The 60,948-nt window shown below is 35.9% G+C and overlaps 7 protein-coding genes across 21 annotated transcripts in view; all 7 read right to left on the bottom strand.

Annotated features, from left to right (window-relative positions):
• The window catches only part of LOC141643886 (E3 ubiquitin protein ligase RIE1-like), a 5,777-nt gene extending 575 nt beyond the window's left edge, over positions 1–5,202 (bottom strand). Inside the window, exons 1-4 of one of the 3 annotated variants that reach the window (XM_074453248.1) lie at positions 4,582–5,202; positions 3,162–3,281; positions 2,184–2,298; positions 1,935–2,099 (exon numbers count right to left, since the gene is read on the bottom strand). In XM_074453248.1, coding sequence (XP_074309349.1) covers positions 1,935–2,099; positions 2,184–2,298; positions 3,162–3,281; positions 4,582–4,973 — 792 coding nt within the window. In that variant the 5' untranslated portion in view covers positions 4,974–5,202. Of the gene's footprint in view, positions 1–1,934; positions 2,106–2,183; positions 2,299–3,161; positions 3,282–4,581 lie in introns of all 3 variants that reach the window. The other 2 variants (XM_074453247.1, XM_074453246.1) reach the window with 2 other exon arrangements.
• Positions 5,203–6,512: 1,310 nt separating this feature from the next.
• Positions 6,513–9,297, bottom strand: LOC141643885 (E3 ubiquitin protein ligase RIE1-like). 6 transcript variants are annotated; one of them, XM_074453245.1, is made up of 5 exons: positions 8,740–9,297; positions 8,073–8,186; positions 7,685–7,802; positions 7,449–7,592; positions 6,513–6,891 (listed from the first exon to the last, which is right to left on the bottom strand). In XM_074453245.1, the coding sequence occupies exons 1-5, from the start codon at positions 9,177–9,179 to the stop codon at positions 6,874–6,876; spliced, it is 834 nt and encodes a 277-aa protein (XP_074309346.1). In that variant the 5' UTR covers positions 9,180–9,297; the 3' UTR covers positions 6,513–6,873. The 6 variants fall into 6 exon arrangements, with proteins under 6 accessions (XP_074309346.1, XP_074309344.1, XP_074309343.1 ...); XM_074453243.1 differs by having other exon boundaries at positions 6,513–6,871; positions 7,685–7,727; positions 8,740–9,279; XM_074453242.1 differs by having other exon boundaries at positions 6,513–6,871; positions 7,449–7,598; positions 7,685–7,727; positions 8,740–9,279.
• An 856-nt stretch (positions 9,298–10,153) lies between these two features.
• Positions 10,154–15,446, bottom strand: LOC141641801 (E3 ubiquitin protein ligase RIE1-like). The gene is made up of 2 exons (XM_074450448.1): positions 14,855–15,446; positions 10,154–10,340 (listed from the first exon to the last, which is right to left on the bottom strand). The coding sequence occupies exons 1-2, from the start codon at positions 15,265–15,267 to the stop codon at positions 10,154–10,156; spliced, it is 600 nt and encodes a 199-aa protein (XP_074306549.1). The 5' UTR covers positions 15,268–15,446.
• A 10,869-nt stretch (positions 15,447–26,315) lies between these two features.
• On the bottom strand, positions 26,316–30,833 carry LOC141643887 (E3 ubiquitin protein ligase RIE1-like). Of its 4 annotated transcripts, none has more exons than XM_074453249.1 (5): positions 30,199–30,833; positions 29,008–29,130; positions 28,341–28,470; positions 28,098–28,262; positions 26,316–26,676 (listed from the first exon to the last, which is right to left on the bottom strand). In XM_074453249.1, exons 1-5 carry the CDS (start codon positions 30,555–30,557, stop codon positions 26,515–26,517), a joined length of 939 nt encoding a protein of 312 aa, XP_074309350.1. In that variant the 5' UTR covers positions 30,558–30,833; the 3' UTR covers positions 26,316–26,514. The 4 variants fall into 4 exon arrangements, with proteins under 4 accessions (XP_074309350.1, XP_074309352.1, XP_074309353.1 ...); XM_074453251.1 differs by having other exon boundaries at positions 28,098–28,256; positions 30,199–30,796; XM_074453252.1 differs by having other exon boundaries at positions 30,211–30,746.
• Positions 30,834–31,815: 982 nt separating this feature from the next.
• On the bottom strand, positions 31,816–36,561 carry LOC141643888 (E3 ubiquitin protein ligase RIE1-like). Of its 2 annotated transcripts, none has more exons than XM_074453254.1 (5): positions 36,070–36,561; positions 34,496–34,618; positions 33,805–33,931; positions 33,567–33,721; positions 31,816–32,351 (listed from the first exon to the last, which is right to left on the bottom strand). In XM_074453254.1, exons 1-4 carry the CDS (start codon positions 36,423–36,425, stop codon positions 33,632–33,634), a joined length of 696 nt encoding a protein of 231 aa, XP_074309355.1. In that variant the 5' UTR covers positions 36,426–36,561; the 3' UTR covers positions 31,816–32,351; positions 33,567–33,631. The 2 variants fall into 2 exon arrangements, with proteins under 2 accessions (XP_074309355.1, XP_074309354.1); XM_074453253.1 differs by having other exon boundaries at positions 33,567–33,724; positions 36,070–36,557.
• Positions 36,562–37,738: 1,177 nt separating this feature from the next.
• Positions 37,739–43,373, bottom strand: LOC141643891 (E3 ubiquitin protein ligase RIE1-like). Of its 4 annotated transcripts, none has more exons than XM_074453261.1 (5): positions 42,859–43,373; positions 40,826–40,951; positions 40,167–40,281; positions 39,903–40,061; positions 37,739–38,235 (listed from the first exon to the last, which is right to left on the bottom strand). In XM_074453261.1, exons 1-5 carry the CDS (start codon positions 43,215–43,217, stop codon positions 38,224–38,226), a joined length of 771 nt encoding a protein of 256 aa, XP_074309362.1. In that variant the 5' UTR covers positions 43,218–43,373; the 3' UTR covers positions 37,739–38,223. The 4 variants fall into 4 exon arrangements, with proteins under 4 accessions (XP_074309362.1, XP_074309360.1, XP_074309359.1 ...); XM_074453259.1 differs by having other exon boundaries at positions 37,739–38,222; positions 42,859–43,357; XM_074453258.1 differs by having other exon boundaries at positions 37,739–38,222; positions 39,903–40,064; positions 42,859–43,351.
• Positions 43,374–54,458: 11,085 nt separating this feature from the next.
• LOC141643892 (E3 ubiquitin-protein ligase At4g11680-like) lies at positions 54,459–59,766 on the bottom strand. The gene is made up of 5 exons (XM_074453262.1): positions 59,257–59,766; positions 57,494–57,610; positions 56,752–56,881; positions 56,522–56,668; positions 54,459–54,828 (listed from the first exon to the last, which is right to left on the bottom strand). Exons 1-5 carry the CDS (start codon positions 59,622–59,624, stop codon positions 54,673–54,675), a joined length of 918 nt encoding a protein of 305 aa, XP_074309363.1. The 5' UTR covers positions 59,625–59,766; the 3' UTR covers positions 54,459–54,672.
• Positions 59,767–60,948: the final 1,182 nt, after the last annotated feature.

Genomic DNA, 60,948 nt, shown 5'->3' on the forward strand with positions numbered 1-60,948 from the left:
GAATTAGACCTATAATTCGATGAACGGGATTGGCTAACCAAGACCTATTGGTTCCAATCGAGCGATAGATAGGAAACGCGTCCTAAATAACCACTATTTTTGAGTTATCGCAACAACCCGATGAAATTTGTTTAACACAAACAAAAGTCGATTTTCTTTATAAAATTCTTGTCTGTCTAAAATACAAATAATCCATGGCTATAAATAGCCTAGCAACACAGTCGTTTAAGCCTCTTCACATCTCCCTAATTATGATAATAAACTAGCTAATTAAGGCTTCTAATTATAGCAATTAAATCCTACATAAAATACCATAAAGCTAGTGAACTAAATAGAATAATCAATCCCTTTATTAGCTTCCAATGAAGCTCACTCGTTTAACGAAAGCTCGAAATACATTTAATCATTCTCGAGAATAATTAAACTGATTTCCGACTTTCAACGAACTCGTTCCTTCATTGGCCCGTAGCCAACTCGTATCAATAGATTGGCAATCGTAATGCACACAAAAACACAAAGTCGAAAGGTTTTGCATTAATGTAGCCTGTCAAACGGGGTCAACTGTAGTCTGTAAACATGAAAATTGGAAGTTACGAGTAAAGCAGATTTAGACATTCAATGAACTATACAACATGAAAACTAAAAGTAAAAAAATCAACTGATAATCTTCAGTTTCTTCAATTGTTCGAAACGTTTTCAAACCCAATATCGTTCCTAAAGGCTTTATGTTTACTTTATCCAAATAAAGACATTCAATGCTATATTGTCAAACAAGCCAACAGCAGCCAAGATCAAACATTGTAGAGGACAGCCAAGATCAACGCCCAGTCCTGGGTTTCACGAAATCAATCAATCTAGCACAAAAAAGGGTTTATATGTTGTACATCTTTACTCACCATCTAGCAGTATGTGGTCCAATATTCGTTTGCACAACGATATTTAATAACGGTTTCAGACAGTCTTGGCCAGAATGTGGCACATACAAACTCAAAATGTGCTCGTTGTAACCTTCAAAGCTACTACAAATTTACAAGTTGGTATTGTGGCAGGAATAAAAACCTAGGACAACTTAATTTTTACGCATAAAATTTTTTTTCCTCACTAAAAACTGCTATCAGACTATTAGCAGGGGAAAACGACCTATCATCACTATTGGGTTAAATTTGATTACCAAAAATTCCATTCAAATTGCCAATCAATAAAGTCGACCAATGCACCTTCAGTGAATCTTCCCAAATACCCCAAGTGGATCATTGTTGAGGCATGGGACCAATTGATCAATTGAAATTATGAACGCAAATGAATTTACATGCATTAAGTTGAATCCTGACCCTTTACCAGTTACAGAGAGGGCAAATACTTGAACTCTTGAACATCATACTAGTGTGCTAAACCAGACAGAGACATGCTACCTGACCTTCAGACCCATTGACTTCATGCTGCTGCTAATTCTAAAATTAGAAGTTCACACTAAAAGTGTGCCACTGTGCTCCATCATAGATGGCGAGGTTGAATGCACCTTTGCATGTGTGGCCTCATGTGCACCTAAAGGTGTGGTCTGTCAAATGAGTGTCTAACCATACGATTTTATGCAATGTATTTCTAACTGTAACCCCCTAAAATATGTGATAATGAAAAATGTCTCATATCAAGAAACTAAGCCCTAGTCTGAAGAGTAAGATGAGATATTACTTACTCCCATGGTCCAAATAAAACCGTTTTAGTTTTGAACAAGGCTCACTAGGGTACTTACTATGTAATTGGGATGTATAACAACAATTGCAAGTCGATCTGTTACATCAACCCTATAAAACCTGAGTTGAGAACTCATCTCTAATAGTACTTGTTCAAAAAAGCAGACTCTTGTTTCCCCAACAGTATTTTCACAAGGAAAAGTTACAACTTCGAAAAAAGAATATCAAGAAAGCACTTACAGCATCCTCAGGTAAAAGATCACGTTCAGTTGCCAAGTCTCCCCTATTGGTATCCATAGGCACCAATACCATCACTCGAGTGCCATCACTTGGCTTTTCCGCATTACTTGACATATGAAATGTGTATTTTGGGAGCACACTGAGGTCTGCTTCTGAGGCACCCTCCTGCTTCTAGCATCAAAAAATATAACCAGTATGTAAAGAGTTTATCACAAGCTACACATTTAGTTCAAGAATATAGGCTCGTACTTGTCTAGCAACAGGCCGAAGTCCAAAGATGCATGATAAACTGCAACATACGACGACCCCTGCTACAAAGAACATGACAAAGATAACATCATATGTCTGATAGACCACAGTCAACCTGCACAAATTCACATTAAAATCTGTTATAGCTGACTAATAAAGGTACTACAATCATAGCTTAAATAACAAAAATGTAAGCTAAAGCACAAGTATTTTCTAGTTAGCTGCTGCAAAATTTCTGACTGTCAAGTAACACTACACATATGAAGAAGCAATGAAGCATGTATGGTGAGGTGGCCCTAACTTAGAACCATCACCAAGCTAGTAAGAAAACAAAAGAGAAGGTGTATCTAAAAATTCATATAACAGATGCTGACGTTCTCCTGAAAGAAGTGATTGGAAGTACAAAGCAATAGTAGAGTCCTCCATAGTAACAATGTGAGAGTCCAGTAGAAACATTGGAAAATTGGAAGCACGTTTTGTATGATCCCATAAAGATGCTATATAAGCAATGCAATCCTTAATGTACTTCAATGAATAATAGATTATGCACCAGAATGAAACCAGCACCCCTCAGTCCCTCACAATCCAAGAAAATTTCATGGTAATGCTCCTACACTTTTACCACGTCCCATAAACACCGCGAAACATTCATGAACACGGACACAACCACATGTCTCTCTGACTACAATCAACGTGTACTTAAGCTGCTCCGCTCAATAAACCTCCAACTAACCAATCTGGCATTGCAAGAAAAAGGCAACACGGTGCTGGGTTATGCTATGTGAACAGCATGGTAGGTTGGCACATAGGGAATGCATGGAATATGATGATAAAGATTTGTATGGAGTATTCCGTACTTCTGACAGATGAGAGATAATATTCATAAAGGAAAACCAAAGGGTAACACACATTACAAATAAGACAGTATAATGATAAAAGATTTTAAGGAATAAGAGAGGTAAACTAAGTAGAGCATACCTATACAGCCGAGGAGCATTTTGCAAAAGTAGCTTGCCACCAGACTGTATCCAATAGAGGCCAACATTCCCCCAAACAAACGACGCCATCATGTTCAAGGTATCATATCTATAAGCAAAGCTGATTCATGAACGCGCAAGTAAAACACAGTATTAATAAAGTATCAACTGTATCAAGGAAAAAAAAATGTAACAGACCAAAAAACAAACAAAGTATTATGACAACCAAATCATCCCCATTTACCCACAAAACGCATCTGTTCCACAATAATACCATGCACAGTTCTTAAATCTTCAACTTGTTCGAACCAATTTGGAGCTCCAACCAAGATCAGGTAACATTCAATGAAAATGACATTGACTGCAATAACTTAGTGTCTAATTGTTGTGTCGTACAAGCTGAAGTTAGAGGCTACAAGCAAAATTATCAATTGGCCAATGAAGTGAATGAAGCTATGGATTGTCAACTTGACTATGATTGGAGTAAGGAAACTCAATTACTACATGAACCCCTAGTGCTTGACACATTTCCTCAACCATACTATTTACAGTACGTCTGCAGACGTTTAGGAAATTAGGTGGACCAGAATGCATTTTGCACTTGGTTGACAATATTTCTTTGCTTAATTCCACAATCACACATGATATTCATATGAGGGGCAACAATTTAAGTAGGTCAAGTCTCAATGGATTGGCAGTGGCTTGCTGCCCCATTAAACTTAGCAAAGATCCTCTCCATTTCCTTCTCTCCATTACAATATAATATTACACCTCTCTTTTCATTTTATTTTTCCTTTATTTATCGATTGAAAACATAGACTGTTCGATCGCCGTGAGATGAAATCTTGACCCTTGATAGGAAATGGACCCGAATCCTAATTGATTAAACTTGAACTTATGTGTAGTGATTTAACATACTCCCTCTGTTCCGCTCATTTGTTGTCCTATTTCATTTTTGAGTGTCTCAGTCATTTGTTGTCCTTTCTATTTTAAGAATGAATTTGAAGAGCAATTTGATCATTCACACTCAATTTGGTCCACTTGTCATTTAGTAATTGGCCCCCTCCTCTTTCCTTGGTCTTTGTGCCAAGACAAAAAGACAACAATTGACCGGGACAGGGGAGTACTACCTATTTGTGTATGAATTTGAAGGTCATGTCTGAATATCGCCGTCTGGCAATTGTAAACTATTGACCGGGGCATAGGGAGCGCACAACAATTAAATCACACACATACATAACAATTAACAACAAACACAAAAACCCTAAAATCGAAACCAAATCAAATCAAGTTGATTAACAATGAAAACAGCAGTAATATCATCATCACCAACACTACCATTACTGGCAAACAACAACAAACGCAAAAACCCTAAAATCGAAACGAAACGAAATCAAATCAAGTTAATTAACAATCCTCACCTCGCTCGAGTCCAGAAGAAAACAACAACAGCATTACCATCATCATCGTGAACATTACCATCACCAGCCGCTTCCAAATCAACCTCTCGCCTCCTCGCCAGGCGGCGATACTCAGACCAAACCAAAACAACATGAATCAAACACTGAACCAAGTACCCGCTCAACCAAACCCTAACCGGAACATTCGGTTTTTCCGCCGCTGTACAAACCAAAACCACCGCCGAGACCGCAGCGATTACCAAATTGACGAGAATGTCGAGAGTGACCCAGTTCTTCGAGTAAACCCGGTTCTCCACATCATGGACCATCCTTGCCCTAGCCGGCACTAATCGACCCACACTGCATAGCATATTGGTCAATATGATCGATGGTATCGTATACATCATCACCATTGTTGCTGTTAATGTATAAGCTTCAATGTGAAATAATGGTAGTATAGTCGAAGTACAGTACTATTTATGCTAATTTTGGCGGGAGTTGCGTATTTGTATTGGAGTCTAATTGATCGTTTAGTTAGCTCAAAATTGAAATGTGGATTGTGTGAAAATTATCGGTTTTAAACTTGAGACGGATAAAGTATTGCTGAAGAAGTAAAAAAGAGAGGTCAAGGGGGTAGGGACAATGAAATATCTTTTCTACTCTATAGTAGAGCACTCGAGCAAATTTAATTGATAATTTAGACGGATATTTATCTGTCTTAACTTTTAAGAGAGAAAATTGGTTGAAATAAGGTTGAAAACAAAGTTTAGAGTTGGAATAGAAAAAGAATTTGACCAGACAATTTAGTATGGACTAGAGCCATATCGAATTCTTTTAAGTTCGATCCTAGATCTTAATCTTGTAGTTTCGGTCTTTGGATTTGTCTAGTCTGAGGCTAGTGAATTTAGGTCGAGAGTAAATAAATGGAATTTGGCGTTTTTAATGACTCAAATCTTATAATTTTGTGAAGCAATTTAGTAATTTATTTTAGAAGACATTGTAAACTCAATATTACCGTAATATTTAAATTAAATAACAGTTTCATAATTTGATAGATTCGATTTAGCGGAGCTTAAATTTAGTTATTGTGAAGTATAAATTATTGACAATTAATAATTTTCGGTCTATATGGTCTAAGACCGGACCAGACCAAATATTGTTGGTTCGATTTAGTCCAACATCGAAACGCGTGTTCAATTTTTGGTCCACATAATTTACATTTTCGCCGTGGTCTCAAACATTATGTTCACCCTTATATGAGAATCAAGGTTAGTATAAAGTGTTGCTAATTTACATATCTATATTTTAATATCGACTCATTACTAGTTTTGTTTACTAAGCCATTTTAAGGTATCACGTTGATTTGATTACAACAATATCATTTGAAACTACATTGTACATCCTTAACTCTCGAGTCTCAACCCTTGGGATGAAATTATACTTCACCACAAAAACACGTGTGTAAAACCCTCCACGGTAGCGGAATCAGGATTCCGGCGGGGGGGGGGGGGAGGAGGCCTAGCGAGAGCGAACTGATAATGTCGTTAAGTAAATCTCGGAAAAAACCGAAAATCTTAATTAAAAAATTCGAAATTTTAAATGCCCAACGGGAGCGAGCGGCTCTGCTAGCCCCTCTTAAATCCGCCACTGCCTCCACCCCATCCACCCTGCGTCGACACCAACGATTATATTTGAGCTCAACTTCCGCCATCTCAAATTTTCGCCTTCCATGACTTGCCAAACGCCGCCGCCACCTTCTATGTCAATATTTCTACTTCAGTTGACATCGACCGTTATGCCTTGACACGGCCAATAAACCCCATTTCAAATCATCCTAATTCCCAACCACCATCTCGTTCCGATCAACTTTATCTCTGATTATGACCGTAAAACAATTTTTTGCGAGAAATTCTCGACCAGAAAAAAAGAAAAGGAAAAAAGAAGTTTCAAACTTTTAATTACATAGATCAATGTTCAGGATATGCATACAGCATAACTACGATGAAAATTTACTAGGCACGCCAATAGCTATTGTTTTTGTTTCCTTTATTTACCATTTCTACCATGAAATCGAAGACTGATTCCTCCTAACACCGGAAAAGAAGCTAGTCATCAAACAGTAAACAACGCGTTGCTAGCATGTTCAAACTCATACGCCGCTCCCTTTGAGAATGTTGTGGTTGCAAACGGGGCATGTTGCATTGATTTTGAGCCACTTCTCAATGCATGTTGCATGAAAACGATGGTTGCATGATAAAGCACGAAGATCTATTCCGTCATCATTGGAACAAAGGCAGATACAACAGCATTCCTTCAATAAAAAGAAAAATTCTCAGTCAGTATTGGCAATCGAAACCAGCACAAAGTCGGGCATAAACCCGCAACAACAAGCTCAATACACGCCTGAGGCCTGACTCAAGAAAAGATGAAATAATGTATGCCGATGAATTACATGCATTAATTTGAATCCTGATTCCTGAACCTCTACCAGTGACAGAGACTGCAGAACTTGAACACCATACTAGTGTGCTAAACCAGACAGACACATGCTACCTATGCTTCAGAGTTCAGACCCATTGACTTCGTGCAGCTGCCAACTCTAAAATTAGGTTCGCACCTCTAAGTGAGGCACCGTGCTGTATCATTTATGTCGAGGTTGTATGCACCTTTGAATGTGTGGCCTCATGTGAACCATAAAGGTGTGTTCTGTCTACTGAGTGTCTATACATATAATTTTACGTAATTTATTTCTATCCGTAACCCCTTAAGTTATATATATGATAATGAAAATGTCTGATGTAGCAAGAAATTGTACGATCATGTCAGACGGTGTATTTTCACAACGAAAAGTTACATCATCAAAAAAAGAATATAAAGAAAGCACTTACTGCATCAGTTGCGGAGTCACCACTACCAGTATCCAAAGGCACTATTACTCCAGCGTCAACACTGGGCTTTTCCTCTTCCTCGTTACTTGACGTATTAAGTCTGCATTTTGGGAGCACACCGAGGTCTGCTTCTGAGACACCCTCCTGCTTCTAGCATCAAAAAACATAGCCAATATGTAAACAGTTCACAGAAGCTACACATTTAGTTCCAACTATTGAAGCAATAAGTCTCATACTTGTCCAGCAACATTCTGCTTCATTGCAAACTTGCATGACAAACTGAAACATACGACGATCCCTATTAGATAGAGCATGACAATTGTAATATCATACATCTGATAGATTATAATCAACCTGCACAAAATCACATTAAAATCTGTTATAGCTGACTAATAACAAAATGGTAAGCTAAAGTACAACATTTTTTCTGGTTAACTGCTGCAGATTAGACTAAGGTCATCGACAGCGTGAAGACAAAATAATTTGGGGTGAGCTGCTAATAAATAAGAAGGAAGAAAAAAGAGAAAGAGAGAAATAGGGGAGGCAATAGCACAACAAGATAACAATGGCGATGTAACCCTTAACAGTGAGCACAATTCATGTCTGAAATGAAGAAGAGTATACCTAAACAGCCATGGAGGTAGCTTGTCAAGAGATGGAGACGGTACCCAACACAAAACAAAAATCACCCAAACAAGCGACGCCATCAGGTTCCAGTAGTCACATCTATAAGCAAAGCTGATCCACGAACGCACAAGTAAAACACCACAGTATTAATAAAGTATCCAGGAAAAAAAAAAAAGAAGTCTGAAACATTTTAATAAGAGCCACTAGTTATGGGGTTCAAGAAGATTTATGTCCTCTACAGATTAGACTTGAAGAATCGCGCTTAGAACAGTCACAGTCAGTGATTCAGACCCTCTTTCCAATCAAACCTAAAAAAACTTCTCTCTGTAGAAGGGACGGGAACGACTATTTCAATGCAACAGAACGCATCCGTTCCACAATAATAACCACACACACGCGCGTCCTAAGTAAGACCTAACTATCAATGCAATGCAATATTGCACAGCAACAGAACGCATCCGTTTCACAATAATAACCAACCATACACATACACGTTGTCTTAAGTGTGACCTAACAAGTGACTATCAATGCAATGCATATAATACATAGAAGATCAAATTCAATTTCCCTTCCCTGCACAACAATAAAATCACACACATACATACATAAATAAAAAATCACAAAAACCCTAAAAAATGAAATCAAATTGATTAAAAATCATCACCTCCTCTGTCCCCCATAATAAACAGAACAAGCAAAATCAACGTCTCTCGTACTCCTACTCTTCCATCCCCCATTAACAACAAGAACCCTACTACCATTACCATTAGCGTCCGCCTCCAAATCAAGCTTTCTCCTTCTCGACACACGGAGATACTCCAACATAACAAAAACCACATGAATTACACACTGAACCGCAGGCACGCCCACCAAAACCATATCCCAAACCGGAACATTCGGTTTCACCCTCGCAGTACAAGCTAAAAAATACACCGACACCGCAACGACGATCAAGTTAAGAAGAATCTCCAGTGTAACCCACATCTTAGAGTACACCCACTTCTCCAAATTACGGGTCAGCCTTTCCCTAACCGGACCTAATGGATGAACACTGCATAACAACCGGCCCAGTATGACCGCCATTGTCGTATACATCACCGCCATTGCAATGCTAAATTTTGAGTACTTCACTATCGTCTTGGAGTAGTGCTTTATTTTTATTTTTTTTGCTATTTTTGGCGGGAGGGTATTTGTTGAACTAAACTACACCATGTTAGGGAATCCAATGACCCGTATTAATGCCTTTTTTTGGTCTCAAATCAAACGGATCAAATGTCACATTTTTTTTAATTGAATATAACAATGACAAAAGTTGTCACTTTTTACCCTTAAAATGATGTAACATTTTATCAGAAATTGTAATATTACATGTCAACCCGAATTGATATGAAACTGCCCAATATTGATCTGATTAGATCGATGACCAAACAATTATTAAGTTTAATATTGTAAAAACTAAAAACGCTTTGGTGTTTTAGTTTTAAAAGTTTTACTTAATAACTAAGTAACTAAATTGAATAATGGTCGAAAAATAAACTTAACAATATAAAAAATGAAAAAATGCGATAAAATAGATAAATTTGATAACGACGCGCGACCCAAACCCTACCTCACCTAGTATATAAATTGACCCGAAATGACCCAACCATTAACGATTCGACCTAAAAGGGTATTCTGGAGGAGCGATATGACTTAACCCGGTATATCAATTGTCCTAAAATGACCCAACGAGGTAATGACTCGCTCTAAAAGGGTATGTTGGAGGAGCAATATGACCTAATCCGATATATTAAATGACCCAACTTAAATGACCCAAAAATAAAAAGATACTCCCTCCGATCCAGACCAAAGGTAACATGGGAAAAAATGGAGTATTTAAGAAAAGGTGGAAAAAGTAAGGGTAAAGAGGGAAAAAATAGGTGGGCTATGTAATTTTGTGTTTAATTGTATGTTGGTAGGTGGGATATGTAATGGTATTTTGTGTAAATATCAAATGTGTATAAGGATAATTTGGTAATATTGTGGGCCAAATAAGGAACGTTACCTTTGGTGTGGATCGTCCGTTTATAGTAAGTGTTTTAAAGGGAGCACAATTCATGTCTGAAATGAAGGAGAGCATACCTATACAGCCATGGAGCATTTTGCCAAAAAAGCTTGTCAGGTGACGGAAACGGTAACCAACAGAGGCCAACAATCTCCCAAACAAGCGACGCCCACAGGTTCAAGACGTCACAGTTATAAGCATAGCTGATCCCAAGCGAGCCCCTTAAATAGAAATGAAGGTTGCTCAGAATGGATGTCATTTTGAAATATTTGTAGTATTGAGATTAGTTATCTTGCGGTTGTTCAATTGATGATGTTTGGTCTACAAGATTAATCTCAAGTGGTGTTGTAGTGTCATTGACATCCACCGTAGTAATTCGCGCTGCTTAAAATCAAATCTTTGTCCTAAGATATCTCTATCTTGCCTCTACAAATACACAAAAAGAAAACTATCTGGTACTTCTCTGGTATTTCTATTACCCAAGATGAACTTGGAACTTATTCAAACAATACGACTAGACCACAACAATCAGTACAACAACAAAATAACCCATGTGCCTCAATGGCTCCCGCAAATTGCGAGATAAGGGTCGGATGTGCACAGTCCTACACTTGTGATAGCAACACAAAGAGATTGTTTCCAAATAACCATGATGAAAATTGTATTGAAAACTACATTACAACTTCACAATATCATAATAGAAAGAAGCATAGTCACCTTAGTGAGTTATTTTGCTTTATTCCATCATAATCCGAAACCAAGAAGTAAGGGGTCTTTGGCTCCATAAAAAATTTAAAAAACCCCACAAGCAGTTTTTTTTTTGTTTGTGTTAACCAGGAGTATCCCCTACCGACAGCTGAGGCAATCTCCGTCGGAGTACTGAAGGCAATTTAATGGGTTGACACCTCCCAAGTTTGGTTTTTTCATTCGCAAGAATAAGGAATCGAACCCCTGACCACTTGTTTAAGAGATGAGAGACCTTACCACTCACACCAGCCAACTTTGATAAAAAAAAAAAAAAAACCACAAGCAGTGACTACCAATCTACCATAATATTCTCAAGAAAATCGAATTACATACTTTCTTTTAAGAAAGTTACATACACCTGTAAAACGGTTTCATAATAATAACCCACTAGTTTTATCCCGTGCAAAATTGCACGGGTTTATTTTTCAAATATTTGTTCTTACCAAATATTTCACAAAATGAATAGTAGTATTATTAAATTTTGAGATTCACATGCGCATATATAGAATATGAATCCATCATATTAACATTCATGTATCCAATATGAAATTAAGTATAACAAAAAAAAAAAAAAATCAAACATTCTAAATCACTTGTTTTCTTACCATGTTCCAATTCGAGTCACCCGAACTATGTCTGACATGACCAATATTATATACTAACCTTTGATAATTTAACATATATAACTTATTAACCCATGTAATCCGAGAGAATGTGTTAAATTAAATTACTTTAAGAGCAGTTCCAAGACTATACAACTGGATGTACAATGAGCATTGTACATCCAACATTATTTTAGTCTTTTTTCAAATATTTTTGCAAAAAAAAGGGTAACGTAATTCAATTTTCAATCTAATCCCCATTCACTGTTTCCATATTTTTCTAACTTCTCTTCATCTACCTCTTCCTCTTCCTCTTCCTCCATCATCCAGTTAATGAATCATCTTCTCCCTTAAATTATTATAATTAATTGATTATGCGGAACTGAGCATCATCTTGAAAGAATTTTTTTATCCAAAATTTATAATGCATGAAAATAGTTGAAGCTCGTATTATTTTTACATTAGCTCGTATTCTTATCTGAATATCTCGTATTCTTATGTGCTCGTATTTTAAAGCTCATGATCATTTTAAGCTCGTATTCTTTTTACATTAGCTCGTATTCTTATCTTAATAGCTCGTATTCTTATGTGCTCGTATTTTTAAGCTCGTGTTCTTTTTACTTTAGTTCGTATTCTTATCTTAATAGCTCGTATGCTTATGTACTCGTCTTTTTAAGTTCGTGATCCTTTTAAGCTCGTATTCTTTTTACATTAGCTCATATTCTTATCTTAATAGCTCGTATTCTTAGGTGCTCGTATTTTTTAGTTCGTATTCTTTTAATAATACTTCGTATGATTGCTGTAGAAATTTACCTCAAAGTATTGTTAGATGCATTTTTCCTTCTTGATGATGATATAAATTGCTTCTCGTTCGCGAAATATTGTTAGATGCGTTTTTCCTCGATGATGATGTAAATTGCTTCCCTTTCACCTTTTTAGAATCAAAATTATGGAGAAGAGAGATTTGTCGACTGTCGTTTAACAGAAATTTAGAGAAGAGAAGGAAGAGGGTTTGTCGACTGAAGAGAAATCAGAATTAGGGAAAAAGGAGATGCGTAGGATTTATTTTTATTTTTATTGGGCTTAGATAGATATATATATATATAGTATATGGGCCTGTTGTACAATGCTACTGTACAACAGGATGTAGGATCCTATTTGTGCTTTAAGAGAGTGAATATAAAATAAATTGATAGTTTTTCACCAATTAACATTCACTTTATTAAATTGTAATTTATTTTGTTGAATATTTGTTTTAATAAATTTTTGAACGGTTGTGATTATAAATATTACATGATCTAATTTATTCTGTTATTAGTTTTATAAGTATATATTTATATTATTATGAGAATTATTTTCCAATATAGCAAGCATGACTAATCAACACTGATTTACTATTAGATCATCCTTCAATAGAAGGTGAGCATTTTTGGTTATAGGAGATTTAATTTTCTTACTAATTTGGGTAAAAGTGAGGAAAAAAAATATAAGTGAGTTTTTAATGTATACTTGGTGCAAAATCAATAATTCTAAAAAAGTGTATACTAAATTTTCATAGGAATTATTTGTAAAATTGAAAAAAATATATTAATTCATAAATCATTTTATAAATATTATTCATATGTTAAAAGGTGTAATTTAATTAAATGAAGTTAGAAAATTAGGGTGCCCTTGTATACTTGATGAGGTGGCTTCATCAAAATGCTCTAAATGTCTTGCTTTAATAAAAGAAAGATACACGAAACACAGGCCTCAACGGTAACCAAATAATCCCAATTACCAATAATACGTACCCATTTCACAATAATAACTCGTAAAAAGGTCTAAACGTAACTAAATAATCCCAATTGGTAACAAAATGTATCGATTGCACAATAATAAGTCAACGGATCGTAAATACTTCTCCCATTCTTCACTCTACCAATTTCATTTTTGTACACTATTCACGAATGAGTATTCAATTTTTTAATTTTCTCTCGATACGTAAGTGAAAATATATTCATGTGGGATCTTATTTGATTCGTCTTTACGAGTGCATTAAAAATATCTAACTTTTACTCCCTCCATTCAACTCCACACTACACTTATGCTTTTTGCACGGGTATTAAGGAACGGATTAAAAAAATGTGTAAAAGTACATAGGGAAAAGAATGGTGGGGTTAAAAATGTTAAAAAAATATAAATGTGGGGTTTTATGGTGGAATAGAGTGGGCCAACAATGGCATTTGATGTAAATAAGTTGTTGGAATTAGGATAAAATTGTCTTTTTCATTTCCTTTTTAGGAAAGGTGTAGTGTGGAGTTGAATGGATGTAAATGGTATATGTGTAGTGTGGAGTTGAATGGAGGGAGTATAATTTTTGTAAATACGTAGCTAATAATATTTAGCGCATAAAACATGCGTCGCCAAACGTGAAAAAGCAAAATGGTAGAGTGGAGGAAGTAAGACCTAACTAATTAGCTATACCAATGCAAATCACATTTTAAGCTAATTTATTTTTGAGCTATTAATTCATTTCAATGGTTTAGCTAAATTTTAACTAGTTTGACTCATGTTAATTAAATCAACGGAAAATTCACGTGGTAACCTCAAACTTTGCCATTTTTTACATGGTACCCAACTTTTTAAGTTTGTGCACATAATATCCTTGAAATTTGATTTTCAAGCACAACGTGCCTTTTTATCGTTTTTAAAATTTTCAATTGGTCATAAATTATAGACCAGAATTCGGAATTGACTAATTTTTTTTTCAAATTGATTATCTCTTCGAGATCTATAGATTGATAAAACGAAAATGGTCATTCGGAAATTTAAGATCGAAGATATGGTTGATTTGAGATTTTCGTTAAAAAAAACCCTATAAAATGTCAGTCGACAATTTTTTTTTTTCCACAAATCGTAGATTATGACGAGATAATCATTTTAGGAAAAAAAATTGGTCGATTCATAATTCCGGTCTAGGAGTTATGTGCAATTGAGTTTTTTTATAGCGACAAAAAGGGTATGTTGTGCATAAAAATCAAACATGGAGGATATAATGTACACAAACTTAAAAAGTTGGGTACCATGTGCAAAATGAAAAAGTTCGAGGGTATCACATGAATTTTCCGAATAATCAAACTAATTTCTAGTGGTTGTATTTTTGTGGTAGGGTCATTTAAGCTACTAGCTTAATGAAGCTAGTTTCTTGGTTTAAGCTACCCTACATGTACTTGTCCAATGGTTTAGCAACTGCTTTGTAATTTTAAGAAATTGCAAGCAAGTTCCTAAGCAAAACCATTAGACTTGCTCTAACAATAGAAAACAACAATCACAAAAACCCTAAAATCGAAACCAAATCAAATCAATCAATTTAACTTAATCAAACAATTAAGGGTAATCCTCACCTCTTCCATGACCCACTGTAAGCAACAACAATACTGTCACCATCACCACCAACACTACCATTGCCATTACCATTACCATTACCATTACCATTACCGGCCGCATCCGCATCCAAACCAGCCTCTCTTCTCCTCCTCCTCGTCCTCCTCCTCGCCAGACGGCGATACTCAAACCAAACAAAAACGACATTAACCAAACAATGAACCGCATACCAGCCCAACCAAACCCTAATCGGGAAATCAGAATCTGGTTGTTCCGTCACGGTACAAAGTAAAACCACCATTGTTGCCGCAACGATGACCGTATTAACAAGAATGTCCAGTGCAACCGGGTTCTTGGAGTACATCCAGTCCTTCATATTACGCACCTTCCTTCCACGAAGAATGACCGCCATTATCGTACACATCGCCACCATTTCAACCGTCGCCAAGTTTGTACTCCACTATAGTCTACAGAGTAGTAGTAGTTGTTTTTATGCTAATTTTGGCGGGAGGATTTTTGTGGTGGTGTTGGTGACTATTTGTAATAGAACCATGGGGTTACGATTTTCAATAAATCATTTAAGTTTAAGATAATGGTTTAAGACGGGTCAAATATTTATCACTATCAAAGATAATAAAAATAAAATGTCAAGATATTAGAAAAAGACTCATTTTTATCTTTGCACATGACATGTATTTAACCCGTAAGAGGATTATATATCTGAGTTACTACCTCTAATTTTATAATTTATGAGCATTACAATAAAGTTTTGAGTTTTATTTTAAAGTTTTTGAATTTCACCGTGAGTTTCTGAGTATATTCACTTAAACATTAAGCTCTAAAAAATTACAATAAAACTCAAAAATATTACATATAAGTTTAGTTAAATTTGAGTTTTAACGGAAAAAATATTAAAATCTAACTTATAAATTTTAATATGCTCAAAAAAATACACATATACTCAAAAACAAATAAAGTTTGAGGTAATAAGCTCAAAAAAAATACATATATGCTCAAAAAACAAAAAACGTTGGAGGTAGTTTATCTGATGTATGTTCCTTTTTCTCGTATTTAATCCGTTTTAATTTTACAACGGATGTATTTATTGTAAATCAGATGAGAGTTCATTTTTTACCCCCTTAACTCGTACCGAGTATATTAAAACTTAGAGGTCGTTTGAGATAAATCACATAATTTTAGAATTTATGTGAATTAGGAAATGTTATTTGGTTGCATAAATAAAATGCAATTTATGTAGGCATTTTTATTTATCTAGGGAGCCTAGCAGTCTAGATAAAAAACTTCTTCTATTATGGAAGAAAATGGAATTTCAAGGTAATTCTATTTCATGTGAATTAGGGTAACCAAACAAGTTACCCATTTTGCAATTCACATTAATTGGAATTCCTGTGTTAATTAATGTGTAACCAAACAACTCCTTAGTACGTAACTAGGACAGGTAAAATTGACTCGACCTGATACCCGAACTCAACACTCGAATTCGAATTGAGCTGAAAGTATATTATTACACTGTACACACTAACTATTATATTTGGGTAATGATAAATACAGTCCTAAGGAATATACTTAAGGAACCAAAAAGGGAAATAAAACTTTAATAATGCATTAATTATATTAATTTAAGTGTAATTTAGTCTTCAATTCCTAAATTAATATCAAATATAGATAATACTAAACATTTAAATACAATCTAAAGACTGTATTTATCATTACTCATTATTTATATTGATAATAGTTATCCTGAAAATGACTTGACCGGGTTGACCCTAACTTACTCCACCCGAACCCGACTTTGTTAACCCGTTTATCAGTTTTAATTGAAACTCATTGATCCAAGAGGTATGGTTTTATACTTTTATGTACTCCTCTTTCTCGAAACGGATTATTCAACTAATGTTTCCCTTTCTATTTTTAGTAATTTTTACTCTTATTTTATTCATTCTTCTCTCCTATCACCAAACCCCACACAACTCTTTTACTCCTATTTTATTACTTTTCTTTATGTTTTGGCCCCACAATTCTTTATTTAACTACTAATAATTCATCCATCTCTCCTATCACCAACTCCACACAACTCTTTTACTCATATTTTAATACTTTTCCTTAAATATTATGCTCATATCAAATGGGAACAATATAGTGACTGGGAGGAAGTATGTATATACTGTACCATTTTTGAGTAAAACAATTACCATTTTTTGTAACTAAAGATGACGATTTTTATCAAAGTGGTAATTATTTACCACAAAATAATTCCTTACTCCGTATCAAAAAGTTATAACTCTCTGCGATAAATACTAAAAAGACCGTCATAAAAGAAATTGTTTGTTAAAATACTACGGAGTACATATTTAGTGATGGCGTAAGATTTGTTTCCAGAAAATCAGCTTACGAGACAAGACGCTTTTTTTTGTCATGAGAAGAGGATTGTGAAATTGTGATGATGAAGGTTTATGGAAACAATTGGTCTTGGTATAGACGGGTGGGGCGAACAGACGGGTAAAGACATCTAATAAAATGGGTAGGGGAGACAAGGTGGGGCACCCCCATATGCTTCTCACTTTATGGCAAATGAGTATTTTGTGAGATAAAATGGTATCCGTCTATACGTATAGACGGATAATATCCGTCTATAATGAGAATTTGTGTTATGGAAAATATAAGACGCCGTAGACCTACTCAGTACTCCCATTGTCCATAGTCACCCTAGTGAGTGACGGATGACAGATAATTGACAACTCTGACAAGTGGAGTATCTACTCCCTACTCCCTAATTCCTAGTTCCTACTTCTTTACTCGGTTACTCCCCATCATTTGATTCGCAAATTCTCCCTTTAGATCTAGGTTGTACGAATACTTCTCTTAATTAGCCGTCCCGTGTTCGACACTGTATCGGACACTGATATTCTTCGGACATACCTCTAAACGTGTCGGACATCCTATCGGACATCGATATTCTTCGGACATACCTCTAAACGTGTCCATGATATTTCGGCACATGTCCGACGCTTGTCCTTGGTATTTGGTAGACTTGGCAAAAGCTACCCGACCTGAAAAGCCTAACCCGAACTACATCATCTGAATGTGACCCGACAACCCGAATTGACTCGACCGACCCGAACATGACCTGAGCTTTCTTGACCCGAACTAGCCTGACCCGAAAATGACCCGATCCGAAATCACCAAACCCGAAAATGACCCGAATCGAAAAGACTTGAAATGACAATCTCTCTATTATTCATAGACCCGAAAATGATCTGACCCAAAACAACCCGACCCGCTTGATCCGGAACTGACTTGACCAACAAACCCGAAATGACCTGTCCCGACCCGAGTTAACCCGAAATCAATGAGAAATCCGAACGAACCAGACCCGAACCCGACCCGTTGACCCGTATTGCCAGGTCTAGACGTCTAGTATTTGGATATCATTTGGGAGAAACGATGTTCCTTAGACGAACAAAAAAGGTGTCGAAATAGATTAATTAGAATATGGACATGGTTGGGAAATGAAAATGAGTTATAATAAAGGTCAAATTTTACCTTCACTTATTTAAATTTAATGTCAAAATACTTTTATAAAAATAAAATCGAACGTTAATCACTAAAAATATATATTATTTTATTAAATTTAAACGTGTCACATGTCCTAAATTTCATAGGATGTCGTATCACTTGTCTGTGTCATGTCCGTGTCGCTGTTCGTTTTGGTGCTACCTAATTTAGAAGGACACTATCCGTCTAAAGTTTTAGACGGGTCAAATATCACACTACTTTAATAATAAGATAAACAACAAGTGAGATGTCACCACTTTGTTGTGAATATCGACATATTTGACCCGTCTACAATTTAGACAGATATACTCATATACACATCTTAAGTGAAACTAATTGCATTTGATTACTTCTTACCCAAGCCACACAAAATTGAGGATCCAACTGGGACTTGAAACCCAAATTGACCAAAACCTATTATAGCCTACCCAAATGTGTTCTGATTCGTTTTAAGCATTAAGTCATTAAGACACCCTTAATTCTCGTCCCACTCTCCCCAAATGTTTGTTACTACTTGTTTAATCAAATTACTAATTCCTATTTAAATCTGTTAATCTATTAGTCTTTAGTTATTAAGAGTATGCCCTAGTTAAGACGAGTAGACGACTTAGGTAGCACCAAAACGGACACGGACGCGACACGTGACACGATATCCCATGAAATTTAGGACACAGGACACGTTGTTTAAATTTAATAAAATACTAGATTTAATGTCAGGGCGATGCCCGGGCCAATTTGTAATATCGTATGATTATGATGTAATAATACTCTACTATCCTGTTCGTGGGCTTAATTTTGTTGAACTGAACATATAGAAGTTGAACTGAACTTCTTAACTTTTTATGAACTAAACTGAATTTAAGAGCTTAACTTGTAGAAAAATGGGTATGAATTGAGTTTTAACTTTTCTGAACTGAACTTGTAAGAGTTGAACTAACATAAATGAGTCTAATTTTTCTGAACTGAATTTATAAGAGCCTAACTTTTCTCAACCGATCTTATAAGAGCTGAACTAAACTTAAAAAGAATGGCTTTAAATCCAAAAAACATGGTCTAACTACTCAGTTGAATCTAACTCCGATCGCAAGTGATCAAATAGGATAACTTAAATTAACCTAAAACTTGGAGTTCAAACTTATTGGACGATGATAACATTAAAGTAGAGAGTAGAGACCTCTTACTCATAGCGCAAACAACTCAAGTTAAAACACTTGTTATCGTCAATTTGTAACTTAAAAGTTTGGTTGATTGTTTTGGGATAAAGTGGAATGGACTGGGTCCATTCTGTTCTACTATTACTAATTCTCCTATAAAACAGGTCTCTCAATCAGTCTCTTCTTAATCAGGTTAATGCGAGACATCTTACTTATTTTTTTTTATAATAGATTATTAAGTGTCTTTTATAATAGTTTGATAGTGTCATAGACTAATAAAAGTGTAGCACGCGAAAATGTCATTTTGTTTTGTCTCAATAAGTAATTGATAAAACTGGCATATACAATAAAAATGATGAAAAATGAAATTAATTATCTCATGTTACCTATTATTTTTTCGTTCTAGTAAATAGTTTACACTTGTTTTCTTTTCCCCTAACAAAATAAAGTAAATGTAAACTATTCAATTCAGTTGAACAAAGGGAGTATAATTACTGTAATTATTATTGAGAGTCAAATATGAGATTTTTTAGTACGTAATAAAAAATGCATATCCACTTCTTTTATGAATTATGTTCACTATATATATATTGATTGCATGAGTTGTAGGCGGATTAAAATAAAATCACGTGATATACTGTCCGCTCGTTCAACTTTTATTCAAGGGCTCACAAGTTATAATGAACATATATAATCAAATGCTCGCCGTAAAACTACTTTGTCATTGACATTGTAATGCATTTTACTATTACACTGCTACAAATCTACAAAAATTGTCGCACTTATCTTCTTATTTAGCAAATGCGAGAGAGCTTTCATGAGCATGTATATTCATATTCTACCCGCTACTTCGCCTTTTTTATGTATAATAATGTTAATTTTAAGACTCCTTAACGAACAATTTTAATCATAATGGGACTCTAATAACTAATAGCGCATCTTGTAAGAGGATCGTGACAAAGAGAGTATTTGATAAGTCATACGTTTTATCATTGATATGTTAGTCAATGATTGGAATAAGATCTTAAAAACAGTTTGGGAAATTATGAGTGTAAATGTGTAATACTGAAATAATCTCTCTTCTGAAACGTTAATATGTGAGATTTTTCTTTGTCCATTAAAAAGCTACACTTTGTTCTTCCATTCAATGTTTCTAATTTGTATCATCACGTAATAAAAGATTGTAATTGACTTAAAAGTAGCAGAAAATCAATACCATTTTTTTGGTTAATAATACGGTAAGAGATGCATACATAGATAGATTCAAAAATCTCAATGCATACATATACCTTGAATACTGAAAAAATCCCAGTCAATAATTTACACTTGTTTTATTTTCCCGTTACAAAATAAATCAATTGTAAACATTATTCAATGAAACTGAGAGAGTATGAATTAAAAATACTAATACCATATGAAGTTTAAGTAGTACGTTTATACCATGAATTTTGTATCTCTATATATGATCAGCAATTCAGCATACTTAACACAATTTCACTCAAGCTTTGCATACAATATCTGCAAGAAATTAATTAAAGTTAGTGATCATATTATATTAGTACAATAGAAACAAAGAGATTAAAGAATCTTTACTACGAAAATCTAAAGGAAGCAATCCGAACCAATATCATACACAATCAACAACAAAAGTAATAAAAATAATAAACTAAAACATAGAATAGAATAGATATGTATGACAACAAAAAGAGAGAAAGAAATTTTCTTTTATAGACAATTGAGGTGATCAATTTCACCTCAAATCAATACTATATATTAATTCCAGAAACCAAGGGACTTCAATGTAATTAAAGAAAGTTATATAAATTAATTATACTATATAGTTTTAAATCACTAGCACCGTGTGATGGACCCGATTAAGGGATCTCAATGCAAATATTATAAAGTTTGGGTTAAAATTAAACTTTATAGAAGCTTGATAATTTCCTTAAAAAAAAAAATAATTAATTAAGATGGTCAATTTCCTTAAAATAAAATAATTAATTAAGATGGTAAATTTCAAGGCTACTAAAAGAAAGAAGATGCTTGGTAATTTTCCTAAATATTTATAGAAGATGGTCAATTTTCTTAAAATTAATTAGTATAAACATGCATACTTATGGTATTAATTATTAATCATCATAAAATTATATATTAAATTTAAAATCTGTTCAATTTTATTAAACTTTATAGTTTATTAGATGTATAGAGATTTTAATTATTTAACATTTACGGCGAGAGTAGTGAATGTAACAATGATTACCGGCAAGTAGTGAAATGTTATTACTATTGTTTCATTAATAAGAATAAAATATTAATAGCGGGAGTAGTGAATTTGTCTCAAAATTTATTTCATCGTAATTTTAAGATATGTTACAGAAAAATATATTAATGATAAACTTATGGGTTATGTAACTTTAAGTAATTTTATTTAATGAAAAAAAAATTTAATGGTAAGTAGAGGTAGCCCGGGCGAAGCCGGGCACCAATACTAGTACTATATATTAAATCCAGAAACCAAGGGACTTCAATGTAATTAAAGAAAGTTATACAAATTAATTATACTATATAGTTTTAAATCAATAGCACCATGTGATGGACCCGATTAAGGGATCTCAATGCAAATATTATATAATTTGGGTTAAAATTAAATTATATAGAAGCTTGGTAATTTTCCTAAACATTTGTAAGAGACTAAAACATGGTCAATTTCCTTAAAATAAAATAATTAATTAAGATGGTCAATTTCCTTAAAATAAAATAATTAGTTAATTAAGATGGTCAATTTTAAGGAGACTAAAAGAAATAAGATGCTTGGTAATTTTCCTAAATATTTATAGAAGACTAGAAAGTAGTCAATTTCTGTAAAATAAAATAATTAATTAGTATAAACATGAACACTTATGGTATTAATTATTATCATCATAAAATTATATATTAAATTTAAAATCTATGCAATTTTATTAAACTTTATAGTTATTAGATGTATAGAGATGTTAATTATTTAACGTACAAAAATATAATATAAGTAGGTTATAAATAATTCAAGTTAGATTTCATTATCTATAATATTGCATAATTCTTTCGATTTGATTTAATGCATATATGTAATATATTTATATAAATATATAATCCTCTTAAAATTGCATGACTAAGTAGTAAAAGTAATTTTGTCAGTAAAGAAATAATTGTAGTAACATTGGATATAGTTATGTCATAGTAATAACTCATTTGAATAGTAAAAGTAACAATATTATCAGCGAGATTAGTGAAAGTGGTAGAAACAACAACGGAAGTAGTGAATTAATCAATATTAATGCGGCAATAGTGAAAGTAACAATAATTACGGCGGGAGAAGAGAAATTATCAATATTAATGCGCCAGTAGTGACAGTAACAATAATTACGGCGGGAGTAGTGAAAGTAACAATGATTACGGGCAAGTATTGAAATGTTATTACTATTGTTTCATTAATAAGAGTAAATATTAATAACGGGAGTAGTGAATTTGTTACAAAATTTATTTCATCGTAATTTTAGAATATGTCATAGAAAAATATATTAATGATAAATTTATGGTTATGCAACTTTAAGTAATTTTATTTAATAAAAAAAATTAATGGTAAGTAGAGGTAGCCCGGGCGAAGCCGGGCACCAATACTAGTACTATCAACAAAGTTGATCACGTTGAACAGTTGGAATTCTATTACAATTCCTACTCATAAGTTAAGTCAAATTCATATATTAGTGTCCTGTCTTTTATCATTTACCAATATTTAGTTAGCTTAATAATTATCTTTAAGTTATTTTATTAATAAAAATTAAAAAAGTGTTTTGAAAAAATTAGACTCTCTGTAATCGCTCGAAAAAAGCTTCATTTATTAATATAGATAGATACTCCCTCCTATTCATTATATTCCTCCTCTTTACTTTTTACCCAAGAAATAAGGAAGTGAATTTGGACCACACAAAATACACTACCCCACTTGCCATTGAATTTAGACCACACAAATCAACCCAAAAAAGGAAATAGGGAAGAAAACCCCGAATAACCGAATAAGGAAATAGGGAAGAAAACCCTGAATAGGAGGGAGTATATTTTTAGGACACGACATCCCTCCTATTCATAATAACTCTCCCCCCCTCCCTTTCCTTTTTCATCTATTCATATAACTCTCTCCCTTTTTTTTTCTAGTAAAGTTCTATACTTATTTTAATCACCTCATCCCACAACAATACCCCGCAATATTATACTTTATCTTATTTTAATCAACTCGCCCCACAACAATACTTATTTTAATCACCTAGCTCCACGATAATATTCCAACAATACCTTCCTCTCTCCAATTATCTCACTTTACCACACTACTTTAGTTTATTTAATTCAAACACTCTTAATTATCGTCCCACCCTCAAATAGGAAGAGTTATTGTGAATCACAAAATCTCATTGAAGACGGCACGTATCCGTCACTTTGGAGTGACGGATATCATTTCCTCTCACAAATGACCCAAATAGAGGAGATAGGGAAGCACATGGGATGGCCCCACCTTATCCCCCTATCCGTTTTGTGAGTGACATTACCCGTCACTTGCTCCGACCCGTCTTCAGCAAAACTAACTGATTATGAATAAGAGGGAGTATATTTTATATTTATAAACATTCAATTTTAATTTTATAAAAGTATTTGATATTGAATTTAAATAAGTAAAGGTAAAATTTGTCCATGACTATAACTTATTTTCATTTCCCATCAAAACCTATCTTCTAATCAAGCTATTTCAACAACTCATTTCTCGTCTAAAGAACATCATTCACCCCAAATGATGTCCAGATGTTATGGACACACGTCGGCGTCTGACACGGCGGCGCAAATACCATGGACACACGGCTTTATAGGCGTCCGACACGTTTCGGCGTGTGTCCGAGGGGTGTCAGTATCCGACACAATATCGGACACGGGAATACTGATTAAAAAAGTGTCCGTGCTACATTGCTACCCTTATTCGTTAGGATTACTTCCAGAGTTCTAGTTAAGAGGAGTAGTAGACAAACACACGCAAGACCATTAATTATAACGAGTATACTTTTAGAGTTATATATAGACTTCTTGTTTTTTTTTTTTGACAACAATAAACCATATATATTTAAAAGACTAGCAAATTACAACGAGTTTAGCCTGTAGCCAGGCTTACAGACCAGAAAGGATGAAGCACAAACAAAGTACGGATCTTAAAGACAGAGTGCCGACAAGACTGGAAACTGCAACGAGTTTGCGTAACGGTGGATAATTTTCTACTTGTAACCCGGAAAGTAACATGGGTATAGTTCTTCTGTTCAGCATAGCACATAGCTAGAACAAGCAATCGTGCAGTAGCAACAAACAATGATCCTGCCCGTACAGTCCTAGAAATTGAACATTCCAAAGCCGAATCAAAAAGAACACCAGTGAAACATTGTGAGGACGGTAGTCGGTGTGTAGATAGCAAAATGCAAACACCCTGCTCTTGTTGTACTGAAGTAAAGCCTGCATTTTTAATAAAAGGAAGGTGCACAACATGTGTTTGATACGACGACCTACTCAGATGAAGCTGAGAATTAGAACGTACCATATCAGTAATGAGTCGATGAATACCTGCAGGCTCAACAGGACAATCTTTGAAAACAACCCAATTTCGAAAGGTCCAAATTGCACGAAGGACACAACCAAAGTAGATCAAATTGGAATCCGTATCCGTGCCAGAAGATTGACGGTTAAGATAAGATAGGAAATCCGCCATCCAACTGAGAAAGGGAGTAGAAGGGTTCGCCATGGGATTAATACCCAGCCAAGAAGATTTCCATAAATGCTGTACTATCGTACATGATCTAAACAAGTGGCTCATGGTTTCAGGAGAGGAGTGGCAAAGATGACAGTCTTGCGGGACATTCACACCACGTGATAGCAAATTAGCATTCGTTGGTAAAATATTGTGTGCCATACGCCAAATAAGGATTGACAACTTGCGTGGCATCTTTTTTGTCCATATAATTTGCCAAGGAAATTGATCAATCCTAGAGCGAGCAGAAGTAGCAGAAAAAGTTTGTGACCAAAGAAAGAAGTAGCCTGACTTTGCTGAGTAACGACCATCCTCAGTAAATTTCCAATAAATAAAGTCATCAATATCAGGGGCTGGAGGTTCCATAGCAATGATGTCCTTGGTTGTTTTAGGAGAAAAATAACGGAAGAGCATAGACGGATTCCAGTCCCCTGACTCCAAAATAAAAGATGATAAAGATGGTTGTGGCTCCAAAAAAGACGGACTAAAAGATGGTAACTCACCATTCACCCACCGACTAGACCAAATATCAACTAATTTACCACTTCCTAATTTCCAGCAAATAGCATCTTTCACTAAATCCACTGAACGACATACCCCAGTCCATGCATAAGAGACATTAGAGACAGAAGACCTGGAGGTCGGAATAGGTAGATCCTTCTTGTATTTAGCAGTCCAAAACTTTGCAAGTAAGGTATTCAGATGAGTAGTAATGCGCCAGAAGTTCTTAAGAAGCAAGGATTGACTTCTTGTTAAGACATTAAAATTTAAAACATTGTACTCCGTCCCCATCCACTCCGTCCATGCCAATGACTAATATTTCTGCTTCAGTACACTGGCATTTAAGCCTAGACACAACCAACTATTTAACCATGTCTTTGATTTGGTATTCTGGCTGTAAAACGATTTAATGCGAGATTTTCTCGACAAAAGAAATAAAAAATTCGACTTTTCTTTACTTAAAACATTAAACAAGTACGGAGTATATACAATGAAACTACTACTTACTAGGCACACCAATATGCGATTGTTTTTGTTTCTATGTTGATCATCTACAATGAAACCAAGAACTCAGATTTCGTAACACCAAAAAAGAAGCTCGTCGTCAAACAGTAACCAAGGGTCAGTGGCATGTTCAAACTTCTGCGCTCCCACTGAGAATGTTGTACTTGCAAACGGGGCAATATGCATTGATCTTGAGCCATTTCTCACTGCATGTTGCATGAAAATGGTGGTTGCATGGTAAAGCATGGAGCTCTATTCCGTCATCATATGAACAAAGGCAGATGCAACATTCCTTTAATAAGAAGATACAAATACTAAGTCAGCATACAATATAATTGGCAATCGCAATGCACACAACAGCGCAGAGTAGCCGATTGTTGCTTTAATGTCACTTTGTCAAACGGGATAAACACGAACATTAGAAGTTAATGAGCAAAACACATTTAGCAGGTTATTATACGAAATATACAATATTATAACTAAAGTAAAAAAAAAAAAAACCAATTGCAAATCTTCAATTCTCTTCATATGTTCGAAACCTTGTGAAACCCAAAACCATAGAACAGTTGTAAGATTACCCTAGTGCCTCAAGAGGTTCTACAAATAGTAAGGTAGGCGGAAATCTATGATGGCATATATCAAGAACTTGACATGAGACAGATGAAGTGTTAACTCAATAGTTACGGTATCACAGCCGTCATGGCCAAAATATGGCGCATAGAAACTCAAAATCTGGTTGTGTAGTGGAGCGCGGGAGTGCCTCAAAGCGTTGCAAATTGGCAACAAATTGAGAGGTCCCGGGTTTGACTCCCTACACGGGAGTGCCTCAAAGCGTTGCAAATTGGCAACAAATTGAGAGGTCCCGGGTTTGACTCCCTACACGGGAGTGCTCCGGTTACCTGTCATCCTAAGGGATGTCTTACCGGGTACACGTTGTTGGCAGGGTATTGCATGTAGCCGGGGGATTAAACCCCTCGTCATCAAAAAAAAAAAATGGCAAGTATTTAAAACCTTGAACACAGGACACTTAATTTTCACGACTAAGATGATCATTACTGGGTTAAATTTGAATACCAAAAGTTCCATTCAAATTGATCGATTGAAATTACGAATGCAAGTGAATTACATACATTAAGTTGAATCCTGACCCTCTACCAGTTACAGAGACGGCAGATACTTGGAACTGTTGAACAACATACTAGTGTGCACAACCAGTCAGAGACATGCTACCTCAGCTTCAGACCAATCAACTTCAAGTTGCTGCCCAACTCTATATAATTACAAGGTTCACACAATAAATGTGCCACCGTGCTGCATCATAGATGCCGAGGTTGTATGCACCTTTAAATGTGTGGCCTCGTGTGCACCTAAAGGTGTGTTCTGTATAATTAGTGTCTAACCATATGATCTTATGCAATTTATTTCTGTGTAAACCCCTATATTTGTCATCGCATCAAGATATTAAGCCCTTCAAACATGGCTCACTAGGGTACTTCTATGTTATTGGGACGTATTAACAATTGAAAGTGGATCTATTACATCAACCCTAAGAAACACGAGTTGAGGCACTTGTATCAAGCTCACCTCTAATAGTACTTGTTCAAAAAGCCGACACTAGCAGGATCAGAAGTAAGAAATTGCACAATCACGTCAGCAACTGTATTTTCACAAGGAAAAGTTACTTCGGAACCAGAATATAAAGAAAGCACTTACTGAATCCTCAGGTAAAACAACACGTTCAGCGCTCGAGTCTCCACTATTGATATCCATAGGCACCATCACTCCAGCATCAACTCTTGGCTTTTCCAAATTCCTTGACATATGAAATCTGTATTTTGGGAGCACATTGAGGTCTGCTTCTAAGGCACCCACCTGCTTCTAGCATAAAAAATACGTAACCAGTATGTGTAGAGTCCACATAAGCTACACATTTAATTCAAAAATATAATCTCATACTTGTCCAGCAACAGTCCGCACTCTATATCTTCGGATTAGAATGAAGCGAGGCAAACACCAACATACGATGATCCCTGCTAACCAGATCCTGGCAAAGTTAACATCATATGCCAGATAAGCCCTAGTAAACCTGCGCAGAATTACATTAAAAGCTGTTATAGCTGATTAATAAAGGTACTACAAATCGACAATCATATGAAGAAGCAGAGAAGCATGCATGGTGAAGTGCATCCAACTTAGCACCGCCTCCAATCAAGTAAGAAAACAAAGAAAAGGTGTATCTAAAAATTTATATAATAAACGCTGACATTCTCCTGGAATAAAGTGATTGCGGAAGTACAAAGCAATAGCAGAGGCTTCTACAGTAACTACGTGTGAGTCCAGTAGAAATCTTGGAAAATTGAAAGCATGTTTCGTATTATCCCATAAGTAAGCAATGCAACCCCTAATGTACTTCAATGAATACGTTAATGAATAATAGATTATGCACCAGAATGAAACCAGCACCATCCAAAGGATTTTCACAGTTTTGCATTTTATTAACGAACATGGACACACCAATGGAAATCGGAACACATATATAGTTTAAATGAGACAATTTAAATTGTAACCGATTACCCATGTTTCTTTTATTCTGAAACCATGTCTGAAATAAAGGAGAGCATACCACCAATACAGGCATGAAGCATTTTGCTGAAGTAGCTTATCCCCAGACTGTGCCCAGGAGAAACCAACACTCATCCAAACAAGCGACACCAACATGTTGAAGAAGTCACAAATATAGGCAAAGCTGATCCATAAACGCACGGGTAAAACACAGTATTAATAAAGTATCAAAAAAAAGAAACGATGACAGACCAAACAACAATAAAAACCAGATACACAAGCTGATGGAAAAGTAGAAATACACATAGTAATTTCCATCATCAGTAGTTTGAACAGCTTAGAATCAAAATCTTGGAATTCGAACATTTCCTTCCCAAATACATCCATCTGGTACTTAAATTACCTAAGATGAACTTAAACCTTATCCAAACAATACGACTAAGCCTTCCACAATCAGTGGCCCAAATCATCCCATTCACCAAGAGAACGTATCCGTTTCACAATAATAACATTGCCATCCACCATGAGTAGCTTGCACAGGCAGCACAGCTTAGAATCAAAATCTTTGGAATTCGAACATTTCCTTCCTAAGACATATACACATAAAAATCCCATCTACTACTTGTAATTACCCGAGATGAACATAGACCTTATCGAAATAAGACGACTAGACCTTTTACCATCAGTGGCTACCATAATATTCTCAAGAAACACTTTTTCAGCTCGCATTGTCCACTTCTAATCGGGTACACTAGGACGTATCCGTTTCACAACAATAACCCATACACGGGTCTTAACTCTTAGCTCTTATAACTAAGACCTACTCCCCCCATCCCGGTCAATTGTCGTCCTTTGGTTTTGGCAAAAAGACCAAGAAAAGAGGAGGAGGCCAATTATTAGATGACAAGTTGACCAAATTGAATGTGAATGATCAAATTGCTCATCAAGTTCATTCTTAAAATAGAAAAAATAACAATTGACCGAGACGCTTCAAAATGAAACAGGAGTAAATATCAATGCATATACAAAGATCGACTCACACCTTCCCTAACAATGAAATCACACACATTCCAATAATCACAAAACCCTAAAATCGAAGGGAAGGGGAAAGTCTCCTGTAAAACCATAACAACACAAGTATTAGTGTAATTATTCATGTCAATTGTCAAATAATGGATTGTATAAAATCGTCTTCCACAACTATTAGTAAAAATCAAAAAATTGAAAAATCGAAAAATCGAAACGAAATCACCTGGCCTTAGACAAGCTATGGAAATGACTCTCAAAATCTTGAAGCTCTCCCCTCCTCCTCCTGGTCACATGGCGATACACAACCCTAACCAAAATCACATGAACCAGACACTGAACCGCATGCACGGCCACCCAAACCCTAACCGGAACATTAGGATTCTCGGCCGCGGTCCAAACCAACAACAAAACCGAGAGCACAGCGATGACGATATTGAGAATCGTCTCGAATGTGATAGCTTTCTTGGAGTACGCCCATTCCTCCACATCACTCTGCAGTCTATTCCTTTCCGGCATCGATGGGGCCCAAAGGCACACCATACGGAGCAGTATGACCGGTAATGTGGTTAGCATCACCACCATTGTTGCTCAAGTAAAGTAAATTGGAGTATATGCTAATTTTGGCGGGACTGTGTATCTCTACTTGTTTTTGTGTTGGATGTATTCGATTTGACTCGATTCGACTCGACTCGACTCGACTCAGTTTGCTGGTTGTTTGTACTATATTTGTAAGCGAGTCCACTTCGGGTCTTGAGTAAACCTCTTAGACGAGTCGTCCAGGTTGGGTTAAGGATCGACCGATCGAGTGAGAGAATACGAGTGGGTTGAATGCGGGTTGTGTAACTGTGTTATACGGGTCAGACCTGATTTGATTAAACGACCTGGTAAAATGGGTCAGACCCGACTTAAAAAGATTGATCCGAGATTCGAAAATGACCCGAATTTGATTGACCCGAATACGAACCTAAATCCGAATTGATCCAACCCGACCCAGATCAGACCCGAACATTGTCTGACCCAATGTTGGCCCGACCAAAGGTGACCAAATCCGAAAAGACCCGACTCATAATTGACTCAATCCCAAATAACTTGAAGTAACCTAAAATGAGCCAAAACGACTAGTATTAAGTCATATTAATATTAATATTATATATAATCAAAATAAAGTTTTATTGGTTACAACAGTCCCTAATAAATAGTTAAATTTGCAAAATAGTAGTATTTCTTAAGCAAAATATTACTAACTTACGTGCTTAGTCATTAACTCAAAAGCAACCAGACCAAAATGACCCGGCGACAGGTCACCCGAAATTGACCCAAAACCCGAAAGTGACCCGATCCGACCCTATATGTGTGACAGACCCGAATCGACCCGATCCGAGTGACCTGTTTTGCCATCTAATATATTTACGTAAATGGGTCGAGTGGGTTGGGTATGGGTTGAGTCAGTTTGAGTCAGATAATTTTAAGTATGTTATACATTTCGAATCAGGTCGGTCATTTCGGTTTTCAGGTAAATTTCGGGTGACCTGTTCTCGGGTCACTTTCGGGCATGGGTCATTTTGGGCAAGCTCGCTTTCGGGTTAATGATATAACACTTTAGTTCATGAAGTCTCCTGAGAATATCACCCAAATTTAACCCCTAGACTCCATCCTTGCGGACAATAAAGTCTTTTTTTTAACTTGTTATTCCAAGCCGAACACCCGTTAAAGAAAAAAAAAAAAACAACAACCCGTATTTATTGCAAGCTATTCACTGTTGCCAAAAAAAAAAAAATACTCTTTTGCTGTGAGTTGTGACCCTTGGGGATGCACCAATTCCATTATTACACCAACATTAGCAATTATCAACAGAATTATACTTGACCCCAAAAACACCAGTGTTGTGTATGTGAAACCCTTGCCTTACATAGTTACAAGTTACATGCCTTAGCAAACGTCACCGCTGCCATCTAATTCCCGATTCAGTTGACACCGAGAATTTTGCCTCAATACGGCCAATAAACTCTTGATTCAAATCATCCGAATTCCACACCACCAAAAAGAAGCTCGGATTTCGAACTAGTATATATACAATGAAACTATTTACTAGGCACACTAATAGGCTATTGTTTTTGTTTCTCACTGATCATGTACAATGAAACCAAAAACTCGGATTTCGAACACCAAAAAGAAGTTCGTCATCAAACAGTAAACAAAGTGTCCGTGGTATGTTCAGACTTCGATGCTCCATTAAAGAATGCTGTACTTGCAAATGGGGCATTTTGCATTGATCTTGAGCCACTTCTGAATGCATGTTGCATGAAAATGATGACTGCATGGTAAAGCATGGAGCTCTATTCCGTCATCATATGAACAAAGGCAAATACAACATTTCTGAAATAAGAAAAAGATAAAACACATTTAGCAGTGGTTATAACAAGGGCCATAATGAACTATACAATATTAGAAGTAAAAGTAAATTCAATTGATAATCTTCAGTTTTCTTCATTTGATCGAAACCTTCTGAAACCCAAAACCATTTAATCCGATATTCCCAAAACAACAGCCATAAGATTTACCCTAGTGCCTCAAGAGCTTTTACAAATAGTAAGGTAGCGGGAAATATACAGCGGCATATATCAAGAACTAGACATGAGATACATGAAGTGTTGAACTCATTAGTTACGGTTTCAGAGCCGTCATGGCCAAAATGCGGTGCGTAGAAACTCAAAATGTGGTCGTTATAACCCTTCAAATCTATCACAAATTTATAATATGGTATCATGGCAGGTAAAAACCCTGGATACTAATTTTCACACACAAGATTTTTTTTCCAACTAAAAACTGCCAGACTATTAGCAGGGGAAAATGACACATCATCACTACTGGGTTAAATTTGATAACCAAAAGTATCACTAAAATTGCCATTATCAATAAAGTCGGTCCTTGCACCTTCAGTGAATCTTTCCCAAATACCCCGAAGTTGGTCATTGTATTTGTCGGGGCAGATCAATTACATGCATTTTAAGTTGAATCCTGACCCTCTACCAGTTACAGAGACGGCAGATGCTTGAACTCTTGAACAATCATACTAGTGTGCTAAACCAGACACAGACATGCAACCTGAGCTTCAGACCCATTGACTTCGTGCTGCTGCCTAACTCTATATAATTACAAGGTTCACACTATAAATGTGCCACCGTGCTGCATCATTGATGCCGGGGCTGTATGCACCTTTGAATGTGTGGCCTCGTGTGCACCTAAAGGTGTGGTCTGTATAATGAGTGTCTTATGAGTAAGAAAAGATTTCAATTACTCGCTGGGTCAAAATAAAACCCTTCCAGGTTTGGGATTAAGCAACACGGTTCACTAGGGTACTTTTATGTTACTGTCATGTATAACAATTGTAAGTTGATCTATTACATCAACCCTAAGAAACCTGAGTTGAGGGACTTGTATCAAGGTCACCTCTAAAAGTACTTGTTCAAAAAAAGCAGATACTCCCACGAGGCCACGATCAGTTATAAGAAGTTGTATTATCACGTCAGCAACAGTATTTTCACAAGGAAAAGTTACAACTTCGGAAAAGAATATATAGAAAGCACTTACTGAATCCTCAGATAAAACAACACGTTCAGCTGTCAAGTCTCCGCTACTGGTATCCATAGGCACGATCACTCCATCACCAACACTCGGCTTTCCAAATTCCTTGACATATGAAATCTGTATTTTGGGAGCACATTGAGGCCTTCTAAGGCACCCTCCTGCTTCAAGCATCAAAAAACATAAGCAGTATGTAAAGAATCCACATGAGCTACACATTTAGTTCAACAATATAGTCTCATACTTGTTCAGCAACAGTCCGCACTCTCTGTCTTGGGATTAAAATGACGAAAAGCAAACAGCAACATGCGATGATCCCTGCTAACCAGATCGTGGCAAAGGCAGCATCAAATGCCAGATAGGCCCTAAACCTGCACAGAGTTACATTAAAATCTGTTATAGCTGATTAATAAAGGTACTACAATTCTAAAATCAAATGAAGAAGCAGCGAAGCATGTATGGTGGAGTGGCTTCAACTTAGTACCACCACCAAGGTGCTGAAGTTCTCCTGGAAAAAGTGATTGCAGAGGTACAAAATAATACAGTAACTACGCATGAGGCCAGTAGAAACCTTGGAAAGTTGAAAGCACGTTTTGCATGATCCCATAAATATGCCATATAAGCAATGCAAGCCCTAATGTACTTCAATGGTTACTTTAATGAATAGTAGATTATGCACCAGAATGAAACCAGCACCTCGCAATCCAGGAAATTTCAGAGTTTTGCACTTTTGCTCCTACACGTTTACTATTTAAGAAATTTTATCAATGAACATGGGCACAACAATGGCAATGGGAACACATATATAGTTTAAATGAGACTTTTTAAATTGTATTCCGTAACCGATTACCCATGCTTCTTCTATTCTGAATCTTAATAACCTATCCTTTACTCTGGGAGCACTGAAATCATATCTGAAATAAAGGAGAGCATACCACCAATACAGCCATGGAGCATTCTGTCGAAGTAGCTTGTGCTCAGACTTTACCCAATCGACACCAAAATTCACCCAGACAAACGACACCAGCATGTTGAAGAAGTCAAGATTATAACGAAACCTGATCCATGATCGCAACAGGTAAAACACAGTAATACCAGAATAAACCAGAATACCAGATACACAAGCTGATGGAAAAGTAGAAATATGATGGAAACCCGAAAACCCTTCTAAGCAGAACAACTTTATACATGCAATTATAATAAGGAATCAATACACTCATTTTCAGCAAGAATATCCATGAATTGACAACTCTGAAGCATTTTAATAAGAGAACACTAATCTTTTTGCATTTCAGGTGTGCGATCACTCAAATCATTTTGGGATTAAGACTCTAATGTTGCTTTTGTACACTGATTATGGATCCAAGTGTATTTATGTCCTCTACGAATGAGACTGCGAGATCAAGCTTAGAACAGTCACATTCAGACTCTTTTCAATCAAGCCTAAAAATGCTCGTTCTATAAAGAAGGGGCTTTCAGTAGTTAAAAGGGAAAGTTACGGCTATTTCACGTCTGACGCGGTGCTGCACTGACCTTGCCATTCATCATGAGTAGTTTGAGTAGCTTAGAATAAAAATCTTGGAATTCAAACATTTCCTTCCAAAGACATCTCTATCTTGCCTATACAAATACACATAAAAATCCCATCTGCTAGACCTTTTACCATCAGTGGCTACCATAATATTCCCAAGAAACACTTTTTCAGCTCGTATTGTCCACTTCTAATTGGGTACACTAGGACGTATCCGTTTCACAACAATAACCCATACACGGGTCTTAACTCTTAGCTCTTATAAGTAAGACATACTCCCTTTGTCCGGTCAATTGTTGTCCTTTGGTTTTGGCACAAAGACCAAGAAAAGAGGAGGCCAATTATTAGTAACAAGTGGACCAAATTGAGTGTAAATTATCAAATTGCTCATCAAGATCATTCTTAAAATAAAAAGAACAATAATTGACTGAGACGCTCAAAAATGGAATATGACAACAAATGACCGGGACAGAAGGAGTAACTATCAATGCATATACAAAGATCAACTCACACTTTCCCTAACAATGAAATCACAGACATTTCAATAATCACCAAACCCTAAAATCGAAGAGAAGGGGAAAGTCTCCTGTAAAACAGTTTACATGTAGAACCATAACAACACAAGTATTAGTGTAATTATTCATCATGAGTAGTTTGAATAGCTTAGAATCAAAATCTTGGAATACAAACATTTCCTTCCTAAGATATCTCTATCTTGCCTTTACAAATACACATAGAAATTCCAGATTTCCAGCTGCTACTTCTAATTATCCAAGATATTATTTAGCTGTATACAATATTGTCTGAATACAGCAATAAAATCACACAGATAACAACAATCATAAAACCCTAAAATCAAAGGAAGATCCTTAATTAGTTATTAAACTAGTTAATCTAGGGGGTATTCATGTCAATTGTCAATTAAAACCGTGTAAAACCGTCTTGCACAAGTATTACTTCAAATCGAAACCAAATTACCTCGCAGCAGCAGCATCGGCGCGCTCCAAATGAAGCTCTCTCCTCCTCCGTCTCCTCCTGTCTACACGGCGATACTGAGACCAAACCAAAATCACATGAACCAAACACTGAACCGCATGTACGGAAAACCAAACCCTAACCGGAACATTGGGATTCTCGGCCGCGGTACAAACCAACAACACGACCGACAGTAGAACCGTGACGATATTGGCAATTATCTCGACAGTGACGACTTTCTTGGAGTACGCCCAATCCTCCATTTGACGGACCAGCCTCTCCCTAGTCGGCGCTAATGGGCCCCAAATGCACATTATCCGGGTCAAGAAGACCGCCAATGCCGGAAACATTACCAACATTGTTGCTCAAGTAAATGAGTGTTCACCAAAGTTAAAGAACAGTAGTACTCCGTACTATTTATGGTAATTTTGGGCGGGAGTTCATTTGTATTCGAGTTTTCTTTGATTCTTGAATTATGGTTAGTCGGTTAGTCGCGTCTACTTTGGGGGACTTGGTTGTATATTTATAATCGAGTCAGCTTTGGGTCTGATCATTTTGAGTCGGATTAATTTAGCCATCCTTAAGAGTCTAGACAATTGGATATAGGCGTCATTTGGTTATTACGAAAAAATTAAATTGTCATTAATTTAGAAAAAAAGTGTTGATTTTCGCAGTACAAATTTTACTCATTGCAGTATATTATTGACAACTAAAAATTCGTAGAGTATAAACGTTGTGCAATACATACACAATATATATAAAGAGTTAAATTTTGTATTTTAATGAAAATATTCGTCTATAATGAAAAAATAATTGAGTAATGAATAATACTATATCATTAGTTTTCTTATTTAAGTTAAAGCACTTAATTATCATAGATTTTGAGAAAATATTCCGAAATTCCTATTCTTTTGAGTACATAGGGGAATTGTTCGATTGGCAAAACTGCATGTGGGAGTTTCCAATGATTTTGTGGGTTAAGTAATCAAATTTCTCCATTATAAAAAAAAATAAATCAAGATTTTCAATGAACCACATTCATTACTACTTCCTCTATTCTAAAGAATTATATACGTTTGCTTATTATATCTAGGTCCGTTTTCTTTTGTTCATATACGGAGTATATAGTAACATATTACTAAAAATTATAAAAAATTGATATTCATAATATACTCAATAAGATAATTTAAACAGGATCACATGACTCTCTTTTATGTGAGTATATACAAAATGTATAGAATTCATTAAAATGGAGGAAATATAGTCTTCAATCTTTTGGCACATGATTGAGTCAATCCCCCCAACCACAACCAATAGTACCAACCACAATTTAGATCACCACTGTACTTAACCACACCTATAATTGCAGAGAACTATTGATTGACCATTGTGCTTAACCACAATTAGTTAGCATCATACAGTATATTGCAGGAGAACTATGTGTCTTCATTCAAAATGTACCAAAAAACATCAAAAGTATGATGAGTCCGGATAATTGTTCGGGGGAATGTCAACCTCCTCATACAAGGAAAATGTTCCGGAGGAAGCTACATCAGTCCCGTAAAATGACTTATCAGGGACTCGGGAGTGCAGGACGACCACTGGTAGACGATAGAAGGTACCTGTTAATACAAAAGTACATAAACTCAAGTCTATAAACCAATTTCCATGAGCATAACTGAAAGGAATTAGTGGCAATTGTCACTCCACAAAAAGTGTGTAAAACCCTTCTGAAATCCTTGCCTTACATGACTTTGCAACCGTCATCACTGCCTTCTATTTCACGATTTCTACTTCAGTAGACACCGACAATTAAGCCAATGTCCAAGACATACTTACAGGAGTATATACAACGAAACTACTTACTAGGCACACCAATACGCTATTGTTTTTGTTTCCGCCATTGATCATCTACAATGAAACCAAGAACTCGGATTTCTTAACACCAAAAAAGAAGCTCGTCATCAAACAGTAAACAAGAGTCAGTGGCATGTTCAAACTTATACGCTCCTTGTGAGAATGTTGTACTTGCAAACGGGGCAATATGCATTGATCTTGAGCCACTTCTCACTGCATGTTGCATGAAAATGGTGGTTGCATGGTAAAGCATGGAGCTCTACTCCGTCATCATATGAACAAAGGCAGATACAGCATACCTTAAATAACAAGCTAAAAACACTCTGTCAGTATAGAATATAATTGGCAATCGTAATGCACACAACAGTACTCAGTACAGAGCCGGCGGTTGTTGCGTTACAGAACAAAACACATTTAGCAGTGGTTATAACAAGGACCATACGAAAGAGACGATATTAGAACAAAAAGAGAGAACCAATTGATAATCTTCAGTTTCTTCATTGGTCCAAAACCTTCTGAAACCCAAAAACTAAAGACTCCATGTTTATGATAGATGAACCAGCTATTATAATTATTCATATTAGTTTATGGTGTCTAAATAATACAATTCAATGCGATATTCCCGCAACAACAAGCCAACAACAGCCATAAGATTACCCTAGTGCCTCAAGAGTTTCTACAAATAGTAAAGTAGGGGGAAATTTACGTTTCAGAGATGTCATCGCCAAAATGTGGCGCAAAGAGACTCAAAATGTGGTTGGTAACTTGGTATAACTTTCAAACTTTAAAGCTATTACAAATTTACAATATGGTATCATGGCAGGTATTTAAAACCCTGGACACTTAATTTTCAAGCAAAGACTCTTTTTCCCGCTTAACACAGTTTTGAATGCTATCAGGCTATTAGCAGAAGGGAAACAACCTAATCACTATTCACTAATAGGTTTAATTAGAAGGCTAAAAGTTCCATTCAAATTGCCATTATTAATAAAGTTGGTCCTGGCACCTTCCGTGAATCTTTCCCAAATATTCCAAATTGATCATTGATGGGCGATTGGGGAATGGAACTTAACTGATCAAGTTTATGCCCAACATCCAATAAACGCCTGCCTCAAGAAACGATGAAATTATGAATACCGAACCACTTGCATTAAGTTTAGTCAGACTATCCCAAATGATTTTTTTTCGCCACTAAAACCTGCTATCAGACTATTAGCAAGGGAAAACGACCCCTCACCATCTTCTGCTCAAATAAACACGACCTATTCACTATTGGGTTAGTTTGAATACCAAAACTTCCATTCAAATTGGCAGTATCAATAAAATTGGGTAAATCTTTCCCAAATACCCTAAGTGGATCATTGTTGGGGCATGGGACCAATTGATCAATTGTACTAATGAATGTCAATGAATTATATGCATTAAGTTGTGACCCTCTATCTGAGCTACCTGAGCTTCAGACCCATTGACTTCGTGCTGCTGCGCAACCCTAAATTAGAGGGTTCACATTACAAGTGTGCCACCGTCCTGGACTCCTGCATCATTGATGGCGAGGTTGTATGGACTATGCACCTTTGAATGTGTGGCCTCATGTGCACCTAAAGCCGTGTTCTGTACAATGAGTGTCTAAACATATGATTTTAAGTGTAACCCCTTATATATGTGATAATGTCTCGCATCAAGATATTAAGCCCAAGGTCAAAATAAATATTTTCCAGTTTTACGCTTAAGCAACACGCCCCACTAGTGTTCTTTAAGTTATTGGGATGTATTAACAATTGTAAGTTAATCTGTTACATCAACTCTAAGAAACCCGAGTTGAGGCACTTGTATTTGTATCAAGCTCACCTCTAATAGCACTTTTTCAAAAAAGCACACTCCCACGATCAGTAGTAAGAAATTACACCATCACGTCAGCAACAGTATTCTCACAGCGAAAAGTTACAACTTCGAAAAAAGAATATAAAAAAAGCACTTACTGAATCCTGAGGTAAAACAACACGTTCAGCTGTCGGGACTCCACTACTGGTATCCATAGGCACCATCACGCCAGCACCAATACTAGGCTTTTCCAAATTCCTTAACATATAAAATCTGTATTTTGGGAGCACATTGAGGTCTGCTTCTGAGGAACCCTCCTGCTTTTAGCATAAAAAAACATAGCCAGTATGTAAATGTTTGGAATATAGCAAGTAATCTCTTGGAGCCAATGTCATAAGAATGTAAGTTTGGACATAACATACTTGTCCAGCAACAGTTCGCACTATATATTTTAAGATTACTAAGATGCAAGGGAACCAGCAAATTGACCGCATCATGATAAATAAATTATTATACGCCACATAGACCCTAGTAAACCTGCACAAATTTACATTAAAAGCTGTTATAACTGATTAATAAAGGTACTGAATCATATGAAGAAGTAATGAAGCATTGAAGCATGTATGGTGAAGTGGCTCCAACTTAGTACGGCTACCAAGCAAGTAAGAAAACAAAAGAAAAGGTGCATCTAACAATTTATATAATAGACGCTGACATTCTACTGGAAAAAAGTGATTGCGGAAGTACAGAGTAATAACAGAGTCCTCCACAGTAACTACGTGTGAGTCCAGTAGAAACCTTGGAATGTTGGAAGGCACATTTTGTATTAGCCCGTAAAAATGCTATATAAGCAATGCAAACCCTAATGTACTTCAATAAAGACTTTATTAATGAATAATAGATTAACCACCAGAATGAAACCAGCACCTCGCAATCCAAGGAAATTTCACAGTTGCACTTTTGTTCATACACGTTTACTATGTAAGGAATTTTATTAATGAACATGGACACAATAAAGGCAATGGGAACATATCCTTTACTGGAAGCACTGAAATCATGTCTGAAATAAAGGAGAGCATACCACCAATACAGCCATGGCGCATTTTGCGGAAGTAGCTTGTCCTCAGGCTGTACCCAATAGAAACCAACAACAAGCAACCAAACAAACCACGCCAACGTGTTGAAGAAGTCACAAATATAAGCGAGCCTGATCCATGAACGGCACAGGTAAAACACAGTATCAATAAAGTAGCCAAAAAGAAATGATCAGGCCAAACAACAATAAACCAGATACACAAGCTGATGGAAAATTAGACATCTTGTCAAAACCCGAAAACCTTTCAAAGCAAGACAAGTTTATTCACGCAATTATTATAAGGAACCAGTACACTCATTTTCAGTAAAAATATCCATGAATTGACAACTCTGAAGTATTTTAATAAGAGCACACAAATCTTTTTGAATTTTGAGGTGTGCGATCACCCAAATGTTTTTGGGATTAAGGCTCTAAGATTGTTGTTGTTGTTGTTGTCCTCTATGGGATGAGACTTCAGGAATCGAGCTTAAAACAGACATATTCAAACTCTTCAATCAAGCCTAAAAATGTTCTTTCTCTAAAGAAGGGAGTTTCAGGAAAAGGACAAGTTACGGCTATTTCACTTGCACTATGAAGCACACTAGTTCTTCATGAGTAAGATGAAGGGTCTGAAGTGTTCACTATTTCATTTGTTATTTTGCGGTTGTTCAATGGACGATGTTTCCTCTACAAATTTAACGTGACGCGTCGCTGCACTGACATTGCTATGACTATCCATCATGAGTAGTTTGAGCAGCTTAGAATTAAAATCTTGGAATTCAAACATTTCCTTCCTAAGATACCTCTATCTTGCATTCTTGCCTCTACAAATACACATAAAAATTCCATCTGCTACTTGTAATTACCCAAGATGACCTTGGACTTTACCCAAACAATACGACTAGACCTTCCACAATCAGTGGCCCAAATCATCCCATTCACCAAGACAACATATCCGTTTCACAATAATAATCCATACACGGGTCTTAACTCTTACTCACTCCGTCCCGGTCATTTGTTGTCCTATTTCATTTTGGGTGTCTCAGTCGATTGTTGTCCTTTCTATTTTAGGAATGCATTTGATGAACAATTTGGTCATTCATATTCAATTTGGTTCAAATGTCATTTAGTAATTGACCCTCTTCTTTTTCCTTAGGGCTTGTTTGGATAGCAAAATAGGAGGGAAATGGAGGGGAGGGGGATAGAGGGAAAGGAAAGGGAGGGGAGAGAAGGGGAGGGAGAATGGAAAGTGCTTGTTTGAATACATTTTCCCACCAAATCTTTCCTATTGTGGAGGGATTTTGATTTGCCTTGGAAGAGGGAAAATGGATCCCTCCAAATCCCTTCCCCTCCATTTCCCTCCACCCCATTTTGTTATCCAAACAAGGGATTTTGTATCCCTCCCTTCCCCTCCCCTCCCCTCCCTTTCCCTCCCAATCCTCCCATCCAAACAATGCCTTAGGCCTCAAACAATGCCTTAGGCCTTGTTTGGATAGAAAAAAAGGAGGGAAAAGAAGGGGAGGGAGGAGGAGGGAAGAGAAAGGAAGGGAAGGGGAGGGGAGGGAGAATGGAGGAGATGATTTTCCCTTTAAATCTTGTCTATGTTGGTGGAGAAATAATTTGCCTTGTAGGAGGAAAATGGAGAAATCCCTCTACCTTCATTTTGCTAACCAAACAATGGATTTCCCATCCTTCCAATTCCCTCCCCTCACTTTCCCTCCAAATCTCTCAATCCAAACACACCCTTAGTCTTTGTGCCAAAACCAAAGGACAACAGACCGAGACGGAGGGAGTAACTCTTAAGTAAGACCTGACTATCAATGCATCAACTTAGACTTTCCTTCCCTGCACAACAATAAAATCACAAAACCCGAAAATCGAAGGAAGAGGGAAAGGGGAAAGTCTCATGTAAAACCGTTTTACACTTTAACAACACAATCTAGGTAGTTATTAAAGTACTACTCACTTAATCTAGGGGTATTCCTGTCAAATGTAAAACCATCTTACACAAGTATTAGTTCAAATCGAAACCAAATCACCTGGCCTGTGCCGAACTTCGAACAAACCTAGCATAATCTTGAAGCTGTCTCCTCCTCCTTCTGGACACATGGCGATAAACATACCAAACCAAAATCACATGAATCAAACACAGAACCGCATGCACAGCCACCCAAACCCTAACCGGAACATTAGGATTCTCCGCCGCGGTACAAACCAACAAGACGACCGATAGCAGAGCGATGACGATATTGACAATGATCTCGACGGCGATAGGTATGTTGGAGTAAGCCAAGTCCTCCATATTACAAGCATGCATCTCCCTTTCCGGCAGAAATGGGCCCCAAATGTACAACATCCGGAACAATAAGACCGGCAATGTGGTCAACATCACCACCATTGTTGCTCAAATAAGGAGTGTAGTAGGAGTAGTACTATTTTAAGCTAATTTTGTATTTTTGTGCGGGAGGGAACATTTGTAGAATTGTAGTCGACTGACTCGAGTCTACTTTTGGTTCTTGAAAGTTAGGGTTAGATGTAGCCGAGTCTACTTTGGACACTTGGTTCTGTAACGGAAAATGCACCCGGTGTCCTTGAGGTTTGCCATTTTGCACGAAATTCCAAAAAAAATTAAGATACCATAACTTGTGTTTACGAGATCGGAATATGACCGATTTTTTGCAAATCGATCGTCTTTTCGAGAACTACGATTTGGAAAAAAAAATGGTCGTATTCGGATCCCGTAGCTAGGAGTTTTTCTATGTCAAATTTTTTTGACAAAACAAACTTTGAGTTACCATATCTCTTTGTCACGAATTCCAAACTCAATTTTTTTTTTTCAAAATCGTAGTTCTCGAAAAGACGATTTATTTGATAAAAAAATCGTCACATTCGATCTCGTAAACCCGAGTTATGACCTCTTAAAGTTTTCCGGATCAAAATTTTGGTTATTTCGTGTAAAATGACAAACCTCAAGGACACCATGTGCATTTTCCCTATTTGTAATCTAGTCGAGTTAAGGTTTTGTTTGGTTGTCACTTTAAAAAGGATTAATTGATATATTTACCGTTTTGGTTAGCAGTTATTTAGGTGGTCCAGAATCACTTTATCTTCTTTTTTGGTCTCGGTACCAAAAGTAATAGATAACGGATAGAGGGAGTATAGAGTAATTCACATAACGGAAAATGGAGGTTATTTGTTGTTAGATTTTGGGTATGTACGAATAAGGAATTGACAATAAAACCGCACCGAATCGACTCCTGCTTTCCTAATAGAATAATTCGACCCTTAACAGTGCCTGGGTATAATCGAACTTTCTACTGAGATAAGACGGTGCCCTCTGATTTTTGGCACAAAAAACAGAGACGTAATATAGAAGTATTTTGTTGTAGAATGTTATGTCGTTCTATGATGCAGAAGAAGATAATTATTTTTCTGTGACTTTTTCTTCTCATCCCTTTGTCTATTTATAATGACATAACAGGGTATAGGGAGATGTATTTCTGAAGAGTTACAACTCTTGTAAATTCGGATACAATTAATTAAAAATCCGAGTAGTGAGACCCCCTTCATAGTTATTCGAACCGAAAACTATACCGTAATCCCGTAAATAATTAAGCGAGTGTACACTCCGTACTTCCCGAACTCGCATTACATTATTTAGAAATTACCCATCTATGAACCAATCTTAATTACGCCAAATGAACCGGTAATTACTCTTAAATCACCAACATTCCTCCCCCATTTAAGCGTAATACAAGATTAACAGCTAACAAACATACCAATTTATGCATAAATGAAAATGTCACGAAGATTGAATTTCCACTTAGTGAAATTACACATTCCAAATATTCGAGTATCGGGGTGTGACTAAGCATTGAACCCTTTCTACCCATTTTGAATACATGAAGATAACTCACACATAAACTAATTTACTTCTAAAAATTACATAAACCGACACTTATTTAGAAGCCTAGTGTCCCATATCTATTCATGAACATATCGGGAGTCAAACCCATACTCCTTGAAGCAATTTACGTACTTCATGTTCATATAGGTTGATTCTTTTCATCGTATCCTTGCAAACACACTTTTTCAAAAGATCAACCTTACAACATGCAAGTCTAAGCACACACCTCGGGATATAAATTATTGTGTGCTTCAATCTCTTAACAATAGGCCTTCCACATTGAATTGACCTCTAACGTTGTATTAGAGGGGAATTGGGTATCCTATCGCCAAGGATCTTATACGAGTTTTAGACCCATCCCGTCAACCGACTTAATAACCAAGTCCATAATTGACCCTTCATGCAAAGTGATCAACTAAAGCGAGATCTCACAAAAGACAACCAAAATCACTCTTTTTGATAGTTTATATACCACGTTTTAATAACGTTTTGGTGCGGCCGTCACCATAATTCACTTGACTATAAACTTAGTCATAGTAACATCCCTATCAAAATATGGTTGAACTTGGTCTGGTTCATAAATGAAACTCGTAGATCAATTTCTTTAGCCACGTAACCTTTCTGGCCAGGTTGTAACTAACGATCTACGTTGTAATGCAAATTAACTTCTTGGAAACCCATATATTAATGGTGCTTCCCCCAAGCAATAATACACAACCACTTGTAGAAAATAACCATCTACTAAGGTAATACAAATCGCATACAGCCATCCTTCTAAAGCTGAAAGAAAGCGACATTAGATAAAATTATAAATCATGGCTTACTTTTATAGCTTCACACTTGCCTAATGCTTGCCAAACATGAGTATTAGTATCACTAACATTCTTACTCAATTTCCAATTACAAATTTTATACAAGGCCTTGTGAAGCTCGAGTTATGATATCACTTTAATTACTGGATAAAAGCATCATACTCAACCCTTGGGAGGATTAACTGGAGAATAATAATCATACCCTCAAGTCTCACCCTAGATCCTAATATCAAGATTCATATTCCCTCCCCCATGTCATCCTTCTTAGAAGAACATGATGACAAAACCACCTTTTACAAGGTAATTCATCTTGATATACACCAAAGATCGACTTGTCATTAATCTTACAACAAATGACAACTCCATAACCGGACTGGCCAACAGTTGTACATTCAATGTTGTCGTTTTATCTTTTACATGGCTATACCACCATAACTCCATAATCTCCCCATGGTTATCACAAACCATCATTCCCGAGATATATTATATCAGCAAACTTAAAATGTTTTATATATAACATTGACATGTTAAACAATCAGATAAAACAGTTAGCACACTAACAACATTAATAAATAACCGATCAAATATTCATTGATCAAAATACTAGTTTCCATAAACATTCTTCTAGACATGTATGTTCATCTCACATAATATCCAATGTGAGAAAATAACACAATTTGAATATTTATAACTCTACATGGGTGACTTTGAAATTCCTCCTTGAATAAACCAGACTACCCAAGATACAATATGTTGGATCTTAGTACCCTCTACATCAATACACCATGTTTTAATCCATATATATGAATCCATATTTAATGCTTGCTCATATTCTGTGTATTAAATTGAAGAGAGCATTATACTCATTCTCACTTCATAAGGCTAATCTTATCATTATACTACAATCATCAAAAAAACAATAGCATGCTTATAAATATAGAAATTAAACAGAGAATAAATAAACTACATACATTGAAGTCATAAACTAGCTACTGTATTATCATGAATGTAGCAATGCATGGACATTTATCAAGGACATATTGATACTTACTAGTTACTAACATCAAACCGAAAACATTGATCAAGACAATCTACATATATATATGACAATATAATCCATGATAGTAGAAAATATAGAAATCAATCTTCACTATCATGTTCATGATCATTATACAAGTAGATCATCAAACAAATATGTCAACAGCCATACTTAACATGACATATATTAAGGAAAAATCAATAAACAACTATCAAATTTTGATAGTTATACCCATCTCATTAAATTTGCCCCCAAATAAAAACAAAAATACAAAGAACAATGAGATGGAAATTGAAATAAAATATGTCCCATTTCATGGCTGAGTATCCAACTACTCCTTAAACCGATTTAGGGTGTCCCAGGTCACGATACCGGAATTTGACACCACCCAAAACCAATAAACTATGACATTAAACCATACGAGCACTCGTATAAGACCACTCATATCAAGGAGAGCATTAATTATATTTGCACTCACTCCTTACTCATTAACAATCATGTCTCAACATAGAAGTAAGTCATTTAAAGCCACAGACGAAATTTGTCATATCACGAAGCATGTTTCAATAAAAATTGTTAACAATGTTGACAGTTGTAGGCTATATATACAATACGTATACACACGCTTAGAGCATCCGCAAAGGCGGAAATTTGCCTCCCCATATACCCTCTCTCTCATCATATGAGGCACCCCATTATTGCATTACCCTCCCCATCACTTGGGGCTCCTCTATTTTTAGGGGAGGTCCCCAAGAAAATGCAAAGCTTTTTTTGTGTTTTTTTGGGGAGGTTCCCAAAATGTTGTGAGTAATTTATTTTTGTTGGGGAACCTCATTGTTGCGGACATGATATTATAAAATGGGGAGGGTAGATGAAAAAGTTAGTGGAGAATGTGGTGGACGAATAAGAAAAGGAGAGATAAAATATGGGGAACCTCACCATTGCGGATGCTCTTACATAACAAAAAATATTACTCCCTCCGTACCGTCACAATCAAGGCATCATCACATTAAATGAGCACATATGGCAAATTTGATACAGAGCAATATAGGATTCAAAAAATGCAGGTCATTTGATTAAGATCAATCGACCACTATTTCTTAATTAAAAAAAAAGTTCTGTGTGAATGGTTACACCAAAATTACAGTAAACTATTGCAAAACTATATTAAAATGATCATCAATTCATCACCACCATCTTAATATAAATGCGTCACTAATGACCATGAGTCCATGATAAAGATGTTATAACAGTGCATGAAAGTCCACAGTAATGTAAAAAACCCACTTACCCACATGAAGACATTTATGCAAAGAAACAAGTGTTCATGTATTAAATTCCACTGGATAATTAATCACCATACATGATGTATGAAGATCGATAACGAAAACATATTAGTACTCCACAAACCGTTAAGCAAAACAAATTGTGCAATGTCACATTTGCTTTTCTCGCAAATTTAAAAGAAACACGTACCAAAACATCACACATCATACTCGGTGTACGTCCACCAATGGAGGCATGCATCAATAATTTAGTCCTCTCGCATACTTACCACTTACACATTCGACATCACAAATCGGTTGCTTCCGACATCAATTATTGCTCGTCGGCATTTGCCTAATTTGTCCGTTTTAAGATTTAAGACGATATTGTGTAAGCAAATAAATCATTGTGAACACAATAATCAATTCAAGATCATTATTGCAAAATACGAGTATCAATGATGATGCTTAATGAGTTATCGATTACGTGAATATTTAATGGATACTTATCTAAGTTATCAACAAAAGCCAATGTGATAAAATACCATCATGAAACATGGCCAACATACGACTACTACTGTACACAAATCAATATATAAAATAATACACATTTAAAAGTAAGAAGCACTTACCTCATTATCAGTTTCCATGAACGATTTCATTTTTTTTTTTTTTTTTTTTTCAACAACTGGTGACAGACCCCAATTCTTTGATCCGCAGCGATCATAGTTCTCTAAATTCCAATCCTATTGCCTTATTAATCCGGTATCAACCGCTTTGATTCATAATCGTTCTTATAAACCACAACTGCACGCCTATTCTTATAATTAAACACAAATTGCTTTCAAAAAACCAAATTCGGAACCTTTCCATACCACGTGATTCCATCGTCAAACCGTGAATATTCATTGTCATTTCCTTAGCATTCATCATCTTCAAAGATTTCATCATTATTCTATTAGATTGTTAGATTTTGGGTATGTACGAATAAGGAATTGACAATAAAACCGCACCGAATCGACTCCTGCTTTCCTAATAGAATAATTCGACCCTTAACAGTGCCTGGGTATAATCGAACTTTCTACTGAGATAAGACGGTGCCCTCGATTTTTGGCACAAAAACAGAGACGTAATATAGAAGTATTTTGTTGTAGAATGTTATGTCGTTTCAGATGCGAGAAGAAGATAATTATTTTTCGTGTCTTTTTTCTTCTCATCCCTTTGTCTATTTATAATGACATAACAGGGTATAGGGAGATGTATTTACGAAGAGTTACAACTCTTGAAATTCGGATACAATTAATTAAAAATCCGAGTAGTGAGACCCCCTTCATAGTTATTCGAACCGAAAACTATACCGTAATCCCGTAAATAATTAAGCGAGTGTACACTCCGTACTTCCCGAACTCGCATTACATTATTTAGAAATTACCCATCTATGAACCAATCTTAATTACGCCAAATGAACCGGTAATTACTCTTAAATCACCAACATTTGTTTGCCCAAAATCATCCGGGTTGTATTCTCCTAGAGTCCTTCAGTCCTAGACAAATTGTTAATTCCGTCATAATGAAGGAGTGTTTAATTACTTTGGAGACTTGGTTCTATATTTGTAATCAAGTCGAGTGTTAAGGTGTTGTTTGACTAGTAAGGATCTTCTGTACCAGGTTTGTATCTCATTATGTGTGTCACTCCATTCAACTTTTGACACATCACTTGTTGCAAAATAAAATATTGCAATAATTATATTAATTTGTTGATATGTTAAAAGGTGATTGGAGTGGCACATTGAGACACCAAATGGGACAGAGGATCCTCACTCATTGTTTGACTGTCACTTTAGAAAGGAGTAATTAATATTTTTATCGTTTCGATGAGAGGTTATCTAATTTTTTTGGGTGAATTATTCAATAGTGAGTCTTGTGATTTAAGTGGTCCAGGATCACTTTATCTTCTTTTTTTGGTCTTAGTGTCAAATGTAAATATGTAATAGATAATTATTAATCGGAACGGAGTAAGTATAGAGTAATTCACATGAATAGGGAAATGATTGTATTCTCCTAAGAGTCTTAGACAAGTAGACATTGTCAATTACGTCATAATGAAGGAGTTTAACTACGTAGCCTTCTCGGTAATTGAAAAGCATTAATTCAATTCCCGGTTGCCAACCAAACAAGTTTTGATCAATTCACGTGAATTGTCCAATGCATGTTTTATAAAGTTCATCTATGGTAATCAAATGACACCGTAAAATCTCGAGTAAACTTGTCAAACAGGATTGTCCGATAACCAAATGTGACATAATTTTAATTTCCCAGCTACGAGCCTACGACCAAGAATACCAACCACATATTTGAGCGCACCATTCCGGTCGCTGAAGACCGGCTACTCGGATGCTCCTACACCTCCTACCGCATGACCACAAGTCCACAACCATCAATCTAAATGTTTACTACTCATATTAGTTAGCATTATATATTGCAGGAGAACTATATGTCTATATCTTCATTCAAAATGTACCACAAAAACATCAAAAGTAAGCACAGCCACCTCCTTTGAAAGAAAATCGGGATCGAGTTAGCACTGCAATTTCTCAGTTGGCCACCTCCTTTGAAAGAAAATCTTTTGGAAACTAAGGCTCTAATGTTGTACACTAATTATGGGTCCAAGAAGATTTACGTCCTCTACGAATAAGACTCAAGGAATCAAGCTTACAACGGTCACATTCAGACTCTTTTCAGTCAAGCCTAAAAATGTTCTTTCACTTGCATTAAGAAGAACACTAGTTCTTCGTGACTAGGATGAAGTGTCCAAAGTGTTAACGTGATCTCTATTTCATTTGTTATTTCGCGGTTGTTCAATGACCATGTTTGCTCTACTAATTTAACCTGACGCGGTGTGCTGCACTAACAATGCCATCCACCATGAGTAGTTTGCAACTTAGAATCAAAATCTTTGAATAGGAAGATTTCCTTCCTATCAATACATGAACAAATACACGAGGCATAATATTCTCAAGAAACACGAGATGAACTTGGAACTTATCCAAACAATGCGACTAGGCATAATATTCTCAAGATTTCCTTTCTATCTTGCGACTAGGCATAAAGATTCCATCTAAGACTAGGCATAAAGATTTCCTTTCTCAAGATGAACTTGGAACTTATCCAATTCCAAACAATGCAACTAGGCATAATATTCTCAAGAAACACGAGTCTAAATGGTACGTATCCGTTTCACAATAATATACCATACACGATTCTTGATAGTAAACCTAACTATCAATGCATAAACAAAGATCAACTTAGACAATCCTTCTCTGCACAACAACCAGAAAACCCTAAAAATCGACGGGAAGGGGAAAGTTTCATGTAAAACCGTTTTACACTCTAACAACACAATCTTGGTGGTTATACGTAGTTAATTTAGGGGAATTCATGTCAATTGTCAATTAATTTAGGGGAATTCATGTAAAACCGTCTTACACAAGTATTAGTTCAAATCGAAAGAAATTCACCTAGTCAATGCCAAACTGAAAAAACCAGAAGCAGCAGCAGCATTGGCGATAGCTCCCTGCAACTCAAGTTCTCTCCGTCTCGCGACACGGCGATACTCAAACCCTAATACAATCAGATGAATCAAATACCGAACCACATACGTGGCCACCCAAACCCTAATCGAAACCTTGCGATTCTCGGCCCCGAAACAAACCAAAAAGACGGACGACAGCAGAACCGCGAAGATATTGACAATTATTTCGAGGGTGAAATATTCCTTGGAATACGCCTGATCCTCCATTTCATGCACCAGCATCTCCCTACTCGGCACTAATGGGCCCCATATGCACATCAACCGGCATACTATGACCGGCAATGTCGTCATTATAATCACCATTGTTGCTCAACTAAAGTTAATTGGTAACGACTGAATGAGTGTGATCACTATTTATGCTAATTTTGGGCGGGAGTAGTGTTCATTGGTTATGTATTTGGTAATTCACAAATTCTTGTTTGACGGATCGACTTGATTAAAAGACGGGTCAAGTAGTAGGGATGAGACAAAAGTAGAACACATGAGAAAATGCAAAACATTTGTCTTATACTAGTTTAGCTCTCGTGCAATGTATACCGTTGTATATATAAAATTTTACTTTTTTTTAGTATATTATACTTTGAAAAAATAAATTAGCTAATCTTTTTTTTTTTTTTACTTTCTTATCGTTATATTTTGATTTGAAAAATCAAAGTCTAAATCTTATTAATCATGAAATGAGTATATCAATGAAAGTTTTTTCTATTACCGAGAGATTAATGATGTTATTTTATAAAATTCTACAGATAATATATTTTTAGCCGCAACTTTTTTATTATAGAAAATCAATGAATTTTTTCGTATGATTCTTTAAACAAAAAAAAAAGGTTGGAGATAATTTTGTATAGAATGTAAAATACTATATGACATAAATATATAAGTCTGAAAGATTATGTGTATTATAGTGCACCATACTTAGAATATGCTAAAAATAACTAAATTTTATTTTAGGAAATATGTTTAGGCGGGAAAATTTGGAGCTTCGCCTATTCATTTAGTAAATAGGGGATACTCAAATTGTATGACATTTGACCCGTTTGAAGCATATTCATCATAAGGGAGACTAAATGTTGGTAATTTGGGTCTCGAGTAAATCGGTTAAATGGGTCGAGCGGGTTTGTTCCCGTGTCATGTTAAATGCGGGTTAGGTTACGGGTAAAAAATTGTTTTTGGCATTACCATGTTTTAAGGTGAAATGTTTTAAAATTATTATATTTAATATTAATATTATATTTATCATTATTATTTACCGTATTTATGTGGAGTAGCATTTATAAAATTTTAAATTTTTCGTTGTTTTGTTAATTGATATCAAAGTTATACAAATAAAAAATTAGTCATTTCATTCCGGCCATTTATTATCTATTATTTTTTACATAATGACAAAGAAAATAAGAAAAAAAAGAGTGGAAATTAATCATAAATTAAGTTACTCTATTAGGTGCTCATTTATCTATTTCAACTTTCAAGTATCTACTAGTCCACTTGTCTATCTAAAACTTACAAAAAAAATATACATAGATAATATATTGATTTTCGCATTTTTTACTCATTACAATACACTTTTAACAATTTTAACCCTCTCATTTTCCCCCTCATTTTCCCTCTTATCTTTCTCCATCTCCCACCTACACGGCTACACTACTTGTCTCTATCTTAATCTGTCAAAAATAATTTGCTGATAATCATTGTAATCATTGATGGACTTTGTTATGATCAAATGATAATGCGTAATAGACTTTGTTATATAATCAAAACAACAATGCTTACATCAGCATCTTGTCGAGGATTTCGTTATCGAAGCTAATAATCAATTAATCAGCTCTTCTCCGACCATCCGACCACCATACCTTCCATCCCCAGGCTGCCGTTTCCCTGACCTCCTACAACTACATGGCCAGACCACCAACGTTTCCAGCCCAGCAGTAGCAAACAACATTAAATAACCACAAACCCTAAATAAAACAATCAAATGTTAAATATACCATTATAAAATATTATCTTGTTAATAAGTTGCGATTAAAGAACGAAATATATAATTTAGATTCAAATGATCATTCCTAGTTAAAGAAATTTGATTGAATTGAAAAGGTTGTGAGATTAGTAACTAGAAGAATTAGGTTTAGAGCTTTTTTTAATTAAGGGTATGCAACTGGAAAATATAGTAGTATGTAAAAAGTACTGAATTGAGTAAAAATCGTACTGCAAAAATAAATTACGATAATTAATTGATACAACTAAATAAGAATAAGAAATACAAAGTAGATAACAATTGATCAGGACAAGAGTAATTTTTTAATTATTTTTGTAAGTATATTATTAAAATTAATCATATTTTAATTATTATTTCAATATAATATGTAAGTATTAATATTAATTTTAAGAAAATTCTTGTCTTATCTTAGACACAACGGATCGACCCACTCGGGTTAATCAGGTTGCGGGTCAATTAAAACGGGTCAGTTTACGGATGGGCAGATTGTGGCGGAACTAGTCTCGAGTTAGGCATGTTTAATCTGTTCATTAATAGTCTGCTTACTGCCTTAATTTATTAGTCATCTCTAGACTTTATAACCGAAAGTAGACTAAAATTTTCAATGAACCGACATTTATCACCCAATTTTTTTGGACACATAATCTAGTTTCATTCCCCAACCACGACCAAGACTACCAACCGCAACTTTGGGGCTTTGGGCTCACCATTCTGGTCGCTGAAGACCAGCGACTCCGATGCTTCTACACTCCTACCACATGACCACAACCACCATTTCAGACTGCAAAAAAGTTGACGGAAATAATATACTACTATGACAACAGACATCAATGCTACATTGCTAATTAGATCAGCATCGTACTTAAACCACCCCTATCTGCGTATATTAGGTCTTTCTCTGCCCAAGGCCCCAAACCCACGGGACAGGGACAGTCTTGTCGACGATAGAGTATCCCTGTTACAGAGAGGGCATACTTGAACTGCAGAACACCATACAAGTCTGCTCAACCAGACAGAGATCTGACATGCTATACCTGAACTTTTCTTTACATAAACTGATGTTCAAGACATGTATACTTACAGCTCGTAACTACTATGAAAATTTACTTGGCACTGCCAACAGGCTATTGTTTTTGTTTCCTTCATTTACAATATCCACAATGAAACCACGGACTGAGATTCCCCAACACCAGAAAAGAACTAGTCGTCAAACAGTAAACAAAGTGTTACTAGAAGGGTCCAAACTCATACCCTCTCTTTGAGAATGCCGTAATTGCAAACGGGGCATGTTGGGTTGATTTTGAGCCACTCCTCAATGCAAGTTACATGAAAATGATGGTCGCATGGTAAAACATCGAGCTCTATACCGTCATCATATGAGCAGAGGCAGATAGAGCATTGCTTCAATAAAAAGATAAACAGGTCAGTATAGAATATTATTGGAAATAGTGGGAAACTGTAAACATGAAAATTAAAAGTTACGAGTAAACCACATTTAACAGCATAACAAGGGCCATAATGAACTATACAACATGACAACTAAAAGTAAAAAAATCAACTGATAATCTTCAGTTTCTTCAGTTGTTCGAAGCGTTTTGAAACCCAATACCCTTTCTAAAGGCTTTAAGTTTAGACATTCCAAAAACACACCAACAACAGCTAAAAGCCTAAAATTAATAAGATTACCTTAGTGCCAAACATTGTACAGGACAGCCGAGATAGGGGAAATTTAAGGTGGCATACATCAAAAACTAGACATGTGATACATGAAGTGTTAACTGTTAACTCATTAGTTTTAAGATGGTACTCCTTCACTTAATTTTACACAGAAGTATATGTGAAATACATTGCTCAAGTTCCAAACATTGTGCAGGACAGCCGAGATCAACGCCCACTACATGGTTTCACGAAATCAAATCAATCTAGTCATGAGCTGGTCAAATTCATAGGTGTCTGACTTTCACCTAAATCGATAAGCACACAAAGGGATTATATGTCGTACACTCGTACATATCAATCTTTACTCCCACTTAGCCTCTCTTATACGAGCCCATTTTCTCTCCATTTCCTCAAAAGAAATGGAGAAGCAAGTACCTATTGATGGTCCGGATCGCATATTGACAACATCTAATGGTTATAAATTTACGCATAAAAATAAAGGAAAATGAGGGTGAAAGAGGAAATTATTATTTAAGGAAATGGAGAGGATCCATTTCCCTCTTATACATAGTATCTAGTCAAATATTCATTTGAACAACAGTATTTAATCACCATTTCAGACAGTCATGGCCAAAATGTGGAGCAAACATACACAAAATGTGGTTGAAACCTTCAAAACTATTACAAATTAACAATTTTGTATCATGACAGGTATTTAAAACCCAGGGCCATTAATTTTGCCCCATAAGATTTTCTTTCTACTAAACACTGCTATCAGACTATTGGCAGGTGGGAAACAACCTATCGGCTATCATCATCACTAATGGGACCAATTGATCAATTTGATGCCCAAACACGTCTGACTCAAGAAAAGATGAAATAATGAAATAAATCTATTTAGAAGGTTCACAGTCTTCGCACTATAAATGTGCCATCATGCTGCATCGATGATGCTGAGGTTGTAATTTGTATGCACCTTTGAATGTGTGGCCTCATGTGTACCTAAAGGTGTGTTCTGTATAATGAGTGTCTAACCATGTGATTTTATGTAATAATTTTACAAGTGTAACACCCTATATGTGTGGTGATGAAAAATGTCTCGCATCAAGATATTAAGCCCTACTCTAATGAGTACGAAGAGATTTCACTTACTCCAGTGGTCAAAATAAAACCCTTCCAAATTTGGGCTTAAGCAACACGGCTCACTAGGGTACTTCTGTGTTATTGGGATGTATAACAACTGTAAGTTGATCTATTAGACCAACCCTAAGAAACTCGAGTTGAGGCACTTGTATCAAGCTCACCCCTAATGGTACTTGTTCAAAAAAGCAGATACACCCATAATCAGTCGTAAGAAATTGCACAATCAAGTCAGCAACAATATTTTTACAAGAAATAGTTGCAGCTTCAGAAAATGAATATGGAAAGTACTTACTGAATCCTCATGTAGAAGAACATGTTCAGCTCCCCGGTCTTCACTACTGATATTCATAGGCACAACAACATTTGGCTTTTCCAAATTCCTTGACATATGAAATCTGTATTTGGGGAGCACATTGAGGTCTTCTTCAAAAGCACCCTGCTGCTTTGAGCATCAAAAACCACAACCAGTATGTAAAGAGTTCACATAAGCTACACATTTAGTTCAAATATATAGTCTCATACTTGTTCAGCAACAGTCCGCACTCTATATGTTGGGGTTGCACTGAAGCAAGCCACACAGCAACATGCGGCGATCCCTGTTACCCAGATTAGGCAAAAGGTATCATCATACGACGTATAGATCGTATTCACCCTGCACAAATTTATAAAAGATGTTATAGCTGATTAATAAAGGTACGACAATCATATGAAGAAGCAATGAAGCATGTATGGTAAAGTGGCTCCAACTCAATACCACCACTCGACCACCAAGGAAGTAAGAAAACAAAAGCAAAGGTGTATCTAAAAATTTATATAATAGACGCTGACATAGTCCTGGGGAAAACATGATTCTGGAAGTACAAAGCAATAGCAGAGTCCCCCACGGTAATTATGTTGGAGTCCAGTAGAAACGTTGGAGAGTTACAAGCACGTTTTGTATCATCCCATAAAGATGATATAGAAGCAATGCAACCCAGAATGTACTTCAATGAATACTTTACTGAACAATAGATTATGCACCAGAATGAAACCAGCACATTGCAATCCCAGGAAATTTCACAGTTTTGCACTTTTGCTCCTACACGTTTAGTGTCTAAGGAATTTTATTAATGAGCATGGACACAACAATGGCCATGGGAACACATATATAGTTTAAATGAGACTTCAAATTGTAACCGATCACCCATGTTTCTTCTATTCTGAATCTTAATAACCTATCCATTACTGGGAGCACCGAAATCATGTGAAATAAACGAGAGCATACCACCAATAAAGCCGTGGAGCATTTTGCTGAAGTAGCTTGTCCCCAGAATTTAACCAACGGAGACCAACATTCAGCCAATTAAAGGACACCGACAAGTTGTTGCAATGATGGGCGACGCTGATCTATGAACGCACAGATCAAACACAGTATTAATAAAGTATCAAAAAAGAAATGGTGACAGACCGAACAACAAGAAACAAGATACACAAGCTGATGGAGAAGTAGAAATATGGTGAAAATCCGAAAACCCTTCTAAGCAGGACAAGTATATACACACAATGATTATAAGGAATCAATACACTCATTTTCAGTAAGAATATCCATGAATTGACAACTCTCAAGCATTTTTATAAGAGCACACTAATCTTTTTGCATTTTGAGGTGGCGATTACCAAAATCTTTTCAGGCTTAGAATAGTCACATTCAGACTCTTTTCAAATTTCAATTAAGGCTAAAAATGTTCTTTCAAATTTCTTCATGACTAGGATGAAGAGTCCAAAGCGTTAAAGTGATCACTATTTCATTTGTTATTTCGCGGTTGTTCAATAACGATGTTTGCTCTACAACCCCACCCCTATGACTCTATGAGTAGTTTGCACAGCTTAGAATCAAAATCTTGGAATTCGAACATTTCCTTCCTAAGATATCTCTATCTTGCCTTTCTTCTACTTCTAATTACCTATACTTGGACATCATCTAAACAAGGCATAATATTCTAAAGAAAATCTTGTTCGGCGCATAATGTTCGAGTCTAACTCCTAAGGGCTCGCTTGGAATGGGAGTAATTATTACGGGAGTAATAGAGGCAAAAATAAGAAGAAATAAAAGGAGATTGGTGGTTTGTGGTGGTTGTGGAGGGTGGAAAGAGGTGGTGAGGGAGGAATTATTACCTCCATATGGAGGTCTGTGATGCTCGGACTCTTCACCTGACCCTGAGGATCCGGTGGACAGGATCCGGACACGGATCCGGACATGGATCCTTGACGGATCCTTCTATGAGAAATCGGTGTGAGAGTGTTGTTTTTAACCTCTGTTTTGTACAGCAGCCCTATATCAAGAGTGATCTTGACATGAATTTTAATGCTCTAATAAAGTCTTCATTCATGTTAAACATGAAAAAACTACTTTTCCATTCTTTTCTTTGACTTTTTTAACTAATAATCAATTTATTTTCAAAAAAATAAAACATTAGCCGAGTCCAAATTCAAATTAGGATCCTCGTATCCGAGTCCTTGTTTTTGAGATTTCAAGGATCGGACCCTCGTATCCGAGTCCGAGCATCACAGATGGAGGTAATGCATTACTTGAGGGGGGAGGTGGGTAATTATTACCCCTTAATGGATAGACTATTACACTATCTTCCTCCATTTCTATCTCCAACCTCCATCACTTTCCCCCATTTTCTAGTTCATTTAAGCTCTATTACTCTCTTAATAACTCTCATTCCAAGCGAGCCATAAATGGTAAGATAGACCCAAATCATCCCATTTACCAAGAGAACGTATCCATTTCACAATAATAACCCATACACTAGTCTTAATAGCAAGTCCTAACTCCTAAGTACCTAACTATCAATCAATCCATAAACAAAGATCGACCTTAGCCGTTCTTTCCCTGCACAAAACCTTAAAATCAAAAGAAAGGGGAAAGTCTCGTGTAAAACCGTTTTACACTTTAACAACACAAATCTTGGTATAATTATCAATTAATACTCGTATAAAACCGTTTTACACAAACATTAATAAAAATTGAAATCAAATCACCTCCAGTTAAAACCAGGAACAGCATAATTGGCGATGGCGTTAGCTAATTGCAACTCAAGCTCTCTCCGTCTCGCCAGACGGCGATACTCAAACCAGACCAGACTGACATGAATCAAACAATGAAGCGCATACCCGGCCACCCAAACCCGAAGAGGAACATTCGGATTCTCGGCCGCAGTACAAACCAGCAACACGACCGATAACAGAACGATGACGATATTCACGATTATTTCGACAGTAACAGCTTTCTTAGAGTACGCAAAGTCCTCCATATCCCGAATCGCTGGCTCCCTAATCGGCGCAAATGAATCCGACATGCACAATAACCTGCATAATATGGCCGCCAATGTCGTAAACTGGACCGCCATTGTTGCTCAAGTAAAATTGGTAAGGAGAGAATGAGTGTGATCGAAGTTTTAAGAGTAGTATTTATGGTAATTTTGGGCGGGAGAACTATGGTTCTTGAAGTAGGGTTAGATGTAATCGAGTGATCGAGTCTGCTTTCGAGACATGGTTCATTGGTTTAATGACTTGATGGTTTTATAGTTGGGTCTCGACTCTCGAGTAAACTTGTCAAATGGGTTGGGACTCGGGCGGGTTAGTTTTCGGGTCGGGTGGAATACAAATTAAATTGCGGGTTAGAAACAATTTTTGACATCTTTTATTTTTACCATGCTCTAAGGTGAAATGTTTTAAAATTATTAATATAAATATTTTGATTTTAATAAAGTTCTTGATTTATCTCTGATATAACAGGTTCGATCCGTTTGGGTTAACTTTCAACTCCAAATTAATACTCCCTCAATACCAATCCAAAGGTAACGTTGACTTTTTCACACTTGCCGAGACACATTTTGCAACGTGAATATCTTTAGTTACACATTATTAAAAATTATAAAAAACTGATATTCTTATAACATTCATGACGATATATCAAACAAGATCTCACATGACTATATTTTGTCTTATAGATTAAAAATAATATCGAAGATTCCTTAAGACGATAAATAGTGTCATTTTGGTGACCAAATTGGTAAAAAAAAATACTCCCTCCATTCAACTCCACTTTGCATGTTTGCTTTATCACGTTTGCCAACGCGACTTTTACGCGGTAAATATGTTTAGCTACATATTTACAAAAATTATAAAAGTTAGATATTTTTAATGTACTTTTAAAGACGAATCAAATAAGATCCCACATGAATATATTTTAACTTATGTATCGAGATAAAATTGAAATTAAATGTCCGTTTGTGAATAGTGTGCAAAAGAGAAATATGCAAAGTGGAGTTGAATGGAGGGAGTAGGGGCTAAGTGACAAATTGGTAAAAACACTTAGCAAAGTGACATATTGGTAAAAAAAGTTGATGGCAAGCGACAAATTGGTAAAAAAAAACATTTCCGAGGACAATTTGACGGAAATTTGGTAAAATAAATATTTCGGAGGACAATTTGACGAAAAATAAAACATTATTTAGACTAACTTATTACCGGATTGTTCCTACCATAAAACCGTCTTATAAAACTTTATGAATGGGTCCATTTACTATTTCTTATTCTAATTCCTCGGTAAATTCCATTTCGCTAAATACTTAGGTTGATTTATGACCTCATTTTGACATTTTTTTAAAAAAAAATCTCTTTCGAATCAGATCAACTTTAGAGTTAACTTTCGGGTCATGTTCGCCTTTC

The sequence above is a fragment of the Silene latifolia genome, chromosome 2, assembly GCF_048544455.1.
Source record: "Silene latifolia isolate original U9 population chromosome 2, ASM4854445v1, whole genome shotgun sequence".
In the NCBI taxonomy this organism is placed as follows: Eukaryota; Viridiplantae; Streptophyta; class Magnoliopsida; order Caryophyllales; family Caryophyllaceae; genus Silene; species Silene latifolia.

What these genes read in the sequence shown, in the direction of transcription:
- LOC141643885 (XM_074453240.1), bottom strand. Translation starts at nt 9,179, where the DNA reads ATGGCGGTGATGTATACGACAATGGCGGTCATACTGGGCCGGTTGTTA. An exon ending in CTACCTCCATGGCTGTTTAG is followed by an intron (nt 7,803 to 8,072) that starts GTATACTCTTCT and finishes GATTTTGTGCAG; the next exon opens with GTTGATTATAATCTATCAGA. An exon ending in AGCAGAATGTTGCTGGACAA is followed by an intron (nt 7,599 to 7,684) that starts GTATGAGACTTA and finishes TTTTGATGCTAG; the next exon opens with AAGCAGGAGGGTGTCTCAGA.
- LOC141641801 (XM_074450448.1), bottom strand. Translation starts at nt 15,267, where the DNA reads ATGGTGGCGATGTGTACGATAATGGCGGTCATTCTTCGTGGAAGGAAG. An exon ending in TACAGTGGGTCATGGAAGAG is followed by an intron (nt 10,341 to 14,854) that starts GTGAGGATTACC and finishes TTTCTATTTAAG; the next exon opens with GGGCTCGCTTGGGATCAGCT.
- LOC141643887 (XM_074453249.1), bottom strand. Translation starts at nt 30,557, where the DNA reads ATGGTGGTGATGCTAACCACATTACCGGTCATACTGCTCCGTATGGTG. An exon ending in CATAGCTTGTCTAAGGCCAG is followed by an intron (nt 29,131 to 30,198) that starts GTGATTTCGTTT and finishes TTTATGGATCAG; the next exon opens with CTTTGCCTATATTTGTGACT. An exon ending in TGCGGACTGTTGCTGGACAA is followed by an intron (nt 28,263 to 28,340) that starts GTATGAGATTAT and finishes TTTTTATGCTAG; the next exon opens with AAGCAGGTGGGTGCCTTAGA.
- LOC141643888 (XM_074453253.1), bottom strand. Translation starts at nt 36,425, where the DNA reads ATGTTGGTAATGTTTCCGGCATTGGCGGTCTTCTTGACCCGGATAATG. An exon ending in GCCGATGCTGCTGCTGCGAG is followed by an intron (nt 34,619 to 36,069) that starts GTAATTTGGTTT and finishes ATCATGGATCAG; the next exon opens with GTTTCGTTATAATCTTGACT. An exon ending in GCTCCATGGCTGTATTGGTG is followed by an intron (nt 33,932 to 34,495) that starts GTATGCTCTCCT and finishes AACTCTGTGCAG; the next exon opens with GTTTAGGGCCTATCTGGCAT.
- LOC141643891 (XM_074453258.1), bottom strand. Translation starts at nt 43,217, where the DNA reads ATGGTGGTGATGTTGACCACATTGCCGGTCTTATTGTTCCGGATGTTG. An exon ending in CGAAGTTCGGCACAGGCCAG is followed by an intron (nt 40,952 to 42,858) that starts GTGATTTGGTTT and finishes TTCATGGATCAG; the next exon opens with GCTCGCTTATATTTGTGACT. An exon ending in TTGTTTTACCTCAGGATTCA is followed by an intron (nt 38,223 to 39,902) that starts GTAAGTGCTTTT and finishes TTGTTATTTAAG; the next exon opens with GTATGCTGTATCTGCCTTTG.
- LOC141643892 (XM_074453262.1), bottom strand. Translation starts at nt 59,624, where the DNA reads ATGGCGGTCCAGTTTACGACATTGGCGGCCATATTATGCAGGTTATTG. An exon ending in GTTCCTGGTTTTAACTGGAG is followed by an intron (nt 57,611 to 59,256) that starts GTGATTTGATTT and finishes TTCATAGATCAG; the next exon opens with CGTCGCCCATCATTGCAACA. An exon ending in TGCGGACTGTTGCTGAACAA is followed by an intron (nt 56,669 to 56,751) that starts GTATGAGACTAT and finishes TGCTCAAAGCAG; the next exon opens with CAGGGTGCTTTTGAAGAAGA.